Here is a 72089-nt window from a genome sequence, read left to right as displayed (position 1 = left end):
TCATCAATCTCTTTCTCCCTCCTGTCCTTTGATCTTATTGCGGCTTCTCTGATGGTCACCTCGCCATACCTGTTGCTGCATTCTTCATACAGGATTTCTCCGAACAGATTTAGTCTTCTCGCTTGGCTACCACTGACCCGCGCAGAGCTTTTTGCAGCAGCCCGCTCAGATGTTCGTCCAACTTTCTCCACTCCTCAGCTTCGTTGGCCTTTGGCCACTTGATCTTATTCCTTCGGAGGGGGTTCTTCAAGTTCCTGGGCCCCTGGCTCAACTCCGTTCTTGAGTCACTCGGGGGTGCTACTGGGTTCACTTCTTGGGGTAAATCAACCTCCCTTTCTTCCTCCTCCTTCCTTTCCTCCTGCTCTACCTCTGCAACATTGGGCCTGTTGGCACTGTGGTTGTCAACCTGGCCTTGGATCCCATTTGTCTGACCTGCCCTTACCAGAGCAGTGCAAGGTTGCATCAGGCTACCACCCCACTTCATCTTTCCCATGTGGATGTGAAGTCCCCTCAAAGTTGTCATTTTTTTCCCAGCCACACCCACACTTCCTTGGGATCTTCTCTTTCCTTGCGTTCGTTACCGTGTGGTCCGTCCTTGTTGGCCCTTCTTTCATCCCGCCTCTCGGAGGGCCTTCGGGTTGTTTTCTTTGTTTTTTCTTCGTAGTAAGCTTTGGGTGTCTTCCTCTTAGAAAACTAGAGGGTAGGGTTACTAGCCCACCTCTCCCGGTGCAGTCTACCCTGCTGCCACCAGTCTCTCCTGGTTGTCCAAATAGTTTTTATAGTAAACTGTTTGTATGTTGTTGGTTTTGAATTGTTGGTAATACTTTACAATAAGGTCCCATTAGTTAACATTCGTTAATGTATTAACTGTATTTCTTAACGTTAGTTAGTCAACTGTTCATTGTTAGTTCATGTTAGTTCAGGTCCATTAAATAATATTGACAGATACAACTTTTGATTTTAATAATGTATTAATAAACACTGAGAATAACATTAACTGAGATTAATAAAAGCAGCTGACTCTTTGCTTCTGCCTTCTTCTGGTTCTTCACAGGTTCTCTCAGCCCAAACCTTCTGGGCTCGATATTCACCCGCTGCTGAACTGTCAGTCTTGTGTCCATATAGCTGATTCTGATCAGTGGCTTCAGATTGAGTCGTCAGCCTGTACAGATGAAGGAGGGTCAAAGTTCAGGGTCAGCACTGACTCAGGCCATTACGAGTGTGTCAGGCCCAGAATGCGATGGGTCTGTGACTGTGTCGTCACCCTTCAGTACCATACCGTAGACGGACTCTTCCTCAACTCAGAGCTGGAGAGGCTGCAGTGCAACCGGATCGGTCCAGTGATTGACGTGACGGTGATCTCAGGGAAACTGGAGGAAGTTCATCTGCCCCATTACGCCTGTTTAGGAGAGTCTGACCCCTCTCTCAAAGATGCTGTGAAAGTCCTCACCGTAAAAGATGAGGGAATAACCACAGAACCTGTGCAGTTGACCCGATTCCATGCTAAGATTGTCCAACCATCCTTCCCTCGGAAAACATCAATTACAAGTCGGAAAAAGCGATTGTATGAACACTGCGATCTTCTTCTCTACATGTACTCTGAAGATCCTCTCATTCTAAATCTCTACTTGTTTCCATTTGATCCCTGTGAAAGAAAAAAAATTGAGGACAATGAAAAATCATTTTCATCACGCATCATCAGGCATCCCAGACCTGGCAGGCCATTTCGGATGAAAACGCCACACATTCTTAAGGTTCCTGGTGCCTCTATCCATCCCAAAGAAGGGATCACATTCACAAGAGAAACTCCCCCAAACTACTTCAAGGTCAAGCCTCGTCTGGAGAATGATCTTCAAATGACTCTTATCAGAAAAAAGGATAAGGAGAAGGTCTGGACTGCAACGATTGAGAAAGATGAACTGATTCGTCCTAAGAGAGACGAGCCGCAACTGAATAGTGATCAGATTCATCCTGAGAGAGACGAGCCGTGTCTGAATACTGATGCTGATAAAGCAAGATATTTTGATGACCATTGGCCAGATCTCATTCAGGGGGTTAGAAATGTTGGGATCATTGCAGATAAACTGCTTCAGAAAGAAATAATTCATGAGGAGCAATATTCAGAAATCACACAGAGTTTAACCAGTCAGGAGAGCATGAGAAAGATCTGTGCTATCATACGCAAACACAGAGATCCTGTGAAAGCTAAATTCATCTCAGTTCTTCAGGAAGAGAATCTTTACCACTTTTGAACATTGGTCTGATTCTTGATCTGATATGGGTTTATCTGAACTTATCAAAATATACTCCTTTCAAAATATTCATTCATAGTAACATTACAAATAAATGAAAGTTTTTGCTTTGCTTTACATTATAAATGTTCTACAGGGAAATAAATGTACGTTCTACAGGGAAGGCTAAAACGAGTTCATTGTTAAAGTAAATGTATACCAGCATTTATATATATATATTTTTGTCTAACTATATTTTATACTTGTTGGTGAATTGCTGATGTGCATTTTGTTATGCAATATGCTATTCTATTCTAATTATGCCTTTTGGTATATGAAGTACTTATGGGTCGTAGTAAACCTCAATTGTAACTGTATTAAAAAGTGGTTTTATAAAGAAAGACACCATAAGTTGTTGCTAAACAATTTATTAAGAAAGTGTTATATACTGTAAGACACTTGTAATAATCATTGTAACCATGTATTGAGAAAATGGTTTATAAAGAAAAACACTGCAATTGTTGTTGTAAAATCATTTATTGAGAAAATGGTTTATAAAGAAAAAATACCACACTAAATGTTGAAGTCATTTATTAAGCAAAAAAGTATAGTAGAGAGAAATTTAACATGTATTAGAAAGCATTTTACTGAATATTAAGAGAAGGATGCAAGTATTACTGATTGATGTGTTGCAGACTGGACGCAGGAGAAATCAGAGGATGAAAGCCCGTAGAAAAAGGACAACGAGACGGAGAGCTTTATTTATATGTGACGGTCCTAAGGGGTTTTCCAGAACTAATGGCGGTCCAAGACTTTGGATTTGACCGATTGTCTGTAAAAGACTGAATATATGCTGAGGGAGTATCCAGGAGGGTATTTCTGAACATGTCAAAAAGTTTGATGGACTTTAAAAAGGACTGTAAAGGAATGTCCAGGCAGACGTTAATCCATCTGGACTGCCTCTCCAGTGCTAAATGCCTTTGCTGTTGTGCCTCCTGCAGTAAATGCTTACAAACTGTGATTTTTTTTACTTTTACTGTTTTGTTTTATTTTATATATTAATACGTTATATGTTAACCTGTATTTAATAAAAAAAAAAGATGTATAATCGAAATTAAGAAGCTCGCCTACCATAAGTCTCTGTTTTACAAAAGATTGAGCTGAACTAACCACGGAGAAGTCTTCTGTGATCTAAATATTGTAAGTATGGAAATTTAAATGCTTATTGTTTAGAACAGATTTGACTTACTTTAACTTACCTGACAATAATTCAAATTAGGTAAAAGGTGTTTAAAATTATGCACCATAAAAATTGTTTATAGATTACCCATAAACTATGAAATGTTTTAGTTTATTAAAAATACAGAAATCCAGTTCTTTTTTTCATATGATTATATGCTTCTGCAGACACACAAAGGTTGGTGAACTGCAATGAGAAACATTTAATATTCTCTTCATCTAATAAAAGGCTTTTATGTAAACTTTATTTTGCTGTCTCAGAATTTAACTTTTGGATATTTCACTGCATGGAAATATTCTTAATGAATAGACATTCTGAATAATGTGCTGTAAAGTAAGACTGTCATGGGATAATGCACAATAAAACTAATATTTCATTTATTTATTTTGAACTCAAATTCTCCAGTGACAACATACTATACCCCTAATGGTGGGTAAGTTGAGCCACTTCTGTGTCACTAACTCTATTTCTGTGTCCTATTTTTGTGATCCTTTCCTATATTTGTCCTGATAGAAGACAGCTGAAATATGATTTGTTGTATAATAATGCTGAAGCAGTCATATATGTTCATGCAAAAACTAAAGCTCAAGCTGCTGCTCAGCTCAGCGATACAATGGTACATATACGTAAATGGCTTATTTGATCACAGCTGTATCTCAATATTAAGAAGACAGTCTGTATGTTTTTTTTAGCAAAAGCAACACTGTATCTCACTGTGAACCCAATGTCTGTGTGTCTGGGGAGGTCATTCAAACAGTTACACAGTTTAAATATCTAGGCATTATTCTTGACTCTAATCTATCGTTTAAACATCAAGTGAGAAAGGTAGTGCAAATAACTAAATATAACTTAGCGAACTTATATTCGGATATATAAGGGTATATAAGGAACTGTTTGACAACACCTGTAGCAAAGCTATACATGAATACTATGATAATTCCACACCTAACATATTGTATGACTAGCTGGACCCAGGTATGTAGTACAACACTAAGGCCTATTTTATCACTTCACAAACAAGCACTTAAAGTATTGGACAAAAAAACCCAAGCTTTATGTCACAGGGTGACGAGAGACAGACGGAACCATTTCTCGTGGAGGATGTTTCCCCGCCGGAGTAGTTCCGGTGCGACACCTGGCCGGTTCCGGTTGCCCCATGAGAAGCGGAGATCAAACGAGGAAATGAGTGACCGGTGCGCGATGAGAGGGTGGCGATCGGTGATTGGGACATGTAGCAGGAATGCAGCTTATAAAAAGACACTTTTGGGGTGAAGAAGGGTAGGTATGTTGCGGGAGAAATCAGCATGAGAGAGAGATTGGGAAGAGAAGAAGAGAGGAAGTGTGACTGAAACGGATTTTTGCAGGCTGTGGATTGGAGGTAAAATCTTTTCTCCAATAGCGGATTCACGGGGGATGAAGAGCGTATGTGCACATGTATATTTGGAACAAGTTAAGTACCGCGTCTACCTTCTATATTGTTCCTTGAAGTTGTTGTTCTCACATGGAGGTGATGATTGGATGATCGCTGGCTGGAAGCTAAACGCTGTGAAGGTTTAAATTCTCAATGTCAGTATGTGTGTTGATGTCCATCTTTCACGCTGTCTTTGAGCTACAATCTCCTCGAAGCTGGATGTTCTGTTTTTGCCTTTATGCATCCGTGAGATGATTGTTTGCTTCCAATCAACGTTGTGATGTTTTAACCTCTCGACGCCAGTATATTTGCTGTGGTTCATCTTCCACGCTGCTGTGAGTCATAATCTCCTTGAAGCGAAACATCCTGTTTCTGTCTGTATGCACCAGATTGATGATTGGTTGCTTGAAACTAACCCCCTGATGTTCTGATCTCTCGAACCAGTTATGTTTACGGCTGCTCATCCTTTGTGTTGTTTCTGAGTTGGAAGGTGTGGAGGACGAGGATACCGCCCTTGCATCCAGTGCTGTTCGTTGACAACTATATCCCCGGCTGCCCCCGATTCTTTCTTACATCAAGGACGAGGAACCCGGTCGGAGCCACGAGCAAAGGCCCTAGTTCACTGTGAGTGTGTGGATTGCAGTGCTTATGGTGGATATTTGCACGTGTGAAGTTCTTTGAAGTGTCTTGCTGAATACATGAGTGTGGGGAGTACAAGTCCCGCCAGTGTTCGTGCCTTCGACCTGCTGTGTCGCCTACCTTGAGGGGCGTCGGGCTTTGACTAACCAGTGTTTGAGTGTATTATACAGAGCTGTGGGTTATTCCTTCTCTCGCTGTTCTGGTCTGTCTGGAAGAGGAGCCATACCTGCACACTCACCATTGTCCGGCCTGGAGCCGATCTGTTGAAAACATGAGCCGTCCCTCTCCCGCTGTTCTGGTCTGTCTGGAAGAGGAGCCATACCTGTATACTCACCATTGTCTGGCCTGGAGCCGATCTGTTGAAAACGTGAGTCGTTCCTCTCCCGCTGTTCTGGTCTGTCTGGAAGAGGAGCCATACCTGCATACTCACCATTGTCTGGCCTGGAGCCGATCTGTTTAAAACATGAGCCGTCTCTCTCCCGCTGTTCTGGTCTGTCTGGAAGAGGAGCCATACCTGCATACTCACCATTGTCTGGCCTGGAGCCGAGCTGTTGAAAACATGAGCCGTCTCTCTCCCGCTGTTCTGGTCTGTCTGGAAGAGGAGCCATACCTGCATACTCACCATTGTCTGGCCTGGAGCCGATCTGTTGAAAACATGAGCCGTCTCTCTCCCGCTGTTCTGGTCTGTCTGGAAGAGGAGCCATACCTGCATACTCACCATTGTCTGGCCTGGAGCCGATCTGTTGAAAACATGAGCCGTCTCTCTCCCGCTGTTCTGGTCTGTCTGGAAGAGGAGCCATACCTGTATACTCACCATTGTCTGGCCTGGAGCCGATCTGTTGAAAACGTGAGTCGTCCTCCTCTGGCTGTTCTGGTCTGTCTGGAAGAGGAGCCATACCTGCATACTCACCATTGTCTGGCCTGGAGCCGATCTGTTGAAAACGTGAGCCGTCTCTCTCCCGCTGTTCTGGTCTGTCTGGAAGAGGAGCCATACCTGCATACTCACCATTGTCTGGCCTGGAGCCGATCTGTTGAAAACGTGAGCCATCTCTCTCCCGCTGTTCTGGTCTGCCTGGAAGAGGAGCCATACCTGTATACTCACCATTGTCTGGCCTGGAGCCGATCTGTTGAAACCGTGAGCCATTCCTCTCCCGCTGTTCTGGTCTGTCTGGAAGAGGAGCCATACCTGCATACTCACCATTGTCTGGCCTGGAGCCGATCTGTTGAAAACATGAGCCGTCTCTCTCCCGCTGTTCTGGTCTGTCTGGAAGAGGAGCCATACCTGCATACTCACCATTGTCTGGCCTGGAGCCGATCTGTTGAAAACATGAGCCGTCTCTCTCCCGCTGTTCTGGTCTGTCTGGAAGAGGAGCCATACCTGTATACTCACCATTGTCTGGCCTGGAGCCGATCTGTTGAAAACGTGAGTCGTCCTCCTCTGGCTGTTCTGGTCTGTCTGGAAGAGGAGCCATACCTGCATACTCACCATTGTCTGGCCTGGAGCCGATCTGTTGAAAACGTGAGCCGTCTCTCTCCCGCTGTTCTGGTCTGTCTGGAAGAGGAGCCATACCTGCATACTCACCATTGTCTGGCCTGGAGCCGATCTGTTGAAAACGTGAGCCATCTCTCTCCCGCTGTTCTGGTCTGCCTGGAAGAGGAGCCATACCTGTATACTCACCATTGTCTGGCCTGGAGCCGATCTGTTGAAACCGTGAGCCATTCCTCTCCCGCTGTTCTGGTCTGTCTGGAAGAGGAGCCATACCTGCACACTCACCATTGTCCGGCCTGGAGCCGATCTGTTGAAAATGTGAGCCGTCCCTCTCCCGCTGTTCTGGTCTGTCTGGAAGAGGAGCCATACCTGCACACTCACCATTGTCCGGCCTGGAGCCGATCTGTTGAAAACGTGAGCCGTCCCTCTCTCGCTGTTCTCGTCTGCCTGGAAGAGGAGCCATACCTGCATACTCACCATTGTCTGGCCTGGAGCCGATCTGTTAAACGTGAGCTGTCTCTCTCTCTCGCTGTTCTGGTCTGCCTGGAAGAGGAGCCATACCTGCATACTCACCATTGTCTGGCCTGGAGCCGATCTGTTGAAAACGTGAGCCGTCTCTCTCTCGCTGTTCTAGTCTGTCTGGAAGAGGAGCCATACCTGCGCACTCACCATTGTCCAGTTTGGAGCTGCCTTGTTAACAACGTGAGTCCTTTCTCCCCTGTTTCCCTGGCCTGCCTTGAAAAGGAATCATTACCTGCATACCCATCTTTGTTCGGCCTGGAGTTGATTCGTCAACGACGTGAGTTACTTCTCCCCTGCTTCCTTGGCCTGCTGTGAAGAAGAGCCATTACCTGCATGTCTGCCATTGTCCGGCTTGGAGCCGATTCGTTAACAAAGTGAGTAATTTGCCCCTTGTTCTGATTTGCCTGGAAGAGGACTGGTTAGTAACATTTTCACCCTTGTACAGTTCAAAGAGGACTTCCCAGCTACATACTTACCCTGTTGTGCACGCCTCGACCTGAGAAGAGGAATACCAGGGTTCTGAGGGGAAGAAGAGGCAGATGAGTGATATTTTACTTCAGGAAATTACTTTTAATTAAATAAAGACGAACTTTGTACTTTCTATTTTGCTTGTCTTGTCTTTGGCGTACTCTGTAGCTCCTCGAGGTAGTGCAGTTTACAGGGGCGGTGCGTAAGGTTCCGGTTGTCCGCCCCCGGCCTGTGACATTTACCACCACTGTAACATTCTTAACCAATATAACCTACTCAGTTGGGAAAATATTTTAAAACACAGTGATGCATGCCTAATCTTTAAGATTAATACATTAAAACAATACATCAATGTTTGTTTCTAGTGGAACGTCCACGTTTGGTAATGCTGATCAATAGTATCGTTGATTGATTAATTAAATTAAATATCCCCAATAGAAAATAGAAAATAACCAAAACAATCCTAGGTTTTTATTTAACACCGTGGCTAGACAAACAAATAAACAAGTGTCACCTGAACAATATATTCCGTTACAGTTTAGTAGTAATGATTTCATGAATTTTTTCACTGAGAAAATAGAAAACATCAGAACCACAATTGTAAACGTTCAATCCTCAATCGCGCCTTATAACTCAGCCTCGATTATCACCCCACAAGAACAATTACAGTGCTTTACAACTATAGAACAAAGAGTTAAATAAACTTATCACTTCATCTAAAACAACATGTTTATTAGATCCTATACCCACTAAACTACTGAAAGAAGTGTTACCGATAGTGGAAGAGCCTCTCCTCAATATTATTAACTCATCTTTATCTCTAGGTCATGTTCCAAGAACATTTAAACTGGCAATTATAAAACCACTCATTAAGAAACCACAATTAGACCCAAATAACCTAACAAATTATAGACCCATTTCAAATCTTCCTTTTATGTCCAAAATACTAGAAAAAGTTGTGTCTGCCCCACTAGGCTCTTTCTTACAAGAAAATGACATCTATGAAAAGTTTCAGTCTGGATTCAGGCCGCACCTGTTACGTTGAGGCAGGAATGAAGCGGAGAGAGAATCCATATGCAAGCAAACTTTTAATAAAACAAACAGGAACTCCAGGTAGACAACAGAATACGGAACTCAGGACAGGAAACAGCTACAACGACCGACAAACAACAACTGAAGCACAGAGGTATATATACACAGGCAAACAAGCTAAACAAGATAACAAGGGGGTGTGGTTAATCAGAAACACCTGGGGAGACTAATAAACAAGAAAAACTACAGAGGACTACAAAACATGGCACAGGACAGGAAATAACAAAAGTCCACACAAGACAAGGGGAACACAAGACAGGAATCATGACATAGCCCCCCACTTAACGAGCGGATTCCAGACGCTCCTCAGCAAAACAGTCCAGGAGGGTGGTGGAGCGGAGGCGGACCCAGGGGCAGGATGGAGGGCCAGGCCCGTGGAGCGGAAGAGGACCAGTGACGCGAAACAGTCGTTCCGAAGCTTTGCGAGATCCCGAAGCGCAGATGTGTCGAAACACTGATCCGAAGCGTGATTCGAAACACCCATGTCACGTGACTATGACCAAACGAAGCCTCGAAGTGTTTCACTAAGTGTTTCATCAGGTGTGGTCCGCCGAATCAGCGTTTGATTGACACGGTCGGGAACAGACCACACAATTGCCACACAATCTGTATAAAAGTGAAATAAACGCATTTTGACCTCGTGGGTTTTTGTGAGAGGAGTTTGACTTTGAGATAGCGGATTTTTGGTGATATAGTGACATTTGATGTGCGATTTGATTAGTTATAGACAATTTAGGCTTACATTTAAATTTACACAACACATTGACTGATAGGCTAGAGACAGACAGAGTATAGCCTACATATAGTGACACATTAATAGATACATAGATATAAATATATATATAGACAGCTAGATTAATAGATAGATACATATATAGATAGATTATCATCACAATCACCATCACCATCAACACCAGTAGAAACACAGGACAGTTTATGGGAACTTTTTGATACTCGCATCCATCAAACCAAGATGATACACAATGCTACAGCTGATGCCACAGTGGAAGTGAAAAAATACATCAACGATGCGTATTTGCCCAGAACTCATGATCCACTAACTTACTGGAAAGAGAGAGCAGTAATCTTTCCTCATTTGTATGTCCTTGATAAAAAATATCTTTGTATGCCAGCAACAAGTGTCCCTTGTGAGAGGATTTTTTCAAAGGCTGGAGAAATTATCTGTAAAAAAAGAAGTAGGCTAAGTCCTTCCACAGCAGAGAAATTAATATTTTTGAATAAAAATCTCTAAAAAAGTGAGACATTGTGGCTTGATTTCTTTTATTAATATTCATTTTTCATGACCAAAATAACATTATGCACAGTGAGGAGCCTATAGGTTACAAGCTTCACATATTAGAACATTATAATAATAAAAAAACAACACATTTTTTTAATGGCTCGTCAAGGTTGTTTCAGATCAACACCTGCAAGTGACCACTAGGTGTCACCATTGAGACGGGTGTCGGATTGATTCGAAGCCTCGAAACAATATGGCCCATTTGGTTCAACTGTTTCATTGCTTCACGAGGCCTCGATCTGGCCATCACTACTTGGCTTGAGATTCCCCCTTAATGCTGCTGGATTCATCTTCGGTCGGTCGTTCTGTTACGTTGAGGCAGGAATGAAGCGGAGAGAGAATCCATATGCAAGCAAACTTTTAATAAAACAAACAGGAACTCCAGGTAGACAATAGAATACGGAACTCAGGACAGGAAACAGCTACAACGACCGACAAACAACAACTGAAGCACAGAGGTATATATACACAGGCAAACAAGCTAAACAAGATAACAAGGGGGTGTGGTTAATCAGAAACACCTGGGGAGACTAATAAACAAGAAAAACTACAAAGGACTACAGGACAGGAAATAACAAAAGTCCACACAAGACAAGGGGAACACAAGACAGGAATCATGACAGCACCATAGCACTGAAACTGCGCTCGTTAAAATCACAAATGATTTACTCTTAGCTTCTGACCAAGGCTGTATCTCAATATTAGTTTTACTTGATCTTAGTGCTGCGTTCGATACTATAGATCAGTGATTCCCAACCCCCGGTCCCCGGACCGGTGCCGGTCCGTGGACCCGTTAGTACCGGGCCTTGAAATATTCCCAGAATAATGTTTCTTTTTTTCTTTTTTATAATAATAATAATTTTATTTTTTATATGCTTTTTTAAGTGCTATGACGTCATGTTATTTAATCCAAAACCTAAACAATAAATAGATTAAAATGTGTTTCTTTGAGCGCCTTGCGATTGCTTAGCAACGCGTCATATCTGAACGGACTGCAAAAAAGCGCGCTGCACCTGAAGTGACAGAGAAGTGGAGAGATGAGCGGGCCGCGATATTTTTTTCAATGGCTAATTTCATTGCGGACAGTTCTGGTAAAAGGAAAGGCGATGACCAACTCGAAAATAGCGAGAGAGAAAAAGTCACGCTTCATAAATACAATACCTCATACATTAGGTATGGATTTATGACAACAGGCGATTCCGTGGCGCCAAATCCGTTGTATATTATTTGTGGTGAAAAACTGTAAGCTGGTTTTCGTTCATATTTGTAAAGCAGACCTTTTTAAATTTCGTTTTATTGTATCCTGGAATTTTTGTGCATTGTTTTGGATGCATATGTTTTTTATGGATGCTCAGGAAGAACAGCTGGTCTTGTGCACAGCTAAGTTACAAATATAGTAATATCAATAAGCAGTTCATGCTCACATTAAAATAGTTTTGTTCTCATTGGTCTGATTTGGTATTTTTTGTTAAAGGTTAAAGTTTAATCTCTAATTTTATACTTTTAAAAATGATTGGCTGAAATCACTAAGTTATGTGTTTGCTATTGTATTCTGAAACTGTCTGATTGTTGAAACTGGCACTTATTTTCATACAATTAGCCTTTGTTGTCACCTGTTGGTTTGTGAAAACACTAAGTTGCTGTTGAAGTGATTGTCTTTAGTGGTTCTGGAGAGATTTGTCAGGTGAAATGGACTGGTATTTTCATACAATTTGCCATTACTGCCACCTGCTAGTGAGTGAGTGCTGTGTGAGTTGCTTTTGAGGTAGACCTAATTGTATGGCAGAAAAGGGAAATATTTTGTGAACCGGTCTGAAAGTTTAAAAAGATTGGTATATTCATACAAGTAGCCTTTGTTGCCATCTAGTTCATTATGCAAATAAATGATAGGCTGTTACTGTTTTACACAGTGATATGTTCCAAACGATGCATCTTAAAATTGACAACTGGTCCCTGGAATTTTTTTTATGAATATGCTGGTCCCTGGCACAAAAAAGGTTGGGAACCCCTGCTATAGATCACACAATACTCTTAGATCGACTACAAAATTATACTGGTGTTCAAGGACAAGCATTAAGCTGGTTCAGATCATACTTACAGTATCTGACCGATACCATTTTGTATATTTAAATGGAGAAAGATCGATCATAACTCCAGTAAACTATGGAGTGCCGCAGGGATCTGTGTTAGGCCCTCTATTATTCTCAATATATATGCTGCCACTTGGAAATATTATAAGGAAACATGGAATTAGTTTACATTGTTATGCTGATGACACTCAAATCTATATTTCATCACGGCCGGATGAAAACGCTAAATTATCCAAATTGTGTGTTAAATAGTGTGTTAAATAGTGTGTTAAAGATTGGATGACGCGCAATTTTCTTTTATTAAATCCAGACAAGACAGAGGTAATACTTAATGGTTCAAAAAACCGCCCACAAAACCTCTCACAATACAACTTTAACATAGTAGGATGTCCTGTTACTTTATCCTCTACAGTAAAAGACCTGGGTGTTATACTCGATTGTAACCTGTCTTTTGAAAATCATATTTCATATGTTACAAAAACAGCCTTTTTCCACCTTAGAAACATTGCTAAGCTACGTAATATGCTATCAGTTTCTGATGCAGAAAAGTTAGTTCATGCATTCATGACCTCGAGACTAGATTACTGTAATGCTTTATTAGCTGGTTGTCCTGCATCCTCAATAAACAAGCTACAGTTAGTCCAAAATGCCGCCGCTAGAGTTCTTACTAGATCAAGAAAATATGATCATATAACACCGATTTTATCATCACTGCATTGGTTACCTATAAAGTTCTGTATTAATTACAAGGTATTGCTACTGACTTATAAAGCCCTAAACGGCTTAGCTCCAGTCTATTTAACGGATCTTCTATCGCCCTATAATCCATCGTGCTCTTTAAGATCACTAAATTCGAGGCTTTTGGTCACACCTAGGATATCCAGATCAACCAAAGGAGGGAGAGCATTTTCACATTTAGCTCCAAAACTCTGGAATAGTCTTCCTGATACTGTTCGTTGCTCAGACTCGCTCTCCCAGTTTAAAACTAGATTAAAGACGCATCTCTTCAGCCAGGCATTTATATAATACTTTTAATCTTACAGTTAAATCCGACCTCTAGTTCATAAACGCCAGAGGAGAACTGGCCCCCGACTGAGCCTGGGTTCTCCCAAGGTTTTTTTTCTCCATTAGGTCACCTGATGGAGTTTTTTGGTTCCTTGCCACTGTTGCCTTTGGCTTGCTCAGTTGGGGATACTTAATTTAATTAATCAATCAACAATACTATTGATCAGCATCAGTGTTGTGTGTAACGCGTTACAAAGTAACGCGTTACAGTAACGTAACTACTTTTTCGGGTAAAAAGTAGTGTAACGCGTTACTACTAAAAATTTGGTAACGAAACGTAGTTCCTTTTTCAATTCGGCGCAACGTTACTTTTCCCATGGATATATTTGACAGCGACACTGCCTCAGCTGCGCGCTTGAGAGAAGAGAACTGTTGAGAACTGAAGAAAACGATTTAGTTTCATATTTATGTTTACATTAAAAATAAAATAACAATTTTGTGTGGAGACATGATTTTTACCACTTTATTAAGTTTGTTTTTGTAGAAAACCTGTATTTAAAGTGAATTTCGTTTTGTATTAATTGTATCTTAATTTGAATCAATGTTTTATCAATCAATTGCCTGAATTTAATAAGTAAATTAAAGAAAACTATTTAGTTTCATATTTATGTTTAAATAAAATAAATAAATAAATAATTTAATCTATGTTGATTATATGAAAAGTGAAAAGCATGAGTAAGATCATAATTTTGTGCAATATATCGGGAGATAAATGGAGTGGGCAGACATGATTTAGACCACTTTATTAAGTTTGTTTTTGTAGAAAGACTTTCTTTAAAACGAATTTCGTTGTGTGTTAATTGTATCTTAATTTTAATCAATGTTTTACCAACCAATTAATTGCCTGAATTTAATAAATAAGTAAATATGGCATGCAAAATAATCATGACGGCACCAGCGCGTGAACTGGAGCTCGTCTCCATACTGTAAATGAACCGAAACTCAGATAAGCTATACTTGTCTCACAGACCTGAGAAATATATAGAAAGCTTGAATATGTGTACTTTTAAACAAAATATATTTTTTTCTCTCAAAATATATTTTTTTTCTCCTACTCCCTTAGAGTGAGTCGTATGTCTGAAAACTAAGCTTATGTCTTCTATATCATTTTGTCCTATGCTATCAAGACGCGATTCACACCGGTGTTAGAGAGCAGGAGCGCTTTATTGGCTGTTGCCGAAATTTAAAGTTCGGTGGATAGGGGGAGCGGAGCGGAGAGAAGTGGTGCGGCCGCGCTGCTCATCGCGGAGTGTCGCACTCTACCCCATGATGCAGAGCCGGCTGAGAATAAAAGTTGCCGCACACAGCAGCGCCAATGAGAAGGACTTTTTTTCTTTCGAAATTGATACTATTTTTTATAATAAAGAGCACAAAATAATTACCTGTTATGTCCTCCATTGTATAACTTTATGTCTACATATTTAGGAACAGATATTGGGTTCTGCCCAAAGTCAAGCAACATAAAAGTAACGTAATAGTAACGAGTAACGTAAAAAGTTACTTTCCAAATGGGGTAACTAAGTAAAGTAACGGATTACTTTTTTTAAAAGTAACGAGTAACGAGCAAACACTACTTTTTAAAAGTAACTTCCCCAACACTGATCAGCATTACCAAACGTGGAAGTTTTACACTAGAAACAAACACTGATGTACTATTTTATTTAATACTGTGAAGCTGCTTTGATACAATCTGTATTGTGAAAAGCGCTATATAAATAAAATTGACTTGACTTGACTTGACTTCATTCGTTATAGCTTGACGAATAACTACAAAGAGATACACAACAATGTAATGCCGACTTTTTCACCCATCGGAAAGCCGATCGCCTTTCTTTAATCTTGTATCCACTCATTATTACTTCCTAGTTTGATCTTAGAGTCGATGTCAAAACTCTTATTAGCACAGCAGTGCAGGACAGCTAACTGGAAGTACTGACGCGCACTCCCATATACCAGAAGTTGATAGGCGCCATCTTGTGCGCGGAGTCTATTCTCTGCAGAAACAAGACAACACAAGAAGATAGAAACCAATCTCTGATGGAAACATTAATAACACAGAATCGTAGGTGAAATTCACAACATTGTGTGTCACATATATCCATAATTTCTGGATAAACTTGAATGGATTAGAAGACCATATTTCAGAATCAACACAAATGTCACATCAGCTGAGAAACTGAGCTTCTCCAAACACTGAATCAACTGAACTAATAGTTCGACATGATCTGACATTGTTCCTGATTAATCAAATATATGTGTGTTTGTTCAGAGGGAAAAGCCTTGAAGATAAAGAAGACCAAAGCAGAGAAGTGCAGTGATGAAGAAACACATTTAAAGAGAATCCGTTACATTCAGACTGTGATTCATATGGACATTTATGTGTAATTGATCTTAACTTGACTTATAATATTATGGCCAATATTTCTGGATAACTGAAGGTCTGAGAATGCTTCTTCTCTTGAGTTTATAGAAAGCAGAAGACTTTACTGACTGACTGAATTCACTAACTCTCTACTTGTTATAGGTGGGGATTTCAGTGTTGTGATTGACAGCGCTCTTGATAAATGATTGACAGGCCGACTCTCATCACTTAATTCAGAATATAAACCATTCCTGGAGAGACTTGATGTGACTGATGTCTGGAGGACCAAATTCACTGATATTAAAGCTTTTACCTGGAGAAACAAGACCGCTTCTCATTCCTCTCATATAGACTTTTAGCTGATCTCTGAATCTATTGATATTCACAATATTTTAGTTGATATTCTTCATTTCTCCTGACTGACTGTAAAGCTATCTAAAGACTAAGCTCTCTGTAAGCACTTATTAAACCATCATATTGACGTTAAATATCTGTCTTATATCTCATAATACAATTAAGCTTAAAATTGTATACTGTTAAGCATTATTGTAAGAAAGCTGTAATGAACGCTGTTTTAGTAATAATTGGGAGTTAGTAAAATGTGATATTGGTAAATTAATGAGAAAATAAGAGAATAAAACTGATTAATGAAATTAATGAATTAATGAAACTTCTGCTCTTATAATCACAGACCCCTGGAAATCTCTTAGATGATCTGTTTGCTTCATAAATGACAAAACCAGCTTGATGATATTTACAGATGTAAAGCTGAAGACGCTTCTGTGCGATCAGAGCAAGATGAACAAAACTCTGCATGATTCTTCAGGTTAGAGAAGTCTAACGCCATTATTATAGCATTTCTGAACTCAATGCTGATGTTTCATCACGGACGACCCCAAGACAACTAATAATTATTGCTATAATTTCTGTAAGTTGTTATATACCTCTGGGCTCCTCATTTTGAGTCTGGATAGTGTAAATGGTTGTTTCCATGAATCATCTTAAATCAACAAGTCTCCAGGTAATGCTGGTATTACAGCAGAGTTTTATAAGGCGTTCTCTGAACACTTCAGTGTATTATTGTGAGAACATCTCTTCTCCTAGATTAACACAGGCGGGATTACTCTGATCTTAAAACACAACAAAGATTCTTATTGAAAGCTGGTGTCCAATCTGTTAACACTTATGACCAGATTCTAGCTCAGAGTTTTACCCAGAGATTACAGAGAGTTATGAGCTATAACCTTCCAACCTTTCAAAGATGCACCTTATTCAGTTGGAGCCGTCTACTTGGTCATTTTGAATCTACCTCGTGAAGAGCGTTTTAAGGAAGAAAATATGATTCTCGTTGGACTAATGCCTGGACCAAAAGAGCCATCACTAAACATGAATGCTTTCTTAGAGCCCTGGTTGATGAGCTTCAGGAACTTTGGCATGGCCTGATTCTGGAAGACAGCTCTTTCTTAGGACATCAGGTTTACAGAGCAGCTCTGCTTTGTCTTTCATCAGATATCCCCGCAACTCCTAAATGTGGAGGCTTTGTTGGACATGGAGCATACAGAGGTAATTTAAATATTCAAACATTCTTTGCTATAATTAATAAACATTGATATTAATCATTGAATCAGTAAAATCAATATGTAAATGTTTACATAGTTTATTTGTTAATGGATAGCAGTTGGTCTGTTTCATTGAATGCTCAGATATAAATATGTGTGTGTAACATTGCATTTGCAGGATGCCGCAAGTGTTTGAAGACGTTCAGCAAGAAAGAATTGGTTGAAAAAATGGACTACTCAGGATTTGAGCGGTCTTCGTGGGAGCCACGCACATCAAAGGATCACACACACTATGCTGGATTACCCAAACGGGCAAGGACGAAGGCAGAACAGAAATGAATTGAACGCAAGTATGGAGCTAGATGGTCAGAACTTTTCCGCTTGAGTTACTATGATGCCATCAGATTTGTCGTCATAGATCCAATGCACAACCTTCTCCTTGGTACGGCAAGACATGTATTCAGATTGTGGACAGAACTAGGAATTTTAACGACAAAAAGCCTTGATGAACTTCAAGCTGGAGTGGAAAACATCAAAGTACCTTATGAGGATGGAAGAGTTCCCTCACGGATTTCATCTGGCTTTACAGGATTTACAGCAGATCAGTGGAAAAACTGGACAAGCATTTACTCACTGTTTTGTCTTAAGGGGCTTATCAACAACAGGCACTATGACATGTGGTTTGACTTCGTGCAGGCTCGTATCATACTCTGCTCCAGAGTCATATCCATCAATAGACTGGAAGTAGCAGAAGGATTCCTGCAGACATTCCTCTCAAAATCTGTCCAACTGTTTGGCCCATTGCACTGCACCCCCAACATGCATCTACATCTTCATTTGAAAGAGTTCATGTTGGATTACCAGTTTATTCTTTTTGGTGTTTTTCATTTGAGCATTTTAATGGAATACTGGGAAAGTTTAATAACAACAATAGGAGAATTGAAGTCCAGATTATGAGGCAATTTCAGCAGAGCCAACATCTTCATCTGCCATGGACATGTGAATATGGTGCTGAGTTTGCCAGTGTTTTAGGAAGACAAATGGTTGGGACTTTGTCCTGCAATGACACAGCTGATATGCTTTATGTGAAGCACAGTGTTTTGGTGTCAGCAGAAAGACTTCTCTTAGAAAACTGTACAGTGGTGTCTCTGTCTCCATTCCACCAGACAATCTTGGATGAGCCTGACAGACATGCAATGCTAACAATGTACAGTATCATCAGATGTACCCTTGTGTCACTGACGTCGACTGTTTTGCCATGACATGCAAACGGGTAACATATCTGAATGTAACTTACTCAATCGATGGATCTAGAGCAGAAAGATCAGCATATGTATGTGCTAAGTGGTGTGGAAACACTCACAGTTTTGAGGAACCCATCCATGACCCTCTAGCAGAACTACGACCAGCCATTATAAAGCAGTTTATCTTTGTTAATGTTGTGTCGAAAGGTTCTGCATTCAAACATGTTATTGCGCAAGTTTCCTGGCTTCATCCCCATCCGGACCGACATTTTTATGGAAAGCCAATAGAAGTTTTGGAGCTTGCAGGGAACAGACACATCATTCCCAGCATAATTTCTGCCTGTTGAGTGCATTGCTGGGAGATGTGTGGTGAACACGTCCACTGTGCATTTAAGCAGGACCAAAGAAAAGGCGACGTGTCTGTTCCCCCATACACAAAAGAATTATATTTGAAATATATTTTCAGGATATATTTTGGAATATATACAAATATTTGAAATTGGCCCAATAAATATATTTCATACTTATATTTCATATATTTTTGTTATATTTCAGAATATATTTCATTGTATTTGGAATATATGCCACATATATTTTTGACACTTTTGGGGACCCATACAGAAAAAAATACATTGAAGTATATTCTGAAATATAACAAAAATATATGAAATATAAGTATGAAATATATTTATTGGGCCAATTTCAAATATTTGTATATATTCCAAAATATATCCTGAAAATATATTTCAAATATAATTCTTTTGTGTATGGGGGAACAGACACGTCATACCCAGCATAATTTATGCCTGTTGAGCGCATTGCTGGGAGATCCACTGTGCATTTAAGCAGGACCAAAGAAAAGGCCACTGTAGTCATGCCACTATGCACAGCGGTTCAGCTCTAGGAGACTGGGATGTTGTTCGCATGGAATGCACATTTACCTTTGTGGCAAAGCCTGATTAAAACTAATTGTTGTTTTGTGTATCTTTTTTTACATAACATTGGCCATTGCTAATGACACACAGTAATTAATCGAGCATACTTTAATTAAATATATCAATTCAAGCTAAAATATAAGAGTCTATAATTAGGCTATACTGAGCCTGATCTATTTATACCAGAGATTTTCTCAGAATGAAGTAAATAGTTTTTAGAAAGATGTCACCTGGGGTAAAACTCCCCCTGCTACCCTGATTTGCATTTGCAGAGCTCACAGCATTTTCATTTACATGTTAAAGCCTCCCCTAGGATTAGGGTCATGGAGGGGTCATGGAGGGACGACTGCCAAGATAGGCCCACGTTAATTTCCCACAATTCACGGCAGTTTTCTGCATTTCCTGTAAACCTGAACTTCCACGACAATCTACAGCGCCGCTTGCTGACGAAAATCCCACTCTTCATGCAGTGTGTCTAATAATGAATCTCAGTCTGGCTTTATACAAATAAGCACATTTATAATAATGTAAGATTCATTTTAGGCATCTTTGACTCTTCTGGTTTGATTTCAGAGCAAAGTTTTATCTTTTTTTAGACTTCTACAAGGCGTTTGACGCAGTGGAACATAGTTTTATGTTTTGTTGTCTTTGAACATTTGTTTTCAGTGATTTGGATATATATATATATATAAATACATATATGATGTGATCAGGACACTTTGTGTGCGAACAGGAACTGCTCACTAAAGTTTAGTTTTGGTTTGTTGTCCAGATTGTCAATATTTTGAGTTTGAAAGGGATTCTCATTGGAGGAAAGGAAATGAAGATCAGCCAATCAGCAGACGCCACTGCTCTTTTTTAAATATTCAGAATAGAAGATAAGAGAATGTATTTATCCTGTTAATACATTCTTATAGAAATGCAATAAAGATATTAATACAAATTGTTCTTTTTTGTAAACAGCACCCAGAGACTATAGTACATTTATTTAGGCTTTGCCATCATATGGTTATTATCGAAAGATTTCTCCCAATACATTTAATCAGATTTTTGTGTGCAGTTTATTACCAAGAATATTACAGTATTCATAAATCAATAAAACTGAAACCCTTCAGAAACAGAAGACATCACATTTACTAGATTATAATAATCAATTTCTCATGAATAAAACAAACACAGATAAATGTGATGTATATTGAAAGAGATGTGGAGTTTAAATTAATATAAAACTCAAATTAAATTTTAATCAAATTAATATCATAACTCAAAATTTAAGTAAGTGGAAAGGAATGAATAGAAATAAAGAATAACAGATGAAAGCAAGGCTTGGAGATTGAAGAAGTCATGATGTCACACACTCCAGTATACAGTAGGAGGCGCTAAACATCCTTCACAATAGAACTAAACCCGCCAGAACACTGAATGAAGAAGAAGAGAGATGGGCGGGGTTTATTTGTTGTTGACCTGAGGCCTCTGCGCATGCGCAATCTGAGGAAACACCTTTGAGCAGGAACCGAAAGCAAAGAAGATCCTAAGGAAATGTAAAATCACCTTCAGAAGTTTTAAAACAGACATAAATATCTCATTACGGTAAGTTCATTATTCTCTATGTGTCTGTCTGTCCGTTTGCATTTTGATTATTTTGAGAACCGTTCATCCAATCGACTTCACAAGGGAGTTCAGTGTCGCATTTGGTGCAAAATAGATGGACACGCGAGACGCGACACGTTCAGAATTAATAAACTTTTAATAAACTACAGAACAGCGCGAGCGGGAAGCGGCGCACCTCACACGGACAGGGTTTATATGATCTGAGAGCGCACACTGACTGCACTAGTGATATAAAACACATCTTCCCCATGAACAACACAAAGTAACACTCGCACGTAACACACACACACAGGTCTGTTAACTTAAGCAATACTTTTAATAAGGTAGTCTAATATTTTTCTGATTAACAAATTACTGACACAGTAAAGGATAGATTTAAATAAAGAAAAACGAAATTTAAATAAAGAAAAAAACGAAATTTAAAGGTGCAGTGTGTGATTTTTAGCGGCATCTAGTGGTGAGATATGTGAATTGCAACCGGTCAATAATTCGCGGCCTTTCCTTCAAATTTCAAACTCGAATGAAAAGCTACGGTGGCCGACGTAGGATCGGAAGATGTCGTCGTCTGAGAGAGTAGCAAGTCAAGCAATGAGGTTTCTCTATATTAAAGGGATACTTCACCTCTGGGAAGATGAATGTGTATTTAAAATAGGTCATTTAAGTAGAAGAAATGTGAAGAAATTTTTGAATTTGGAGCTTTCTAGACTGAGAAAAGCCAGAAAATGTATTTTTGGCTTATGTGGATGAAAGACAACAACTCCCAGAATGCACTTGCTTCGCTGCCTTAGGAGACCACGCCTATCGGTAAGAGTGCGCAGTTGTTGAAAACAACAAAGCTAGCCTACGTGATGAGTTTGCGAGGGATTTAGAGATCGTCCAAAATGTCCGGGATTCGGCTTTTGCGTTCTACAGTCGCCATTCATCATGTTTACTGTGGCGAGCAGGACGAGGCTGACGGCCGCGGGAGAACAGCGCGAGCCCGGTGGCATCATTACTGAGACGCGCCAGGTCTCGCATCTCTCACGGAGGAGCGGGAATTTTTCTTAGCAATGGTAAAACGCACATCAACCGATCACTTGTTTAGCGTTCATGTAAACACTACATTCAAATTCACCAATCGGAATTAATTCAGTTAGATTGAAACAAAAGGTGTGCATGTATGTAAACAATGAATGGCGACCGCAGAAAGCAAAAGCTGAATCCCGGACATTTTGAACGATCTCGCCCGCCGGACAAGTCCGGGAAAAGGAGGATGGTTACCCATACTTACTCAGCTTTCTCCTACTATTCAGCTTTCTCCACAGAACAAGAGCTTGCTAGCTTAGCTTCCAAAGAAAGGCTGACTGTGTGCACATTCTGTGAGTGAGATCCCACCCTGTATGGGCGGGCTGAAAACATGCGGAACAACGCCATCTACTGCCTGTAGTCTTTAGCCTCAGGACAGAAAATCCTCCGATGACGCAAAATGACGATTTTTGCGTCATCGGAGGATTTTTTCCAGACAAAAAATACATAAATCTCTTGTCTCAGGGTCATATGAGGGTGGAAAGCATGGTAATTCGAAAATACTACAGGTTTTCTACTAATACAAAGCTTAATGCTAAATCCTGAAGTAACCCTTTAAATTTTATATTAAATTATATTTACTTAATTATTCAGCAAAACCACATGTTATTGCGATTTGTTATTTTTACTTGTTTATCATTGTGTTAGTCTTTTATTCACTGACTTTACCATAGCTTGTTTCCATGCTAGTTAGTATAAGATAAGAGCATCAAAGCAGCTAGGTAAGGGGAAATAGCAAACGTTACGATGTCCGAGGCGTCGTTCAGACAGCATGTTTTTCTCCACGTTTGCAGAGTCAGGGACAACCTGAGTATTCTGCTGCGTCTTTTTCTGCTGCTTCTCATTCAAGTTAGTGACGAAACACTCTCTGTAGCGCTGTTTGTTCGCTGACGGCTACGGTACAAACATGACGTCACAGTATGTCGATCTTCATAGAAGGGGGTGGCCGCGGTTATGTAGATTTATACCATGGTCTGGGTGAATACTCGATTCTGATTGGCTGCAGGGTGTCCGTTAAAAAGTGATATAGGACACCTAAATAAACCATCAGGCGTAACCAAGGAAACCAAGTTATTGTTTGTAACTTGTAACTTTAGATTTCGATTGTAAAACTAATTAAAATATAAACTAATGTTTTAAAAATGTGTTATTTGGCAAGTGACCATGGTATAAGCGGGTTAATGCCCTTCGAGGTGTCCATTGTCAGGTATTAATGGACTTCGCTGCGCGTCGGACGGTTCACGCCTCGCCGTCGTCCATTAATACCTGATAATAGACACCTCGTCGGGCATTAACCCTTACATGTTCGACCTTTAATGTGATGCAAAATAAAACAATTATAATAAATTTCATTGGACCCTACCCACTAAACATTGGACGTCGGATAGACGTGCAGATCATGTCTATATTGGGCCCGTCGGTCCATGATCAATTCTGGACATCTATTCGACGTCCAAACTAGGTCCACTATTTGGACGTCCAACCATGACCCAACTTGGACGTCATATTGACGTTCAACATCGGACCTTTGAACTGGGTAATTTTTTTGGACGTCATTTGGACGTCTATGACAGGTGCAGGAAATTTACATGATTATTACTGTGTAATATTTTTTTTATGCTAAGTTTCGTAGAATTTCATCCATGGGGGGGTATAAAATAAATTCATTTATGTGCACATTTAGTGACTGTACACTCATCGGCCTGTAGATGGTGGTGTTGAGCGAAGGGTTGCTGTTGTTTAGGATGATACTGTCACTAAGGTTGCCAACCGTATTTTGGGCCTAATTTATTTGTCCCGTGCGTGACCTCCCGTGTCCCGTTTTTTGACAAGCTGATAAACCACTGACTGATACAACAGCAACAGCAGTAGTGCTGACCACGACACTTGAGAATGATCACCGACACCTGTCATCATCCAATCACAGCTTTTTTTAATCACTGTTTTGAGACAAATCATTGTTTGATTTGCGAACATCCTCTGCCGTCTGGTCGCTTCCGCTTCAAGCCGGACTCGTCTCGCGCTAACGGTAATTTCCTTTCACTGTCCACGTTTTGATTTCGGCTAATCAATTTTGGCGAATGCAAACAACGTGATTATTGTTCATGAGTCTAACATCCAGCCACGCAAGAAAACATTATTAATGTTTTAAAGCTTTTAGAAAGTACATAGAAAGCTTTTGTAACATTATCTTAACTGTCACTTTTGATTAATGTAATGCATCCTTGCTGAATAAAAGTAGGCAATTACTTTCTTTATTTTTTTTTCCCAAAAAATAATCTTACTAACCCCAAACTTTTGAACTGTAAGCCTAGTGTATAATGTTAAAAAAGCTTTCTATTTTAGATAAATGCTGTTATTTTGAACTATGGTTTGTTTGTAATGTGACTTTTTTCATGTATGACATTAAAATTATTTTTAGAATTAAATACATAAATAGGTTAAGCAATACAAATGTGTTTATGTCTGATAACCTTTTAAACACAAACTTAACTGCAGACACTGAAATGACGTACACTGTGTGATACAGTACAAATATTTTGAGTGTCCCTCATTTTCCTATAAATAACCACGATTGTCCCGCATTTTCCTTTTCTGAAGTTGGCAACCCTAACTGTCACACACACACATGCAGGAATACAAACAAACGCAAGCATGCACACACACTGACATCCACACGCACAGACACACACCCATACACACACATACAAATCCACATGCACAGACACACACACACAAACACACACGCGCACACACATGTACGCACGCATACATACACGCACAGACACACACATACACACAGACAGACATGCACATACTACTACTTTTTTTAGGTATATACATAAACACGCAATACAGCCAAATTGCTCCACGTCATTTATTTTTGTGGAAAGCCAGTGCAGGCCTGAGCGGCGGACATATTTTGTACCGCCATGCGGTACATCTAGTTAAGAACAATATAAAAATTAACAACTTAAGATAATAACAAATGAAAAAATATACAATTATGACACTTATTAATTATACAATTCCAATTATGAAAATTAAATATTATAAATACAATAAAAATATTATTTAATTTTATTATAATAAAAATATTGGAAATTAACTTAAGAAAATGAAAATATAAAGAATGACAAAATAAAATATTTTAAACAACAAGTATAGATAGGTACGTATAACTTACGTAACTGTAAAGTTTGGGTTATTTTTTATTCTCTTAACTCTCAACACTGAATAAATTATTAATTGGTTTTATACCATGGTCTGGGTGAATACTCGATTCTGATTGGCTGCAGGGTGTCCGTTAAAAAGTGATATAGGACACCTAAATAAACCGTCAGGCGTAAACAAGGAAACCAAGTTATTGTTTGTAACTTGTAACTTTAGATTTCGATTGTAAAACTAATTAAAATATAAACTAATGTTTTAAAAATGTGTTATTTGGCAAGTGACCATGGTATAAGCGGGTTAATGCCCTTCGAGGTGTCCATTGTCAGGTATTAATGGACTTCGCTGCACGTCGGACGGTTCACGCCTCGCCGTCGTCCATTAATACCTGATAATGGACACCTCGTCGGGCATTAACCCTTACTTATTCTATACCCCCTCAATATTTATTCTATATTGATTTAAAAATTCTCATGTTGTTTTAAGCACTGAATGGTTTAGGACCAAAGTACATTTCTGATCTTCTGCTTTCTTTTTGACTCCCTAGAGTCAAAACTAAACCGAGAAGCAGTGTTCAGTTTTTATGCACCATATATCTGGAACAAACTCCAAGAAACTTTTATTTGTTGTTGTTTAAGTATTTTAAAGTGTTTTTAATTGTTTTCTTATATTGTATTTTTATATTGCCTTGCTATTGAAATGTGCTATACAAATAAATTTGGCAAGTTAAAAAGTCCTATTTTCATATCATAATGATCTAAAGAAAAGAGTAAACAATATTTGTGATTTTCATAACACATTATAATAGGTTGCCCATGTTTCATGTTTATCCCTTTGAATTCAGATAATTCGAGTTTAAGGGCACATGGAAACGGGTTACAGTTCACTGTACACTGTTACCCGCTAAAATGTCACGATTCCAACAATAACAGATCATTTACATTAAAAAAAAATGAGCACATGTCAAAACGAAAACACAGACACTTACAAGACAAAAGTAGGAATGTCTTTTACCTGTTCTCTTCGACCGACAGATAAGTGAATGCAATGCTCCATCTCTCGTTTAAAATGTTTCAAAATGGTGGAAATGTTTATCGCGCGATCGCGAGAACAGTGATCTCTAATCATAGACAGTATATAGGCCTGTCACGATAACAAATTTTGCTGGACGATAAATTGTCCAAGAAATTATCGCGATAAACGATAATATTGTCGTTCTGAGACCATTTTCATTTAATATAATTATAATGGCATAATAATGCAGGTACACCTTTTCAACGATCTATAAACTTTTATTTCTAAAGAATATTAAACACTGAAAACGGAAAACATTTTAAATATCCAAAAAAATTAACAAAACAACCAAAAACAATAAAAGCAATGGACTCTTAGTGTCTGTTAACAAAATAAATGTCTGTTAATAAATAAAATGGATGTAAACAAAATTGCACTTCAAAAAATATTAAACATTAGGCTTTAGACATTAGGCATAAATAGTGATACATTTCATAACAGGCAAAACTGACAGTAAGGACCTTTGTAAACAAAACAAAAAAAAGCCTCAACAAGCCATATCGCACAATTTTGCACTGTTACTCCTGTTACTTTGTCCTCCTGTTACTTTGTCAAGTGATTGTGTACTGTCGGGAAGACGGAGACGCGCTTTATTGCGTGTATATGCTACGCACTGAAAATACTTGGTTAGGATTAGGGGTGAGGAGTGCGTGCATATTACACGCCATAAAGAGCGTATCATATGCACGCAAAAACTATTTTTGGCGTATAAATGGCACGAGAAATAACATTCGTGGTATAGATACGCATTTTCATGTGATCGGGCTCGCTGTCGCAACTCACAACTAGCGTCTTCTCTCTCTCCTGGCAGTCGCCGCAAACAGTCCCGCCGGCGCTTTCCCATACAAAGACCATGTGACTAACAAGCGCCGCGGCGCCGCCTCCCCACACAAAGACCATGCAACTGACAAGAGAGTTCACTCCTCCTATACGCTAAAGAACCGAGAGTGGTCATCCAGTCTCTTTGATAGAGACTGAGAGAGAGAGACGAGGAAAACAAACAAGCATGCAAATGGAATTATCGCGGCCGGAAAAATGATCAAGCTCATTTTTTTTTATCGTGCGATTAATTGACTTATCGACTATCGCGACAGACCTAACAGTATATAAACTGGATACAGCGACCCCATTGGATTCAACGGAGACAAGTGAAGTCAATTAGAAGCTCTCACTTCCTGATGGCTGAGCGTACTGCGCAGACTCAAACTGAGCTTGACAACGTAGATGTGACATGAGCAACCCGTCTGTCTTCTAGTAGCTGTGCCAAGAGAAATCTGAATCATTCCCTTCTGAATCTTGCAGAGATGGAGAGCGTGAGTAGGAGCTGTCCATGAGCTAGGAGCAGGAGTAACTTTAGCTAAGTATTCTGATTAATTACTTTGTCATTTTGCCTCCACGTTCCCCCGATTGCCCGCGAGCTTCTCCTCCTGTCCATACGGTAATCTCTCTACTGTGCGACAGAGAGTCGCGTGGTTATGATGCAATCGTTAGCCTATTTTTACAAAAATTGCTTCTACGGGGCCATAACGTAAGATACAAGGTAATGGAGCCTTTTATACATTGTCGTGTTTCTTTAGAAATAAATAATGGACAAATGGAGTCTTTAAGCGCCTCAGATGTGAAGTTATTCGCTGTCAAAGTGACGCCCAAATTAATGGGAGTCAATGGGATGCTAACAGCAGGTGGGGGTCCGCTAATCAATGGCGGCACCCGGGGAAGCTTCAATATTTTATGAAACCCTGCCCCCCTGTCTCTAATCAAGTCTCGCATTGCCAGTGGTCATGTCTCAGTAGGGCTGTTGCCATCTAGCGGTTGAGAAATGTAATTGCATTTTTATTTTATTTAAAATGTAAGACATTCAAATAATATCGAAGATTGTGTATGAATGTTATGTCTGACAGCAAACATAGAGCTGTGTGGGCGAAAAACATGTAAACAATTTTAAGACTATTTTGCCTATGTTAATCGCTGGTCTAAATCAAGGCTATTGCCAAGCCGTTAAACGTTGACCATAGCCGGTCTGACTATGAGCTAAATCGTGGCTACGCACAGCCTACACAAAGTACAAAAGAAATTAAACCAAACACCTTGTATTCACAGTTGACTTTGCTTACATGATGGAATATATCATACATCTCGGAAGTTATTTTGCAAAAAATGACATGTAACTAGATTCAATGTTTTTTTGGCTAAAAGTGGGTTGCACATAGCCGGACTAAATCGGGTCTATATTTAACCGAGACGGTGAAATGACGGCTATTGTTTGCTGGGTCGTATCCTTTTGTCTTGAGTCTCTGTTCCATAATGTTGAAGCGTTCAGAGAGTTATTCATCAATGTGAAGATCAGTTAGTGTGATATAAACTGCTGTCAGTGACGTCACTTTACAACTCCACAATCTGCTGCAACTACACAGTCTGAACGCACAGAAATCTCTAGAATGTCATTGTGTGTGTAGTATTGAGATTTGATTTTACTGTACTGGAATAATCTAAATGTTCTGTATGATTTGTTCTGTTTTTCCATGCACAGTTTCTGAAGTCAGTTTCTCATTATGGAGAAAAGAGTGAAGAGGAAGAGATCTTCATCTCCAGATCCCAGCGGTGTGTCTGTGAAGAGTGGCAGATCAATGACTCCTCCTCCTGACCCCAGTGATGAAGCAGTGACCTCTGACCCCAGTGATGAACCGGTGACCTCTGACCTCAGTGATAAAGCAGTGACCTCTGACCTCAGTGATGAAGCAGAGACCTCTAACCCCAGTGATGAAGCAGTGACCTCTGAGCCCAGTGATAAAGCAGTGACCTCTGACCTTAGTGTTAAAGCAGTGACCTCTGACCTCAGTGTTAAAGCAGTGACCTCTGACCTCAGTGATAAAGCAGTGACCTCTGACCTCAGTGATGAAGCAGAGACCTCTAACCCCAGTGATGAAGCAGTGACCTCTAACCCTAGTGATGAACCGGTGACCTCTGAGTCCAGTGATAAAGCAGTGACCTCTGACCTTAGTGTTAAAGCAGTGACCTCTGACCTCAGTGATGAACCGGTGACCTCTGACCCCAGGTGAGTGTAAACCTGTAGTGGTGAATTAAAGGGACACTCCACCCATTTGCATTAAGCTTTGCATTGTTAGAAACCCAGTCATACTATTGAATGGTCGTGCAACACTCTCTCATTTTCCCCTGAGACGGGAGAAATCCGTTATTTACCTCTTACACTTCCTCCTACAATGACGCAAAAATCGTCATTTTGCGTCATTGTAGGAGGAAGTGTAAGAAGGGGGGATTTCTGTTGAGACTACAGACACTAGTTCCTCATCTTTCCCAGGGGGCGGGACCCGCTCACGCTACAGACCTATTACAGATCAGTGGGTGGGACTTTACTCTCTGAAACTGAAAGCAATATCCTCCATCTTGTTTGAAGCTAAGCTAACAGGTAGGGATGCTCATATTGACCGTTTAACCGTTAACCGAAAGTAAAAATTTTGACCGATTAATACTATCAGTTAAACGGTTTAAAACGGTTTTTTTTTAAGCTTCTTTTTTTTTTAGTTTGCTGCATGGTTTAAAAATAAAATACTATATAGCTTATATTTATTAACTCACGGAGCGCGTAGACACGCGCAACCACACACGTCTCTAGCGAGACGTTACCTGTGTATTCCCGGGACATCGATCCGTCCCATAGGAGAGGGTGTTTTCAGCCGCGGGTCTAATGGCGTGTTCACACCAAACGCGAATTTAATTATTTGCGCGAGTAGATTACATACAAAGTCAATGCAAAGATGCGAATGACGCGAATTGGGCGACGCGTTTGCCGCGAAAGCTCGATAATGGCCTCAATCGCGTCTTCCACGCAAGACAAGTTGAAAAATTTCAACTCGAGCAGAAAATTTGCGTGAAGAGGTGAAATTCACCGAGTTGAGTGCGCCTCTGGATGGTGATGTGAACCCAGACACGTCGGCGTTTGGCTTTCCTCCGTATTTGGGACTTCCACAACAAGTACAGAGCAGCAATATCATTTATTTCAGACATGACGGAAAAATTATGGCAGAAAGAAATTGTGTTGTTGTTGATGATGATGACACACTCCTTTGCGCGGTATATTTTTATTCGCGAGTGACGCGAAAAACAAGAAAAACATCCCGCGAGTAATCTAGAGCGAGAAAATAACGCGATGCGAATATACACTTCGCGTTTGACTGTCAACAGGCTGCGCTCCAGACTGACCCCACATCACGTTGATTGATATGTTGCTTTTTTAAAATAAAAATTAGACAAGGTGTTGAGGTAGGGCTGCTATTTTTATTTAACGAAAAATCTTAGTCTAAAGGAAAAAAAAATCCGGTTTTTGAAAGCTTTGTTCAAACGGATTCAGTGTTTTCTTTTTGTCATCTTAATTTGTTAATTATTTAAGTTTAAAAAATATATTTAGTGTAGGCCTATTTTGTTTTTTATTTGTATTATTTTGTTCTGTTTTTCTCTCACTGTCAGAAATGCTGCAGGTGCGTGAAAATTTAAACTGAATCCAGGTTTTGTTGTTGATCTGTTCTGTATGCTGCTGTTTACACTTTGCACGTTAAAATAAACCCTTTAAAAAAAAAAAAAAACTATTTTTTTAAAGGGTCACAGATACGCGTCATTTTTATTTGGAATCTTATCAGTTAACGGTTAATAATCGATTAAAGAAGGCCGGTTGTCGGTCGGGAAAATTAATCGAAATGAGCATCCCTACTAACAGGCGCTGTGGAGACAGATGTAAAGTTATGACAATAGCGGAGGAGAGTGCTCAATATGAAATAGAAGAAGAGGATTTCGGAAGTCTGATGCTTGAATCAGGTGTATGTGGCTACCTTTACAAGCCGCATTATAGCGAAGAGCAGCCGAGGCAGAAGACCTGCCTGCCGTGGACGAGGAGCCCGGACTGGCTCGAGTTAGGGCGGACTGGTGGCGCCGGTGATCTCACTATGCAACTACGAACACAGAGATAGAGTCCGTCTGCGGCAAAGAATTTCAATGATGACAATTTCTCCTGGATGAAATCTCTGAATCAGACGAGGACACGGACGTTTGTGTTGTGAACTAGTTTCCTAGTTTCGCACCGCATATGTTCTGACTGAACATCCAGGTACCATGCAATAATTCACCTTTTCGAAAGAAATACAAATGAGGAGTAATGCACTAATGAGTTCGCCAACTAACTAGACATTTTGTGTGAAATGAATTTCAAGCTCTGGTGGTAGCTAGCCTTGTAGACGGAAGAGTGATTTCTCTTATAGGCAGATATGCGCTTTCTGGATTAGTGGGAGTGGCTTGCGGAGCTGTGCAATGTGGTGCATTGTGGGAGTTGTTGTCTTTCATACAAATGCGTCCTGAAGTTATTTTTTGTCTTTCCTCGGTCACGAAGGCACCAAATTCAAAATTTATTTTACATTTCGGCTACATATATGGCCCACTTTAAATAAAAAACAATGTTCAAATGGGTGGAATGCCCCTTTAACTGTTTTATGGGAGTCACACACACACTGAATTCACACAGAGAGATGAGTTATTTGATTATTGTTAATGATTATTTTGATAATGGAATCATTTTTATTTTATTTTTTCAATGAATCAGATGAATAATCCCAAATATAGAATGAATATGAATTCTTAAACTTGTATTATTTTTAGTCTTTTTAGTATTATTTTTAATATAAAGACTATGAAAACAAATATAGTGAATGAATCTCTGTAGGCTGTGCTGTACATTATATGTGCAAAAAAAGGTTAAAATACAAACATTGCATTCAAACAAAAATCAACAGATTGCTTACCACTAAAAGCAGAAGTTGAAATTACTAAATTAAAAATGATAATAAACAAAAGCATGAGGTAGGCTATGAGAAACACACATTCACTCTGAACACAGTAATTATATTACGTTAATAGGCTATTCAAACAGTATCCCTCCTTTCATAAAAATATGAATACTTGTGTTACATGTAGGACTTTAAAACTACACTTAATTTATATGAAATATTTTAGCAAAATGTATATTTTATTCAGACAATAGTTTATTCCAAATGCATGTTTATTTACATCTGCACTTGTTCATGTTGTCGGTTTATGCCAAATGGAAATGTGCTAATGTTGGAAATCCTTTCTAACATTTACAGATTAAGATGTAGCTGTAAAATGTAAGTTATGCGATGAGAAAAACACGTCTAAGGTAATAAACAGCACACTCATCTGTCAGAGCACAACAGTGCTAGCCGCGGTAAACGCTTATGCTTTTGTTTGAAGAGCTTAAAAATATAAAGCATTCTCATGTTTCAGACAGCTAGAGTCCTGCACCTTTCCCGCAGAAGATCTCTTTATGCACAGTGTGCAGATGCGACTAATCCATAATCAAATTCATCATCAATTATTTTCATTATCTATTATTATTCATTTTATTAGTTATTGCAGCCCTAATTAAATAAATGAAATGTCAGACAGGAAGAATTATTTCTTTGTGTTTTCTCAGGATCTGGAGTCAGAGAGCTATGCAATGCAAAAAGGGTTGAACTGAAACTGAAATGAAACACATTAATTGTACAGAAAATACAAGATTGACAAGATTGTGTAGATTTAGATTTTATTTTTCATGTTCTTAAAGGGGTCATGAACTGGATTGTTTTATTATTTTATAATGTTGCCTGGGGTGCCCTTATAATGTTAGTATGATTTTTACATCAAAAATTGTCATAATTTATAAATAAAAGCCATTTTTCCAAGCCTGATTTCTGCCTCAGATTTGAACGCTCTGTTTTAAGGGGCGTGTCTGCTGTGAGACTGCAGTGCAAACGCCCACTGCTGTGATTGGCTGACATGCTTGCATGAAATAGCTAGTATTACAGGAACTCTCTCGAAAACTTTTACTACGTTTTTACTATTACAGCTATCGAGATTAACAAATCGTGAAAAGTATAGTTTAAAACATTATATTTAAATCTATTCCATTCCATCACATGAAAGGTTGCAGCATGACGAGCACTGACTGAGCAGATGACAGACAGTCTGTTGATCGCGTGAATAAAGATCTTATCATTGCAACGCAATTTTTGCACTCTCACAAATGCTTACACCAAATCACAATGCAAACACGATGTGAGTACACAGTATGAGCTTCGTTGTGTAGTGTAACAGTGTCATTATTTCATCACGAGTTTGGTAAGTGTCCAGATAAGCTCTCGCGGCTCACGCTGTGCTGTTTGATTGACAGCTTGGGCGAATGGAAAGGGATCGTTCTTTGATCGCTTTCTGTATATAATTTAATAACAGTTTAAAAAAAGATTATTTTTATAATACTACGAGAAATGATGTGAAGTTGATCGTTTAGTCACTGATGCATAAACAATATTGAACGATTTTAAGAGAAATATCTGAACTTGAATAATTACACCGAAATCACTGATCGCAGATCAGGCATTAGAATACACATGGTTACTTACATGTTGCTGGCAGATCCGTGTCGGGAAATTGTGATTGACTGATTTAATAAAGTTTAACCATGCTGGAATCCGAAGGAAGCTTATGCAGACTGTCTTCTTCCACAAACAGGCGCTGCACAATATTTAGTAAACAGCATGTTTATTGCTTGGAAGTAGCTCGATCCGGTTTAGCAATTATCATGTCGTCCTATGTTATTTAGCATGTTTGGGCGAATCGGTGGGCGGGGCTAAACAGGCCGTGATGAAGTAGGCGTTGATCTTCTTTTGTGGAGGCGGTGTTTTATCCTCTTTGACGTCATAGTTCCCCACTTTGAAAAACGAGTCGTTTGCTGAGCCTGATGTCTATAAAAGCTTTTATTGGACTAACAAGGTAGTTTTCAGTTCTGAAACTTACAGGATATTATTATAGTATGATGATCTCTTATATGTCAAAAGCTCAAGGAAACTTTGATTTCTCAGTTCATCACCCCTTTAAATCTGTCCACTTTTGTTTTTCTCAGCAGAGTTTATAGAGATGATCAGACTGGAGACCAGGATTCTCCTCAACCAGTGAATGATGAACTACAGAGAGTCAAACACAGACACAAAGCCAGCATGAAGAACAAGTATGAGAGATTATTTGAGGGACTGAAACTCCAAGAGAATGAAACCCTCCTGAACAGGATCTACACACAGCTCTACATCATAGAGGGAGAGAGAGAAGGAGTGAATGAAGAACATGAGGTTTTACAGATGGAGAAAACAGCCAGAACACGACACTCACAAGTCACTCCAATCTACTGCAATGACATCTTTAAAGCCTCTCCTGAACCAGGACGCCAGGAGAAAGAGCAGATCAAGACTGTTCTCACTAAAGGCATCGCTGGAATCGGGAAAACCGTCTCTGTGCAGAAGTTCATTCTGGACTGGGCCGAGGGAAAAGACAATCAGGATGTAGATTTCATGTTTGTGCTTCCATTTCGAGAGCTGAACTTGATCCGAGATCATCAGTACAGTCTTCACAGACTTCTGCTGGACTTTCATCCTGAACTTCAAGATCTGGACTCAAAGATTTATGAGGAGTGTAAAGTTGTGTTCATCTTTGATGGTCTGGATGAAAGCAGAATCACACTGATGTTTTCAGACGCTCAGGAAGTTTCTGATGTGACTGAGACTTCATCAGTGGGTGTGTTGATGTCAAAGCTCATGAAAGGAGATCTGCTTCCCTCGGCTCTCATCTGGATCACCTCCAGACCAGCAGCAGCCAATCAGATCCCCTCCAAATACATCCACCGTCTGACAGAGATTCAGGGATTCAATGAGCCTCAGAAGGAGGAATATTTCAGGAAGAGAATCAGTGACGAGCATCAAGCCAGCAGAATCCTCTCACACATCAGAAGAGCAAGAAGCCTCCACATCATGTGCCACATACCCGTCTTCTGCTGGATCTCCTCCACTGTGCTTCAGAAGCTCCTGGAAGAAGATCTGAGTGCAGAAATCCCTCAAACTCTGACTGAGATGTACATCCACTTCCTGCTGATTCAGATCAACATGAGGAATCAGAAGTATGAAGAGAGAGATCCAGAGAAACTCCTGCAGTCCAACAGAAAAGTGATTGTGAAACTTGCTGAAGTGGCTTTCCATCAGCTGATGAAGGGCAATGTGATGTTCTATGAGGAGGACCTGATTGAGAGCGGCATAGACGTCACTGACGCCTCAGTGCATTCTGGGATTTGCACTGAGATCTTTAAGGAGGAATCTGTGATTCATCAGAGGAAAGTCTACAGCTTCATTCATCTGAGCGTTCAGGAGTTTCTCGCTGCTTTCTATGTGTTTTACTGCTATTTAATGAAGAACAAGGAACCACTGCAGCTTCTGGGTGTATTCAGATCTGATGAAGTCTCTCTGTATGATCTACTAACATCAGCAGTAGATAAAGCCCTTGAGAGTGAGAATGGACGGCTGGATCTGTTCCTGCGGTTCCTGCTGGGCGTCTCACTGGAGTCCAATCAGAGACTCTTACAGGATCTACTGACACACACAGAGAACAGCTCAGAGACCATTAGGAGAATCACACAGTACATTAAAGACAAGATCAAAGATGCATATTCTGATCTCTCAGCGGATCAATCCATCAATCTGTTCCTCTGTCTGCTGGAAGTGAAAGATCAGACTCTGTCCAGAGAGATTCAGGAGTTTGTGAAATCAGACAAACACTCAGAGGAGTTTCTCTCTCCGTCTCACTGCTCAACAATCTCCTACATGCTTCAGATCTCAGAGGAGGTGCTGGATGAGCTGAACCCCATGAAATACAACACATCAGCTGAGGGGAGAAGAAGACTGGTACCAGCTGTGGTCAACTGCAGAAAAGCTCTGTGAGTGTTTAATCATTAATAGCTAAATAATCCTTTTTAATAATGCATCTTACATAGAGTTTTTACATTATTTTAATATATTCCCTGAGGTTCACTTATACTAGGGGAGCCAAACTCTGTTCCCTAGAGCACAGGTTTCCAAACCCTGGGTCGCCAGGATGATTTAAGGAGAATGGAGTTACATTTAAAATAAAATAAAAATAATATTTTGTTTTCATAAAGTCATAGTCTATTGGCCTGTATAAAAAGAATAAATATGCTAAATATATTTGACTTAAATAATTAACAGATTAACAAAAGAAAAGAAAAGCTGTGTGACAGTATTCTGCTGAGTTTGGTTTATTTCTGTGAAGCGCTCCACAAACTAGTTGACGGGAAGGAAACCGAGACGACAGAAAACACATCCTGTTTGTTTATTTGACAAAGCCACAGTGTTCTGGTTTATTCAATTCAATTCAATTCAAATTTATTTGTATAGCGCTTTTCACAATACATATTGTTTCAAAGCAGCTTTACAGAAAGTGCATTTCAGAAATGTACATTGAGAAATACAGTTAGTTAATCATGTATTGATTTAGGGCATAAACATCGCCAGCGTCGAGTCGTCTCTTCACAGGCGCCGAGTCGTCTCTGCACGGGTGTTGGAGAATCTGTAGTTTCCATGAGAGGCTGGATACAAACTGGAGCTGACGATCTGTATTTACCTCGGGACTAGCGTCCCGAGATAACAACAGAAAAGCATATGGGAAATAATTAGCGTAGCTGCTGTTCGCAATATTAATGCATTCAATCTGATTCAACTGTAGTATAAAATGTAAGTATTATGTGAATGCCTGGCTGAAGAGATGCGTCTTTAATCTAGTTTTAAACTGGGACAGCGAGTCTGAGCCTCGAACAATATCAGGAAGGCCATTCCACAGTTTAGGAGCTAAATGTGAAAAAGCTCTCCCTCCTTTAGTGGACTTAGATATCCTAGGAATGACCAGAAGCCTCGAATTTAGTGATCTTAAAGAGCGCGATGGATTGTAGGGCGATAGAAGTTCCGTTAAATACACGGGAGCTAAACCATTTAGGGCTTTATAGGTCAGTAGCAATACTTTGTAATTGATACGGAACTTTATAGGTAACCAATGTAGAGACGACAGAATCGGTGTTATATGATCGTATTTTCTTGATCTAGTAAGAACTCTAGCGGCGGCATTTTGGACTAACTGTAGCTTGTTTATTGAGGATGCAGGACAACCAGCTAATAAAGCATTACAGTAATCTAGTCTCGAGGTCATGAATGCATGAACTAACTTTTCTGCATCAGAAACAGATAGCATGTTACGTAGCTTAGCAATGTTTCTAAGGTGGAAAAAGGCTGTTCTTGTAACATATGAAATATGATTTTCAAAAGACAAGTTGCGGTCTAATATAACACCCAGGTCTTTTACTGTAGAGGATAAAGTAACAGGACACCCTTCTAAATTAAAGTTGTATTGTAAGAGGTTTTGTGGGCAGTTTTTTGGACTAATAAGTAATACCTCCGTTTTATCTGAATTTAATAGCAGAAAATTACATGTCATCCAGTATTTTATATCTTTAACACACTCTGTTAATTTAGATAATTTAGCGTTTTCATCTGGTCGTGATGAAATATATAATTGAGTGTCATCAGCATAACAGTGGAAATTAATTCCATGTTTTCTTATAATATTACCAAGTGGCAGCATATATATTGAGAATAGTAGAGGGCCTAACACAGATCCTTGCGGTACACCGTAGTTTACTGACGTTATATTCGATTTTTCCCCATTTACGCAGACAAAATGGTAACGGTCTGATAAGTATGATCTGAACCAGCTTAATGCCTGTCCTTGAACACCAGTATAATTTTGTAGTCGGTCTAAGAGTATTGTGTGATCTATAGTATCGAACGCAGCACTAAGATCAAGTAAAACTAGTATTGAGATACAGCCTTGGTCAGAAGCTAAAAGTAAATCATTTGTGATTTTAACAAGCGCAGTTTCAGTGCTATGATGCGGCCTGAATCCTGACTGAAATTTTTCATAGATATCATTTTCTTGCAAGAAAGAGCACAGTTGAGCGGACACAACTTTTTCTAGTATTTTAGACATAAATGGAAGATTTGAAATGGGTCTGTAATTTGCTAGATTATTATGATCTAATTGTGGTTTCTTAATAAGAGGTTTTATAACTGCCAACTTGAATATTCTTGGAACATGACCTAAGGATAAAGACGAGTTAATAATATTGAGAAGAGGCTCTTCCACTACAGGTAACACTTGTTTCAGTAGTTTAGTTGGTATTGGATCTAATAAACACGTTGTTGGTTTAGATGCAATGATAAGTTTATTTAACTCTTCCTGTCCTATAGTTGCAAAGCGCTGTAATTGTTCTTGCGGGGTGATAATTGAGGCTGAATCATAAGACACCATTAAAGATTGTACATTTACAATTGTGTTTCTGATGCTTTCTATTTTCTCAGTGAAGAAATTCATAAAATCATTACTACTACACTGTGACGGAATATTTTGCTCCGGTAACGTCTGTTTATTTGTTAGTCTAGCGACGGTGTTAAATAAAAACCTAGGATTATTTTGGTTGTTTTCTATTAGTTTGCGGAGATGCTCAGCCCTGGCTGCTTTTAGGGCCTTTTTATAACGTGACATACTGTCTTTCCATGCGATTCTAAAGACCTCTAAGTTAGTTTGTTTCCATTTACGCTCTAAATTACGGGTTTCTCTCTTTAGAACATGCGTAACACTGTTGTACCATGGTGCTTTAGTTTTCTCTCTAACCTTTTTTAATCTAATTGGTGCAACGATGTCTAATGTACTAGAGAAAATGGTGCTCATAGTGCTAGTCATTTCCTCTAGTTCATCTAATTTATTGTGAGTGTACACAAATTAATTTAAATACTTACACCCTGCTGGTGATGAAAGCATGCACAAGTTTCTCTAAGTCTTGTCTGGAAACAAAGCATCTAATTCTTGCAATATTTTTCAGATGATAGTATGCTGATTTAGTTATTGCTTTGACATGACTACTGAAACTAAGGTCTGACTCTAGTGTCACACCAAGACTCCTGACTTGATGCTTAGTTGTTTGACCCCTAGAGTGAAGATATGCGTTCACCTTGAGAACTTCATCTTTGTTTCCAAATGCAATGACTTCAGTTTTGTCTTTGTTTAATTGAAGAAAGTTTTGACACATCCAACTGTTGACTTCATCAATGCATTGGCACAGGGAGTCAATGGGGCTGTAATCGTTGGGCGATAGCGATAAGTAGAGCTGTGTGTCGTCTGCATAGCTGTGGTAAGAGATTTGGTTCTTTCTCATTATTTGGCTCATTGGGAGCATATACAGGTTGAACAGGAGTGGCGCAAGAATTGAGCCTTGAGGGACTCCGCATGTCATGGATGTCCACTTAGACTTATGGTCTCCTATACTCACATAATAACCTCTCCCATTTAAGTATGACCTGAACCATTTTAGGACTATCCCAGAAAGCCCCACCCAGTTTTCCAGCCTGTCAAGAAGTATGTTATGATCGACAGTGTCAAATGCAGCACTGAGGTCGAGTAGTACCAGCACTGATCATTCGCCTGAATTAGTATTTAAGCGAATATCGTTTATTATCTTTTTGAGCGCTGTCTCTGTGCTGTGGTGCGGTCGGAAACCAGATTAAAAATGATCAAAGTATCCATTCAAGCTTAAGAATTTGTTCAGCTGATTGAAGACAACTTTTTCGATGATCTTGCCTATGAAAGGAAGATTTGAGATCGGTCTATAGTTGCTTAATATGGTCTTATCCAGATTGTTATTTTTTCAGGAGGGGCTTGACAACTGCAGTTTTCAGGGAGTTTGGAAAACTCCCAGAGAGAAGTGAGGCATTTACCACTTCTAGAATATCTGCTTCTAAACTGTTTAACACACTTTTGAAAAAAGATGTAGGAAGTGTGTCAAGAGCGCAGGTTGATGTTTTAAGGTGCTGTACGGTTTCTTCCAAAATTTTGCCATCAATTTCTTTGAAGTCAGACATAGTAACTACTTTCTCAGGTGGTTTGATCTGTCTGACCCCAGTGCAACTCAAGGATGTGCTGATCACCTTTCTGATATTATTGATTTTCTCAGAGAAGAAAGAAGCAAACTCACTGCACTTGCTGTCTGAGAGCATTTCACTGGGAATCTGGCTTGGGGGGTTTGTCAGTCTCTCTACAGTAGCAAAAAGAGTGTGTGTGTGTGTGTTGTTTAAATTACTGTTTATAATGGAAAAAGTATCAATGCCCCCCTGTGTTTTTGAAAACACCCATATAAAACTGTCATTTATAGACAAAGAATTATTAATTAATTAATTAAAAATTATGAATTATTATTATTATTAGAACCTGCTTACGTTTTTTTAATCAAAATACTTTAACTTTGAGATCAAGCTGCTGTCAGATCCAATACAGTTGCTGCTTTATCTTTGCACAAGTTCTCTGAAATTTTTTTTCTTTTTTTTCTTTCAATAAACGGGCAGACTGGGACAATGCTACGATCAAAGATGCTCATGTTTGTAGTGTTATTTTTGTTATTGACAGTTATTTTGACAACAATGGTAGAGTTAAGCCCTGGTAAGTAAACAATTGTTTTCTGTAAACTGTATACTGGTTTAATAGTTAAGTGAAGTTCGATATCTGGCATTATTGTGACCTGTGACATGCTAGCCTACTTAGCAGATAGCAGTATCTATCTGAACCATAGACTGTAACAAAATAGATCTGAACAGATGTCGTCTTTTTTTTTTTTTTAACGGATGAGATCCTGAAAACTTGACTCCACAACGGGTGTGATTTTCAGTCCACGACGCAACAAGTAGGCTTTTTTTTCTTGACGAGAAATTCTCTGGCTAACACACAATTCAATGGGATGGAATGAACTTTCTGACCCCGACATGCGCACTGCAAACTTCGAATTTTCCTGTGACGTCAACCGTGAAGGGGTCTATAGTGTTGTCAAAGACCCGGTACTTCTGTACCAAGTCGGTACTAAATTGTTTTTTAAACGGTACAGAACCAGGTTTTCTCAAACCCAGTACTTGATGCGCGTGCCCGAGCCCCGAAGCGCTGCAGTTGCGCGTCCTCTTTATTAAAGCGCTGAGACATGGCGGCCGGCGGTGATGTGGCTGTAAATCCACTTGTTGATAAGAAAGGAGGAAAGAGCCACATATGGAAATATTTTGGATTAGGCTAATGTCACGTTGCCATAAGGGGCCGTTCACCTAGTGCAGATTCGTTATTTCAAATGTTGGTGCGTGGTGAGCGCGCTCATAATAGAAGTGACGCGGCGCGCTGGTTTTTCCAGGCGCACCTATGTTCATGGTTGCATAGCAACGACAGACGCCACGAGCAGTGGTGTAGTCTACTTGATACGCAGGTATACGTCGTATACCCACTAGAAAAGGCCATTTCCGTATATACCCACTTAAAAAATCATGAGGATACGTAACAACTTCATTTTGTGTCAGAACTTTCAATTTCATTCATAAATTCACCCCGTCAGTGTTTGCGAAGCGACACCGAATCGCGGAATCCAGATGGAGCTTGCTAAGCAGAACATCATCACGGAATTTGGCTATTTTTGAATGAATAAATCAAAAGTAGGGCTGTACAATGAATCAGATCTCGATATGGACTAGTGTCTGCAGGGGCGGATCTACTGGGGTGGCAGCTGCCTCCCCTAGTAAAGGTTTTGCCACCCCATTGATGTCAGCCAGGCCGGCTGAAAATAAGACGACATTTATGGTAAAAACCTTTGTTTCCTAGGCGCCTCTAAACGCATCATGACTCGAGTAGAAAATACTTAGCTACGTCCCTGATTCAAACGTGCAGAGCGGCGTTGGCTCAGTCTGGCTCACACACAGCGAGTCTGCTGCGGTGCGGTGGACCTGCAACCCGACTGGAGAGACTGAGCTGCCCCAGAGCCTCTGAAGGTGAAGTGAGTTCCCCCAGGTGTAGTTTAAACACACGTTTAACTTAGTTACATTTGTAATGAATGCATTGTATGCTAAAGACGATTCAGCATCAGCAAAAACAGCGAGTCTATTACTTTAGCCAAAATCAGCGGTCAAATCGCTCCCTCGTGATTTATAAGAGCACTCTTCCCTTTGATTAGCCTAATTTTGATTTTAGTAAAGACAAGAACAGCTTAATAAAAAAATATAAAATATTGTTTGCATCCATAATGTTTACTGATGGTCGCCGTTACGCCGACGTTACCTTACAACACACAATAGCCTACAGTGCCAGTTAGGAGATCGATCATTTGATTAGCTAAGCAGTCCTATTAAATCCAGTTCCTCTCAGATATCACAGCAATGAAACCAGGTTACAACTGGGGAAATTATTATAAAAAGGAATATATTTGAGGTATAACCATTAAAATCTAAAGCCGCATTCTGTAGTGCAACTTTCCTTCACAGCGCTGTCATGTCTTTCTAAAACCCAAACGTAACGTCAGAATCTGCACAATCGGTGATTGTTGTAAAATGTAGTCTATACTGTTGCTAAACTGCGGGAAGCGTTTGATAATAAAAGACTTATTAAAAGTACCAAGATTGATGCAAATAGACGCTGTTCCAAATGCGGCGCGCGCTCCGAAACACACCTCAACGAGACAAGCAACGTATATTTTGGGCTTCGTGTGCGCATCTCAACGATCAAATATGTCAAAATGGCTGTCTTGGAGATTCACTTAAACAGTTTATTCTCTTAAATACAGTTTATGTCTTAAATGGGCGTTAATATTTGGGAGAAAATATGATGCATAATGATAAGCTCTGCATTTGGTCTTAAAGAGGCAGGAGTCTAATAAACCTGCTGACGATTGCTCCATTAATGTGAATTAATTCTGTAGGCTATATAAAACACAAAAGCCTGCACCCTTCTGCATAACATGTATGTTTTATTTGGTTTGTTAAAGCATTGCTTTTTATTTTACATTTCAAAATATAAAGCAATATTAATTGTGTTTAAATAATTGTTTCCCCTTTTTTTTAAACACTGAAGCACGCGTGACTCACGCTCGTGTTTTCAGCGTTTCACTGTATTGAGACATGATGTAGGATTGGATACACTTGCACTTTCATCGCAGAGCTGCTATGAGAGTCATTTCATGCGAATTTCACCATTTCATTTGATAAAACTATCGTCATTCATTCGTTTCATATAGCCTACGCTACACACAGAAACTAATGTCTTCACGACAACCTGTCAAAATAAAAGTTGACAAATTACAGTATACTCACTACAAAAAACTAGACTACACCACTGGCCACGGAGAGCAAGCGCTTGTGGAAAGGAGAAAGCGGTGTGAACTGCGCTCTCCATGATGACGAGTAAGTATCGGCAAAGAATTAATTGATTTCTAGCCCCTGCATTAGCTTTACTACTAGATAGATATATTTATGGAGATGAGAAATAAAAAGCCGTCATTATGTCATTAATATCAGTCCGTCAGAAAAGCAGTTCTAGGCTTATTCTTGGCTGGATAACTCTTAGCAGGTTTAAAAAGCCCTCTTAAAATTAAATATGAATGCAGTTTTGGATTAAATAAAAGTACAGTCAAGTCAAATAAAACACGTTTTATCTCCTGTATAGTTTGGTAACACTACAATAAGATACCATTCATTAACATAACTTAATGCATTATCTAACATCAACACATTGAGTGAACAATATATTTTTACAACATTAATTAATGTTTGTGAATGTTATTTAATAAAAACACTTGATTGGTCATGTTTGTTCACTTCATTCATTGTGCATTAAAAAATGTTAACAGAAATAATGTTAACTTTTGATTTTAAAAATGTATTTTTAAATTAACCCCAAGGAGAATAATTGCGACAGTATATAACTTGTTTATTGTTAGGTCATTTTATCTAATGTTATCTAACAAATATAATCTTATTGTAAAGTGTTTTTAATACTACAGTTTCCATCTTTGTAACCGTGATATACACTTTAATATATGTACATTTAATCTAAATTAAGCTTTGGTACTGAAATTGGTATCGAGAACCGTGGATTTTCACTGGTATTGGTACCGAATACTGAAATTTTGGTACCGTGACAACACTAGTCCCCAATTAAGCAAGCCAAAAGCCAATGGCAACAAAGGTGAAAAAAGGCGACAGTGGCAAGAAACCAAAACTCCATCAGGGCCGAACCTTGGGAGAAACCAGGCTCAGTCGGGGGGCCCGTTCTCCTCTGGCCAGCGAACGAACAGTGTATGATTATGATCCAGGCAGCATTATAGGTCAGAAGTCAGATGGAACAGGATATTATTCTGATTGTTCCAGTCTAATCTGAGATAAGATTATCAATGAGAGATAATTTACAGTCTGCCGTTCATAATGTCGATGTGTGTGTGTGTGTGTCTGTAGGTTGTCTGGCTGTATGGTGACAGAGGAAGGCTGTGGTTATGTGTCTTCAGCTCTGAGTTCAAACCCCTCACACCTGAGAGAGCTGGACCTGACAAACAATGACCTGCAGGATTCAGGAGTGAAGATTATTTCTGAAGGACTGAAGAGCCCAAACTGTCAGCTGCAGATTCTGAGGTATTTAAGAACATATAAGAGATTATTTACAGTCTGCCGGTCATAATGTTGATGTGTGTGTTTGTAGATGGTCTGACTGTGTGTGTCTGTAGGTTGTCTGGCTGTATGGTGACAGAGGAAGGCTGTGGTTATGTGTCTTCAGCTCTGAGTTCAAACCCCTCACACCTGAGAGAGCTGGACCTGACGAACAATGACCTGCAGGATTCAGGAGTGAAGATTATTTCTGAAGGACTGAAGAGCCCACACTGTCAGCTGCAGATACTGAGGTATTTAAGAACATATAAGAGATTATTTACAGTCTGCCGGTCATAATGTTGATGTGTGTGTTTGTAGATGGTCTGACTGTGTGTGTCTGTAGGTTGTCTGGCTGTATGGTGACAGAGGAAGGCTGTGGTTATTTGTCTTCAGCTTTGAGTTCAAACCCCTCATGCCTGAGAGAGCTGGACCTGACGAACAATGACCTGCAGGATTCAGGAGTGAAGATTATTTCTGAAGGTCTGAAGAGCCCAAACTGTAAGCTGCAGATACTGAGGTATTTAAGAACATATAAGAGATTTACCACACCAACACAGAAAAGATACAAAGGGACAGGTGCTAGCTGTTGGAGATTATGTGGGAAAAGGGAATCTAACCATTATCATATTTTTGGGGGAGTGTCAGAAATTAACCCAGTTTTGGCAAGGGATTGAAGGAAATTTGAAAGCTGTTTTTGAGGTGACGATTCCCTGTAATTGTGAATGTTTACATCTGGCTAATATTTCTTTTGATGGGTGGAATAACATTGATAAGAAACTGATGTTAATTCTTCTGGCAGCCAGTAAAGAAGAAATTAAAAAAGAAATGGCTAAAACCAGAACCACTTACAGTTGATGATTGGATTGACATATTACACTATATATATATATATATATATATATATATATATATATATATATATACAGTATATATGTGTGTGATGGAAAACATTTCCTTTCCTTAAGAGCCCAGATAGAATACATTTGTTCAATATGGAAAAAAATTATTGATTATATAAAACCAACTGAAATTTTATGAAGCATAAATGGTCTGTAAGGTAATGTTTTTTAATAATTATAAGCAATAGCTCCCCTTGTTCTTGTGTAAAACACAAAACATCTGTATAAGCTTGAGTATTTAATTTCCATGACCATTGGTAGACATGATGAGTTATAATGCTGTCTCTGTACTGACGTATATGTTTTGTTTTATTGTAAAGAAGCATTTCTGCCTTGATAAATGTATATATTTGTCCGCTGAAATTGAAAAAAGAACATATAAGAGATTATTTTACAGTCTGCCAGTCATGTGTGTTTTTGTAGGTGATCTGACTGTGTGTCTGTAGGTTGTCTGGCTGTATGGTGACAGAGGAAGGCTGTGGTTATGTGTCTTCAGCTCTGAGTTTAAACCCATCACACCTGAGAGAGCTGGACCTGAGCTACAATCACCCAGGAGTCAAGCTGCTCTCCGGAAAACTGAAGGATCCAAACTGCTCATTGCAGATACTCAAGTATGTGGGACAAGCAAGCCTCGTTTACACTGCAGGTCTTGATGCCTAATTCTGATTTGTTGCCTATATGACCGTCCGTTTACACGTTCTTGCCCCATATCCAATTCATGTGTTTACATTTGACATACTATCTGAAACGTTGTTGCATGCTTAAGAGGGTTCTTGCACAGATGGACAAACATGAAATGTGCTTGATGCTAATTATATTAATTCTCAACATGTACACACTCATTATTAATCTTGTACCTAACATGATGAAAACGGCTTTGTTAATTTTTCTTATCACCTCATGATGACAGTAAACCCATTATTACATGCGTCACTAGGCCTGTTTTCAGTTCAAACTGGCGAAATTAGACAAAAGTTTATTAGTTTGCCTGATTATTTGTCATTAGTTTAACATTTATGACCTAAAAAACTGTCAAGTATGAAATGTTTAGTTCAGCTACTTACATCTTATCTCGCACTTGACCGTAAACTGAAGCGTCAAGTCGCTCTAGGCTACGTTTACACGAACCCGGCTATTTTCATAAACGGACATTTCACCCCTCTCCGTTTTCAAGAATAACATCGTGCACTCCTGTCAGTTTTCAGAGAAGTGTTAGTTTACACGAACCCGTGTCTATGCCGCCAAGAGCAGTGTAACGAGAAGCTCACGCTCACCTTAGCCAATCAGAATCCCCAATATAGTCACATACTGTGACGTCGGCTCCCTAAGACTCAGTTTTTCTCAGTTTACATGCAAACAAAGTTTTCCAAAATCTCCACTCACACACACACACACACACACACACACACACACACACACACACTCACACACACACTCACACACACTCTTGCGTTCATAGGGAGGATGATATACACACACTCACACTCTCTCTCACACACACACACACTCTTGCGTTCAAAGGGAGGATGATGCACACACACACTCACACTCTTGCGTTCATAGGGACGATGACGCACACACACACACACACACACACACACACACACACACACACATACTCACACTCTTGCGTTCATAGGGAGGATGATACACACACACTCACACTCTCTCACACACACGCACTCACACACACATTGTCTTGCGTTCATAAGGAGGATGATAGACACACAAACACACACACACATACACGCACTCACACACACACACACGCACTCACACACACACTGTCTTGCGTTCATAAGGAGGATGATAGACACACAAACACACTCACACACACACACACACACACGCTCACACACACACACACACACACACATACTGGTACGGGTGGTTTATAAGGACTTTTTCCCCTAAAAAGATCCATCCTGGTTTATGGGGACCCACCTTTCCCTTTGTCATAGAGATTAATAAGATATATCAAACTGCTCCTTATGGCATGGGGTAAAAAGCTGACTGCTCAGAATTTAATTCTCTTGCGTTCATAAGGAGGATGATAGACACACACACTCACACACACACACACTCACACACACACACTCTTGCGTTCATAAGGAGGATGATAGACACACACACTCACACACACACACACACACTCACACACACTCTTGCGTTCATAAGGAGGATGATAGACACACACTCACACACACTCTTGCGTTCATAAGGAGGATGATAGACACACACTCACACAATCTTGCGTTCATAAGGAGGATGATAGACACACACACTCACACACACTCTTGCGTTCATAAGGAGGATGATAGACACACACACACACACTCACACACACACACACTCTTGCGTTCATAAAGAGGATGATAGACACACACACACACACTCTTGCGTTCATAAGGAGGATGATAGACACACACACTCACACACTCACACACACTTTTGCGTTCATAAAGAGGATGATAGACACACACACACACTCTTGCGTTCATAAGGAGGATGATAGACACACACACACATACACACACACACACACTCTTGCATTCATAAGGAGGATGATAGACACACACACTCACACATACACACACACACACACACACTCTTGTGTTTCCTCTAGAAATGAATGTGAATCATGTTTGTGTTTTATAGTGTGGATCATTGTGGAGAGTTCAGATTTACAGCAGGATTACACAAATGTAGGTCTACACACACAATCATTTAGTGATTTATTGTTGATTTGTGTCATTTAGTGAAATGTTTCTCTTCTTGTGTTCAGATGCCTGTGATCTCACACTGGATCCAAACACAGCACACACTCTTCTCATTCTGTCTGATGAGAACAGGACAGTGACGTGTGTGTCTAAGCGTCAGCCGTATCCTGATCATCCAGAGAGATTTGATGATGTTCATCAGGTTCTGTGTGGAGAGAGTCTGACTGGACGCTGTTACTGGGAGGCTGAATGGAGTGGATATGAAGCTGGAATATCAGTGACATATAAAGGAATCAGCAGGAAAGGACGGAGTGACTGTGTGTTTGGATATAATGACAAATCCTGGAGTCTGCTCTGCTCTGATTACGGATTCTCTGTCCATCACAATAATAAAGACACTGTTATTCCTGTCGTCTCTTCATCCTCTAAGAGAGCAGGAGTGTATGTGGACGTGTCGGCCGGCACTCTGTCCTTCTACAGCATCTCTGACACACACACACTCACACACTTACACACACTCAACACCACATTCACTGAACCCCTCTATGCTGGATTTGGAGTTTATGATTATAACTCCTCAGTGTCTCTGTGTGACATTAAACAGCGTCCTGAGAGAAACAACAGTGATACACACACAACCGGGTGAGTGAAATATACTGTGTCTTAGTGAAGGATTTCTCCAGACTGAATAATAGTTTAATCCTCTGTTCTTCATACATCACTAAACACTAGAGATGCGCCATATTGGGTTTTTGCTGATACTCCATATGCTGATATTGCACAACATGTTTTGGCCAGTACCAATAAATACATATTTTCCTTAGTTTTGAAACAACACAGAGTCTCTCCTGTGCAGAGACTATAAACACATTATTCTTCATTTTAGTTAGTTTAGAGCTAAATCTATTTCTCCTTCAGTTTCAGAGTTGTGAGGTCTCTGTGAATAGGGCTTAAGACTGATTTACTGGTATTTCTCTAAAGCTCCTGATCACACACGATCTCTAAACTGGAATTTGCTATTAATTGTCTGTAATTTTCTAGCTGTAGTGTGATCTTCTTTTCTATTAATATTCCTGCAGACGAGGAATAAGACAGAAATAGTCAAATTCACTCAGTATTACTTGATCTATTCCAGCACTCCCTCAATTACAATCAAGCACAATTAACTGTAGACAGTTGTGTTGTAAGCAGTAAAACAGTCCAGTTCTCTTACGAGAGTCCTCTCGTACTGCGTTTTTGACAAAAAACGCTACGGGAAAACCTCTTTTTCACGAAATACTGAAGCAAAAAATTATCCTTAATTTTCATACATGTAAAACGCGTTGCAGCAGTAGACAGCCATGGCGAGACGGCTCGCTCGCTCATTGGCTGCTCTGCGGCAACTGCATAAGCCTATCGAGCGAGGCCTGACAGAATCAGGCCAATGAGGGCGCTTCGCGCCCTCCCTGCCATTTCCCGCCGAGGCGGGCGTGGCTAACCTCTATAAAAGGCGCTCGAAAAGGCTGATTCACTTGATTTTCATCTCTTCAGCGAAGCTCACGCATCGCTGTTCACGAAGAAGCAAGCGTCGTCTGAGGCAAGCATATCAGCGGGACGAGCCCTCGAAGTCGCTGGCCTACGCCGCCTTCTACAGCCGTACCTACTGCGCTTTCCGACGCTGTATCCTTTCCTCTGCTGTGTGTGTGTGTGTGTTCGCTGAAACACTCACCCCCTAAAAGAGCTGCGTCTTTTTAAAGATGCCTTCGTGCAGCTCGTGTCGAGCCCCACTCACCGAGGGAGACCAGCACGTCATCTGCGTTTCCTGTTTGGGTGAGGACCATGCAGCGCTCGCTCTCGCTGACGGCGGCTGCCCTCACTGCGAGCTTTTGCCACTGGTGACTCTGAGGACTCGCCTGGCATCCTTCTCAGAGCCTGCATCCTCCGCCGCGCTGCCGCGCCGTAAAAAGCGCCGCTCGCAGCGGGCCCCGGAACCCGCTCCAGCCCGACTAAGCTCGCCGGTTCGCCCGCCTGCTTCTCCGGCTTCGACTGAATCACTTCCTGATGCTCAGCGCCCGCAGTCTGCCGCCGCTTCATTAGAGGAAGTTGTTTCCGAGGCCGCGTCGGGGGAAAAGGATTCCTGCTCTCTGCTAGCTTCAGGCAGCGAGGATTGGGCGAGCTCTGAGGATCTCGCGCCTCCTGCCCGTCGTTCCACAACGAGAGCTAGCATCGAGAAGGAGCTCATGCGAGTACTCGCGTTGGCCGCGGCGAGCCTCGGCCTCGAGTGGTCTGCACCGGAGCTCCCTTCCCGCACCCGGCTGGACGGTAGCTTCCTTCCCGGTGAGCGCACTTCTCCAGAGTCAAAGCCCGCTCCCTTTCTTCCTGAGCTTCACAAAGAAGTAGCGAAGGCCTGGAACGCTCCCTTCTCTGCACGGACGCGTTCGTCTGTGTCGCCAGCATTCTCAACGCTGGATAATGCGAAGGACCGAGGCAACCTTTCGCTTCCGCCGGTGGAACAGGCGATAGCGACCCACCTTTGCCCGCCCTCTGCTGGACGGCGGGCTAAACCGGTGTTGCCTTCCAAAGCCTGCCGCACGACGTCGACGCTGCTCGCGCGAATCTTCTCCGCCGCTGGGCAGGCCGCGTCAGCGCTACACACCATGGCTACACTACAGATATACCAGGGCGATCTCCTCCGCAAATTGGACGAGATGGGCCCTGACGCTATCTGTGTCGCGGATCTGAGAAGCGCGTCAGACCTTATACTCCGCGCTACCAAGTCTGCCGCACAAGCCATGGGACGATGTATGGCTTCCGCCACTGTTGCTGAGAGGCACTTATGGCTGACGCTCACGGAGATGGCCGATTCCGAGCGCACCGCGTTTCTCGACGCCCCGCTGTCTTCCACTGGCCTTTTTGGTTCTTCTCTCTCCGAGTTCGTGGAGAGATTTACCGAAGCCCAGAAAGCGTCTCAAGCCTTCAAGCACTTCCTTCCGAAGCGCTCCGGTTCTGCAGCGGGTCGTGACAAACAGACCCCGCGGAGCTCTCAGCCTCAGCCGCCTTCGACTTCCTCTTCACAGCAGAGACAGCAGCGCAGCTCTCGGCCCCGCTCTCGCTCTACCAGCCGCCGCCCCACTACACGCGGGCCGCGGCCGAGGATTGTGGTGAAGCCGGAAGTCCCGAAGAAGTCCTAGCAGTGCTAGGAAAGCGCAGGTGTGTAAGTCCCGTTGCGACCGGCCTCTCACCCAAGCGCGCCGCTGTTTCAGTCCCAAGATTTGCGACTGTTCCAGCGTTCTCTGCAAAGCGCAAGCCCGCTCAGTTGCCCGCTTGCCTGCACACAAAAGCCGTTCTCACGGCTACCCAGATATATCCCGAAAAGAGTGTATTTTCTGGTGTCCCGGCCACGGCCGATGGTGCTATAAATGTAGTGTCGATGCCCACTCCTCAGTGCCCATCCCCACGCATAAGCACAGCCCTGCACTCAGGGCTCGCGCACATAAAATCGACTCAGGTCGATTGCGCTTCCAACATAGTAAAAGTGCCCACTTCCCAGTGCCCACGAACACTATGTCTTACAGATCGCAGGCTCTCTGTAAAAACGAGACCTGTGCGCGCTCGCTCTGCTCACACAGACAGCGCGTCCAAAGCAGTGAATGTGCCCGTTACCCGCCCACATTTACTCGCAGACATAAGTCCCACGAGACTTTCTCAGCCCTCCCTCAATCAGTTAAGCACTGTAATAAGGTCGAGGATGAGCGTTCAGCCCGCTGTATCATGCGCGCTCCCCGCCTCGAATGCCACAGGCGAGACGCCTATGTTTTTGCATCCCGAAGCGCCTCTGTCGCACGGCGAGCAGAGCGAGCTTCGCATCCAGCCCTTAGCCAGCCATGCAGAGGCATGGGCTGCGCTTCCAGGGGTTTCAGATTGGGTGCTAGGCATTATAAAGAGAGGCTTCTCGCTACAGTTTTGTCGACGCCCTCCCCGCTTTACAGCGCGCGTCGAAACTACGGTGACGTTAGAAGTAGCACACCTACTTCGCGCCGAAATTTCAAAACTGTTGAGCAAAGGAGCGATAGAGCATGTACCCCAAGCTCAGAGCGAAGGGGGGCTATACAGCAGATACTTTTTAGTCCCCAAAAAGGACGGTGGTATCAGACCCATTCTGGATCTAAGACGACTAAACAGAGTGTTAGTGAAACGCAGTTTCAAAATGCTCACGACCAGAAAAATCCTCGCGCATGTTCGCCGAGGAGACTGGCTTATGTCGATAGATCTGAAGGACGCGTATTTTCAAATACAGATAGCGTCACATCACAGGCGATACTTGAGATTCGCCTTCGAGGATCAGACGTACCAGTATACAGTCCTGCCGTTCGGCTTGTCCCTGGCACCTCGTACGTTTACAAAATGCATGGACGCAGCGCTCGCCCTTCTCAGACTCAGAGGCATGCGAGTGCTGAATTATTTGGACGACTGGCTGATCCTAGCTCAATCACGATCACAGCTCGTGGAGCACAGGACCGTTTTACTCGATCACCTCGAGAATCTTGGTATCACGGTCAATTGGACAAAGAGTTCATTGAACCCCAGTCAAACGATTTCGTTTCTGGGTATCATTCTGGACTCACAGTCTATGACGGCGCGGCTGTCGCCACAGCGCGTGCTGCACATCCAGCGCGCGGCGAGATCTTTCCGCCGCGGCGCGTTTACCCCGCTCAGAACGTTTCAAAGGATGCTGGGTCTCATGGCCTCAGCATCATCAGTTCTTCAGTTGGGCTTACTCCGCATGCGCCCTCTGCAGTTCTGGTTGAAAGCGCGAGTACCGCGTGGAGCGTGGGCGTCCGGCCGGTTATGTCTCAAGGTCAGTCAGAGCTGTGTGACAGCTCTGATACCTTGGTTGGCGGACGACTGGTACCAATCAGGTGTAAGCCTGGGGACTTCCTCGAGTGTGAGGATGGTGTCGACAGACGCATCCACCTCGGGATGGGGAGCGCTGTTCGAGGGCAGACCGTTCTTCGGCCTATGGTCAGAACGGGAAAAGCTCCAACACATCAACTGCCTAGAAATGCTGGCAGTGCACAACGCGCTGACACGCTTTTGTCCCCAAATCAAGGACCAACACGTCGTAGTCCGTTCGGACAACACGGCAGTGGTGTCCTACATAAATCGCCAGGGCGGTCTGAGATCCATATCCCTGTACAGGCTGGCAGAACGCCTCCTAATATGGGCTCAGCACAATTTGCTCTCGCTGAGAGCAGTGCATGTGCCTGGGCTTCAGAATGTGGGCCCAGACAGGCTGTCCAGAAACAACATTCCCTTGGGCGAATGGTCTCTACGCCCACAAACAGTCCGGCTGTTGTGGCAGAGATTCGGCAGAGCGGAGGTGGACCTATTCGCGTCCCACGAAAACGCTCATTGCCCCGTATTCTTTTCCAAAGACGACAGCGCGCTGTCCCGGATGTGGCCGCGCTGCCCGTTATACGCCTTTCCCCCCGTCCCACTCCTGCCACAGGTGTTAGAGCGGGTCAAGGAAACAAGGTGCCCAGTACTGCTTGTAGCACCGCTCTGGAAGAACCAAGCATGGTTCCCAGTCCTGATGCAGTTAGCAGATACCGCTCCATGGCCGGTGCCATTGAGGAGAGATCTCCTCTCGCAGGCCGGGGGCTCGATTTGGCACCCACACCCAGAGCTGTGGTCCCTTCATGCGTGGGTACTCAACGGGTATCCGTTGACCTCGCAGAGGGAGTGCTGAATACCATCACTCAGGCCAGAGCACCGTCAACGAGACGGCTTTATGCCTCTAAGTGGTCAGTTTTCTCCAGCTGGTGTACAGCTCGGGGTCTATCACCCCTCGATTGTGAGGTGACGGAGGTCCTCTCCTTCCTACAGGAGCTGTTGGATAAGGGCAGATCCCCTTCCACGCTCAAAGTTTATGTGGCGGCTATTGCAGCGTTCTCTAAAGCAACGCTAGGTCAGTCACTGGGAAGGAACGATTTAGTCATCCGCTTCCTCAGGGGAGCCAGGAGGCTGAATCCTCCCAGACCTCCTTCAGTCCCTATGTGGGACCTTTCTACGGTTCTGGCGGCCATGAAAGGTGCCCCTTTCGAGCCTATCCAATCTATTAGCCTCAAACATTTGTCTTTCAAAACAGTGTTTTTGATGGCTCTCGCTTCGGTGAAGCGCATAGGCGACCTGCACGCGCTCTCCGTGAGCCCAGCGTGCTTAGAGTTTGGACCTAATGACTCTAAAGTCATACTCAAACCTAAGCATGGCTACGTGCCAAAATCCCTCAACACGCCGTTTCGGGCTCAGGTTATCTCCCTGTCTGCCCTGCCGGGATCTAGTGAGGAAGGGACTCAAGTTTTCTTTGCCCTGTTAGGGCTTTAAGAGCTTATATGTCCCGCTCCGCTGTCTTTCGACAGACTGAGCAGCTCTTTGCCTCGTTCAGTGGACGTTCCAAAGGAATGGCTGTTTCGAAACAGAGCTTATCCAGATGGATAGTTGACGCCATAGCGCTAGCTTATACTGTCAAGGGCCTCCAGTGCCCGTTGGGAGTTAGAGCGCACTCCACTAGAGGCGTTGCCTCTTCGTGGGCTTGGTCCAGCGGGATTTCCTTACAGGATATATGTACGGCGGCAGGTTGGGCCTCGCCGTCTACATTTATCAGGTTTTACAACCTAGAGGTTCCCGCCTTGCAGGCTAAGCTACTATCGGTATAATCGATTCAGTTGTCTAAACCAGAGCACTGTAATCGTATGCGCGACGCGCTACCGACTGTTTTATGGGCGGAATTGTGTAAGACCCACATTTCCCATATTAGTTCAGGTCTCCACCCTGTCTATATGGTGTCTGACTCGCGTCTGTAGACGCGGCCTTATATGGGACGGAGGAAACCCCCTCTTGTCTCTAGACTCTCTCTGTGAGGTCATGTTTTCACGTCTGTGGACGTTGCGCTATAGGGAATAGAGGATACCCCTCCCTATTTCCCAGACTCTCTGTGAGTCTATCTGGTGGTTATGCACTGTATGCCTGGCTTTGCTCCAGTGATCGGTGTTTTTCACCACAGCACGCACGGCGTTTTACAAGGGGTTCCCGTAGCATTTTTTGTCAAAAACGCAGTACGAGAGGACTCTCGTAAGAGAACGTACTCAGTTACTTATGTAACCTCGGTTCTCTCTAGAAGAGGGAACGAGTACTGCGTTCTCTGCCGTGCGTACGGTTCACTCTGGTTCGCTTCGGCGATGAAAATCAAGTGAATCAGCCTTTTCGAGCGCCTTTTATAGAGGTTAGCCACGCCTGCCTCGGCGGGAAATGGCAGGGAGGGCGCGAAGCGCCCTCATTGGCCTGATTCTGTCAGGCCTCGCTCGATAGGCTTATGCAGTTGCCGCAGAGCAGCCAATGAGCGAGCGAGCCGTCTCGCCATAGCTGTCTACTGCTGCAACGCGTTTTACATGTATGAAAATTAAGGATAATTTTTTGCTTCAGTATTTCGTGAAAAAGAGGTTTTCCCGTAGCGTTTTTTGTCAAAAACGCAGTACTCGTTCCCTCTTCTAGAGAGAACCGAGGTTACATAAGTAACCGAGTACGTTCTTTATAGTCAAACTCATTTATTATGTTTGATAATGAACATTTCTGTCCACCCCAGACTGCTGATGGTCTTTATCTGTTCACCTCTGTGAAAATATCCACAGTTAAAAACACTGATTTATAGAAGACTTGACACATTATTCAGCTTGAGCTTATTGATGGAGAATATAGAGTTCATGTTGGCTAGTTAAACATAAACATAACTGGACAATTATGTGTGAATTAAACTCTCATATATGTGTTTGTTATATTAGATTGTTTGTTATTAGTGAGTGACATCACAGGTGTCAGTCGCAGCATTATATACTAGCTTTATATTTTCTCTCTGTCAAACTGCCTGTCAAATAGTTTTTATAGTAAACTGTTTGTATGTTGTTGGTTTTGAATTGTTGGTAATACTTTACAATAAGGTCCCATTAGTTAACATTCGTTAATGCATTAACTGTATTTGTTAACGTTAGTTAGTCAACTGTTCATTGTTAGTTCATGTTAGTTCAGGTCCATTAAATAATATCGACAGATACAACTTTTGATGTTAATAATGTATTAATAAACGTTGAAAATAACATCAACTGAGATTAATAAAAGCAGCTGACTCTTTGCTTCTGCCTTCTTCTGGTTCTTCACAGGTTCTCTCAGCCCAAACCTTCTGGGCTCGATATTCACCCGCTGCTGAACTGTCAGTCTTGTGTCCATATAGCTTATTCTGATCAGTGGCTTCAGATTGAGCCGTCGGCCTGTACAGATGAAGGAGGGTCAAAGTTCAGGGTCAGCACTGATCCAGGCCGTTACGAGTGTGTCAGGACCAGAATGCGATGGGTCTGTGACTGTGTCGTCACCCTTCAGTACCGTACCGTAGACGGACTCTTCCTCAACGCAGAGCTGGAGAGGCTGCAGTGCAACCGGATCGGTCCAGTGATTGACGTGACGGTGATCTCAGGGAAACTGGAGGAAGTTCATCTGCCCCATTACGCCTGTTTAGGAGAGTCTGACCCCTCTCTCAAAGATGCTGTGAAAGTCCTCACCGTAAAAGACGAGGGAATAACCACAGAACCTGTGCAGTTGACCCGATTCCATGCTAAGATTGTCCAACCATCCTTCTCTCTGAAAACATTAATCATAAGTTGGATAATGGGATGGTACGAACACTGCGATCTTCTTCTCTACATGCATTCTAAAGATCCTCTCATTCTACATCTCTACTTATTTCCAGTTGATGATCATGCAAAAGAAAAAGTTAAGAAAGAAAAGAGAAATGACCCAATAGAGCATCCCAGACCTGGCAGGCCATTTCGGATGAAAACGCCACACAATCTTGATGTTCCTGGTGCCTCCACTATCACTCCCAAAGAAGGGATCACATTCACAAGAGAAACTCCCCCAAACTTCTTCAAGGTCAACACCCGTCTGGAGAATGATCTTCAAATGACTCTTATCAGAGAAGAGGATAAGGAGGAGGTCTGGACTACAACAATTGAGAAAGATGAACTTGATCAGATTCGTCCTAAGAGAGACGAGCCGCGTCTGAATAGTGTGGAAGGTAAATCACAGTTTTTTGATAAGCATTAGCCAGATCTCATTCAGGGGGTTACAAATGTCCAGATCATTGCAGATAAACTGTGTCAGCAAGAACTAATTCATGAGGAACAATAATCAGAAATCACACAGAATCCAGATCCACATGCAGCATACTTTATTAAATAAACTCAAAACTGCACAGATGCAGACATAGACTCAGGACCAAGACTCGGGAACAGAACAACATACAAAGTCAAGAACCCACAAACACTGACACAAGACACAGGGTTTAAGTACAGAGGCAAACAAGATAACAAGATACCAAGGGGCTGTGGTTAACCATAGACACCTGGGGAGACTAATAGGCATTAAACATAATGGGGAACTGCTAAACATGGGACAAGACAATTAATTGCTAATGACATTGCAAAGAAATCTCGTAAATATTTTATGTATTTAATTAGTTTTTTTCCAATGCAAAGTAAACTCAGGCTTGGTTACTCAGAAAACCAATTGTTCGGTTTGAGTGACATTTCGTCAAGCAAAAAGAGTTTCTGAGGCAGGTCGATTCTTAATAGACTTTTCACTCATTTCCTCCACTTCTGCAGTTTTCTTTCTCTGGTTGCATTCACTCGCTTCCCAAAGTAATTTTGATATTGAATTGTCAATACAATATTAATAGAGAACTTCACATAAGCTGACTTCATAAATTGATTTTCCTAAAATGTTTTTGTCTGAACTCACCATTATGATTATCAGTGTTATATTCGGTTGGGCACTTGGAACTTCATTTATATTATTGTAATTATATTCTAAAAGGTGTCATAACTTCTAACTAAATAATTTACTAGTCTATTTTTCACGTTGAATAATGGTCTTTTAAAATTGTATTGCTAACACCTGAGTCATTAACACCTTGTGAAACTTTTAATTGGGTTGATATAATCCCACTATATTTGTGACAATATCTTGTAATTGCCCATGCTTGATTCACAGACTTCACCATTAAGCATGTGAAACACAACAGTGGTAACTATACTAAGTCAAGAGTAAATCTAAAGTAAATTATCAAGTTCTCTCTAAATGTCTTTTTTAGTTACTAAAACTCTTGTGTAAGTGAACTATACTAACTAAGCATTTGCCAGTACAGCATACTATTTCTTTTTCACTTTACTTAGTTTTTTTTAAGGCAATCGGTTTGCATGTTTTTTTTTTTTTAATTAGGAGTATCTAATTAGATTATACAGTGTATACAGACCTTCAGTTCGTAATCTAGCGGTGGGGGTTTTACGCCTCAGGATGTATATTTTATTAAGTGTACTCTTCTCTAGTTCATTGGAGGAGTAATCTTTATAAGAGTTTATTACACGGCTCTGTGGAATACTTGATTCTGATTGGTCAATCATGCCATCCAGCGGTAAGATATTCCCAGATAACAACCGCTGAAAACAGAAACAGAGACTCATCCGGGTCACTGAAGTCAGCAGCGCTATACACTCGCTAGGAACGGGTTTTACTTTGTGGAAGTTTTGCATTTGGTGAGCTGATCAAATATTTAAACTCAGTCAAATCAATATTTTGTGTACAGTTAATTATGCCATCCAGTATCATGGATTTGCTCTCTGTGTTGTTTCATACAAATGCAGCTGTTGCCATCATGACTATTGTTTTGTACACTGTTGGATTATAAGATACAAACAGGTACGATTTTAAAACAGTTTAATCTGAAATCAATATCTCTGTAACACTTTAGAATACTGTTTCTTACTTACTGCAGAACTAATAAGAATTACTGAAGAACTAATAGTTAATTAGCATCTGCTCTGGTGAGTCTTGTTTTGTGTGAAACATGACGGGATTAGGGATGAATGTAAACAGTATGCCGCTTTGGCGCATTCCACACAAATGTACGTTTTTTTCATAATTAATGTAATCGATTAAGTCAACACATCGTTCTTCTGAGTAGTTATATGCAACTTAATTTACTAATTTGATTCATTTTTGTAGGGAGGTGGTAAAACTTTGGCTTGCGTACTGTTGTAAAATGGATATTACATTTAATGTGCTATGGCAAGATCATAGGAGGAGCTAAAATATATCTACATTATACACACACAATAATTTTACAACATTATTTAGCTCAAATAATTGAGTCTTGTTATTCAGTCCTTCCATGGCAACATAAAGTGTTTTTGCACCTCTGACTACTAATTGCACTACTCGTAAAAACCTTTTTATTTAAATCTTGTTTCCTGCTTTGTGTGTGACTCGCTGACAAATCACTGACTGTTCCACAAGAGTTTGGATGAGATGCCTCTAAGAGACGAGACCTGATCTAACCCTAACATATGAATACTTCGAATCATGTGTTTAGAGTGAAAAATACTGAAGATCTTTTTCTTTTTGTCCTGCAGAAGTGAATCAGCGAAGGAATATGGCGTCTGTTAAAGAGCAGCTCGAGAAGTCTCTGAGGGATCTAGTAAAAGATGACCTGAAGTGCTTTCAGTGGTACTTGAAGAATCATGAATGTATTTCAAAATCTGAAATGGAGAACGCAGATGTCTTAGACACAGTGGACACGATGGTGGCACGTTTAGGACCAGAAGAAGCTGTGAAGATCACAGTGAACATCCTGAGGAAGATGAACCAGAATAATCTGGCTAAAGAGTTGGAGAACAAACACAAGGAAGGTAATGTTTAAACATTACATTTAAATGTTTTCTTTCATTGTAAGGAGTGACTGTTTAGTACTGTGATGGATTAAATGTGGAAAATGAAGTCATTGTTAAACTCAAATGTTTCTCTTTGCTCAGCTGATGTGTTTGTGTAATCTGATGTTTCATCTTTCTCTCACAGCTCGGACTGAGGGCAACATGAAGGCTTCTTCCACTTGCTGATTCAAAACAGATCAAGGTTAAATAATGATCAGTCTGTAGCTGGAAATACATATTTATCACATTATCATATTCAAGTATTGAACTTAAAGGGATGGTTCGGAGTAAAATCAACCTAGGGTCCTTTGCACCATGACCTCGAGCCAAACCCGAATGTTGGTCGAACATTATTAAAGTTAGAGCTTATTTAGAGATATCAGCCGGATGGCTTAGTGCAGGCGCTAATGGATCCTATGATGTATCTGGTAAATTAACCCACTAATAATGCCCAGAATGGCACCAAACTTCTACAGTAGTACAAATAGGTTCTGTACTCACAAACTTTCCAATGCCTCGTTTTTTAAGTACATCAGGAGTAGGGCTGTCACTTTTGTGAAAAAATCCTGTTCGATTTTTGAGACATAAGTGTTCATTGAATCGATTGTAAAATCGAAAATTGAAAAATAAAACGCCAAATATGGGCACATCCACGGACAACTAACAGGCATTAGGACGAACGTAAAGAGGGCGTGCCGCGCCTGACGCTCACAAGTCAGCAATATTTCTGATGATTTATTGGCTATGTGCTATTTATGTGGCTATGACTAGTGCAACATTCTCGAAAAGCAATAAGCAGAGTGGACTGCCATAGCAGAATATATGAAAAACATTACCTCAGTCTTCAACATGGCTGTGTTTACGAATCTGTATCTGAATGCATGAGACTGTCTGAATACCGGGAAAATTCACAGTTTTGTAGTAAAAAGAGACACATTATGCAGAAGGATCATTTGCTGTTATGCATGTTTGTCAGAGCCTGCAGTTGCAAATGACGCGCGTTCGCTGCAGGCATAACATGACGAGCTGGACGCGCTCCGAGAAAAGACCGTTAAAATCGATTCCCTATTTTCATTTTCGAAACTTGCGTTGGTTGGTCCGATCGATTGTGCAATCGATTTTCGAACGTAAAGTGACAGCCCTAATCAGGAGTTTATTTAAATAACACTTGCCTGACGACTCATGCTACTGCTAACCCGGACGTCGATGTCACTTCAGTCACAGAAGTGGAAATATTCTGAATGATAGACTCTGAATAATGTGCTGTAAAGTAAGACTGTCATGAGTTAATGGACCATTTCCCCACTTTTTTATTTTAAACTCAAATACAGGGAAGGTAAAACAAGTTTAAAGGACAAGTTCGGTATTTTACACTTAAAGCCCTGTTTACAGATCGTTTCTGATCAAATAGAACGGTTAAGATTAAAATTTGGACACATGCTGCTGTCCCGAGAATTTTAGGTTTCTTTCGCTTCTCCCCCCCACACCAATGGCAGCCTATGAGCACTGGAACAATCCTTCCAAAAAACGCATTAAACTTTCGTTTACAAAGACGTGAAACTCACTGAGTGGTCAGGGGTGTTCACTGATAACAAAAATCGCTGGTTTAATCGTAGTTTTAGTCCAAGTTTTTTTGTGTGTGTTTGACAAAAACTACGATAAAACCTGTTGGAAAGCATCATGCAGCGATTTTTGTGTGAGTATATCAGTGAATACCCCTGACCACTCGGTGAGTGATAAGCTAAAGTCCCAAAAAGTCGAAGTGTTCCTTTAAAGTAAATGTGTAGCAAGATTTATTTTTGTCTAACTTTATTTCATACTTGTTGGTGAATTGCTTATGTACATTTTTATAAATGTTATAATTTTTGGATATTTTGGATATTTCACTGCATGGAAATATTCTTAATGAATCGACATTCTGAATAATGTGCTGTAAAGTAAAACTGTCATGGGAAAATGCACAAATACTAATATTTCATTTATTTATTATGAACTCAAATTCTCCAGTGACAACATACTATACCCCTAATGGTGGGTAAGCTGAGCCACTTCTGTGTCACTAGCTCTATTTCTGTGTCCTTATGATGCTTTCCTTTATTTGTCCTGGTAGAAGACAGCTGAAATATGATGTGTTGTATAATAATGCTGAAGCACAGATATTTGGCAGTGAAGAATATGTTCTCTGAGCTTCATGTCCTCTACAACAGTCTCAGCCTTCCTCCAACGTCAGGACACCTGAACGAAGCTCCACAAAATCTGTCCGATTAAACATTATTCAGCTGGAGTGTCTAAATCACTTCAACACAGAGCAGAAAAGAAGTGTCCAGTGATGCTCTTCCCATGAAAGCAGCTGAGCGTTCTGATGCTGTAGAAGCCGAATGTGAGATTCGTCATGTAGAGCTGGAATATTTCTTCTCATGTTGCTCCATCAAGTCATGGTTTAGTCTGTAGTTGCAGCACAGTTTGTGTCTCCAGGAGCTTTTGTTCTGCTTTTGCACACGTTTCTCCTCCAGCGGCTCCTGGAAAACATCCACAGCACTGCAAGTGTTTGTCAGTGCAGGTTTTTATCTATTTATTAAAATGATCATCTGTAAAGATGTCTAACTTTAAAGTCTGGACTACAACAAAGCTTGTGCTCTTATTGCTCTGGAGAAAAGATGCTGTTCATTTCACACATTTGACCGCTGTGTTGTGATGAACACAATGATCTGTCATGAACTTCAGCATCAACTCTAGAGAAATGTGTCCAGTAGAGGAACATCTGTGACTGTTGTAGTTGAGAGAGTGTGTGGCATCATTGAGCTGATAGGAAAGAAACACACAGGACACATGAACTCTAGAGAGAGCGTAAGTCAGACGGGCCGCAGATGAAAGATCGATCAGACCGTTGAGTCTCCAGACGGGCTCTTTTAAAATCAGTATTTGACATTGACAGCACATTCACAACGCCACACTGAGAGCTCAAGCCGTCGCAGTGAGAATAGTGTGTGTGTTTATTCTGATCATTACACTGATCTGAAGACAGAGTAGAAAGACGGCTTTCTGAATGTTAATAAATGCATTGATCTCCTTCATTTGTGTAATTATGGCGACTGACAGTCTCGTTTATATAATTACACACTGTGTAGAGCTCTTATTATAGCATTGATCTTTACATTAGTTTCTGTTTTACATTATTTTCAACTGAATTTCAGTGTTTGGAGATTAACTCTAGACAACTAGAGTTATTGAGGAAATGTTTAGCACTTTATAGCAGGTTTTTGCAGGTCTTTTATGTGTCCTCTATTGAAGCGTAATAAACCAACAGTTGGAGAGTCTTTGTCCTATTCGATGTGTGCGGATCCTTTTCCTACTTTAGGACTTTTTTGGGCTGGATTTACGCACACAGTGAAGGTTTGTGACGTTGGACTGTAAATACATTTGGCTCTACACCAGTTTCTTCATCATTGTATTTAAGTGAACATTTATTTGGAGTAAGGAGAATGATTGATGTGAACTGATGACAGTATGAATGATCATGAATGTGACGAGAGATCAGCAGAATGAAACACACAGACGATCTCCTGATAGTGTGCTTTATTTCTCCACACACTGTCTGACACTAAATGAATTGTGCAGATCAGCGACGGTACACACACTCACAGTATCGCTGTTAAACACAGATGATCACGGTGTAATTCCAGTCTTTCAGGAGCTTCAGAGCTCAATCTGCTGCCTTCATCACCACAACATCTTCTTCTGAAATGATGGTGTTTTATCCTTTATTAGATCTCCACGAGCACAACAGCTTTATATGACAGGAGCGACACACACACACACACACACACACACACACACACACACACACACACACACACACACACAGCCTCTGTGCCTCAGCTCACACTGAAATATCTCTATCATGAACATGACAAAGTCAAGATCGTATTTGTGTGTGTTTATAATCAAAGACACACAGAAGGTGTTCAGGGTCAATATGACAGACTGAAGTGTGTGAAATATTTCTGATGGTAACGAATCCTCCTCAGATTAGACAGAATCATCTGGAAGGAAGACATCAGATATCAGCGAGTGTTTGTTTCAATCTCAACAAGCTTTGATTCTCAGTAGAGACTGTAGTTTCAGACTCGGCCTTATTTAGTCTTTCTTGGATTATGAGGCATTAGTGTCTGTGCTGCTCTTTATTTCAGTGAATGGAGACAAAACCGTTAAACGTCGATCACTCAGCGCTCGCAAAGGGAGTCTGACAGGAGCTTTTCTGAGGGAAACTTTAGCACTAACTCTGCTTTTACTTCACCACAACTGACTTTCATGACGTTATGAACATATGTGAGAGTAATGCCATCATTTTTAGGTGTAGAAGCGGATAATAATAATAAGAGTAAAGCTCTGGTAATGTGTCGATTACTGAGATTTAGGGCGCTTTCACGCGTCTTTACACTCGCGCCAGACGCTCTATTCGCGTTTGGTGTGAACGCAGCATGAGGGAGGGCGAGAGAGAGAAAGAGTGCCTGCGAGTGAGCGAGCGAGAGTGAGTGAGGTCTGCGGTCTTGGCCATTAGTTGATTTACTTGTTTTCGTGTAGGTAATACGTTGTCAAATATGTTTAAACTTAAACAAACTACCTATACAAGTAGTTATGTCTCTTTGTATTAATTTGTCCTGTTATTGACGTAATGCGCGTCATTGACATGCGCAACCAGATGTTCGAATAGTTCGAATATAAGCTATGTGTTTTTTTTAGAGGGAATATTCGAAGGTCATTTTTGAGCAATTTTGACAGCCCTAATGAGTATTGTCGCTAGTGACCGACAACAAAGAATCGAAGAGACAGCTAGCTGCCCTGCTGGAGTTATGTCATATGCTGTATTATATGGTTTTATTTAAAAAAAGGAGCTTTACACACAACCTTATCAGAGCTAATGATAATGACCTGTATTGTTATATATTTATGTAGTCTTTATTTTGGTGTGTACAGTGGTTTTACATTTAAAAGGGTTGTAAATCTAGTTCAAGTAAATTTTAGCACGCCATAGTCAACTTTTATCAGGTAATTTCTCAACAACAAAAATGTGGCTAGTAAAAATGCTGTGTGGCTAGTAACTTTGGAAAACCACTAGCCACATTGGCTAGTGAGCAAAAAAGTTAATGTCAAGCCCTGCATACATACATGCATACATACATACATGCACTACACAACATCCCTAACATACTCACTAACATACAGAGGTTAACCACCTCTGCCATGCAAAACATGCAACAAACATGTTTTCCCCCACAGATAGAAACTAACTTCAGAAACTAGCTTAACAACTTAGCTACACTTACCATAGGAAACATGGTAAATACCCATCCAACAAGTACACCTGAGAACACCTCTCATTACATCATGATCCCTGACACCTATGTGCAACAGTAGTTACAAGTCATATCCGGAGGAACACTCAACTGCTTTGTTTTGTTTTACCTCTTCCTTCCTTCCTTTCCTTCTTTTATTAGGTAAAAGGCCTGTCCACCCCATAAGGGTCAAGGTCACAATAATAGGATTGACACACCACGCCTAATATTTGTAAGCTACCTTAAAACGAATGTGAGCCAGAGAACTCCCTGCATCATTCGTATCACAAATTGAAAGGTAAATTGGTCCAAGCCTAGAACAATTTAGAAGAGAAGAAAACAAACAAATCAAATTTAGTCACAAAATTGATTAATCACCGTCCCAAAACAAATTAGGATAACGGTCCTAAAATTGAACCAAACTTTATTCAACGTGATTAACTATATTGAGAGAGTGAACCTGTTTATGCCTAGGTAGTCTAATGCCCTGCACCAGTAAAGTGACCAGTCATGGAGGTGTTGTCTTGTTGTTTGCTGTTTGTGTTTGCTTCCTCTACCCATTTCTCCATGGTTCACCGATGTCTTCTACTCAACACATCGTCGACCGAAGGGGGGATATGTAGCAACAATGAGAAGGAACCAACCACAAACTACTAATCTTCTTCCAGAATATTAATTCAAACAGAATATTAATTCAAGATTTACTCAGGACCTCATGATCCTCATCCATCTTGTCATCAGGGCCAGGCGCCAACCAGTCGGGCTGTTTAAAACTGACCCCCAGCACTAACGAAATAACTGGTCAATACTATCTTTGTTGCCGAAATTACTGATTGGTTAAGAGAAAGACAGAGACCAAGGTCTCACACAAGAGTCCTCACAAACCAGAGCCATAAATCACCCAGTCTCCAGAAAGTCTGCTTACCAAAGACTTTTATTGGCTAACTTAAGGAAGAACTGGTCAACGTTTGATAGTTTTGCAAGACGAATCGGTTTAGAGATGATTACTGCTCAGGGCCCTAACAAGAGGTCACATGACCCCTGTGGCTAACAGATCCCATCTTGGTCCCATGAGAGAGACAAACAGATTTCAGCAGGAAATACCCATGACCTCAGGGTGTTTCCAAGCCCATACACTTTACACACCAAAAGACTTTTACATATCAAAATCCATAAAACTCATTCAAGAACAATTTTCAATGGACTTATAAACATCAGACATCATTCTATGTGTTTCTACGATATATGTGTCCATTTAATATGCTTTAATCCCATATAATTCATGTAATAGTTATAATTGTTAGGTGTGTGAATGAAGTGTGTACTGTTTCATATCAATGCTACCTTACGAACACAACTAGCAAGATGACTGAAATTAAATCTGTGTAGAATATTTCATATTCTGATACTTAGAAATCCTGCCTAAAACTGTTGCATCTGGTCTTTTAGTTTCATTAGAGTAACCCCCCAGGGAAGACATGATTTATGACTTTGCAAACAAAGCAAGTGTCTAATTGGTCCGCTCTCTTCAGGAGGGGGGACAAAACTTTGAGTTTAAAATCTTGGATTCTCTGTTCGCTCTCTCTCTAAGTTCCTCTCTAAGTTCCTCTCTAAGTTCCTCTCTAAGTTCCTCTCTAAGTTCGTTCAAAATGTTCTGATACAGGAGCTCTCAACGAGTGCAGAACAAAGACGGAGACGGCAGACGATGGTTTAGTAACCATGTAACGTTAACAGACGAGCAGATCAACCCAAATTAAGATCAAATGGGTTAGATTAAATTCCAGTCATCTAGTTCCTTTCGTATCTTATTTTCTTTCTTTCTTTTGTGTTATTCTTCTTTTCCGATTGAAAGTCTCGGTTTTAAGTAAAGTTTTGCTGCAAAGTTTCGTTCCACGATTCACGGCTGCAACGCACGCTTTCAACTTCAAAGACTTTCAATTCATCTGCCAGCACAACACGTGACTGGAACGCCGCAGACCCAGGCACAAGGAGACCACAGCCGACGAACGAACCCGGGAAACCCTCTGTTACGCAACGAAGGGAATTCCCAAAAAGTAACGCAAAGACAAGCAAGTACCTCCAGACTAAAAGCTACACTGGTGTATTTATATAACTTTAATAACCTGTCTAAGAAACGATAGAAGGGTTAAATTAATGTTTGATGGTTCGTTCAGGTCATGTCTAAGTGCATATGGAATCGTGAGATTTCATCCTTTCACTCTTAAACCCACTCTTTCCTCACTCTCTTCCTTTCTGCAACTCGTATGAATGTGTGTGTGTGTGTGCGTGTGTTTGTGTTAGAGATTAGCTGTATGTGTTAGTATATAATCAATAAAGTATTGTTTGAATTTGAAAAGAGATTACTTGTGTATGTGCTTATCAAATTTATTGTCTTGAACTTCGATCAAAAGTTACCTATGCTTTTACCCTATTTCTTAATTTACTGTTAGGGGGTTATTCTTTCTTGGCCAGGAAGATATTATATTTCCTAGAGTTAATAATTGTTTATGCTTTCTGTTCATTGGATGAACTGATAAATGATCATATTATTGATTCTGTTACAGTAAATTCTGAAAATAGTTAAATTATTAATTATTGATCATAATTCGTTATGAATAATAATTAATTATATTTATACGTGGGCGTATAAACGCTACATATTTATGGTGGAGAGAATGCGGGCAGTTTAACCTAAATTGTAAGCATATACGAAGTAATTTATATTTTCATTTTCATGCGGATGAGAGATCCGAACCTCTGAGAGTCTGTGTGTGACGTATGCAGCGCGCGCCGCGCGCACTGTTTGTATCAGTGACAGCCGTCTACTCTAGTCTAGTCTGCCTCCCTTCCCGTGTTATTTTATTTTAAACTGCAGTAATATAACCCAAGATATAAAATCTCACACAATGATTAAGGATTGAGCGTGTCCCTCAATCTCTGAAATACTTTGATTATAGCTTACTGACGTCTGCGTGTTCCAGCGTTTTTCAAAGCTGTAACTTATGTGTGTTTGTATCAGTCAGAGAGCTGAATAAAATTAAAACTGCAGTAATTAAAATAACCATGTAAAGGACGGACGAGCGTGTCCCTCGTCTAACGTGAACGTTAGTCCTTATTTATCTGATCGTCACTCAGTGCGTGTTCCACTGGGACGAATATTCTCCTCACAGATTAGTCTTTATTTATCAGGTTGTCCGTGCGTGTCCCACGGCAATTCCCGTGATAAACTATAAGCTTATCTGTGTCTGTTCAATTAATTCTCGTGTAAACACTGCGTATGTCCGAGTGTAACGTTAGTTGAATAGGAATTATTTAAAGTTGTATTCAAGTAAAGCTTGACGTTGAAACTCAACCAACAGTTAAAAACCCTGTTGTCTTCGTGTGCTCAGATAAAATTGCACAGAGACGATCCACAGAGATCGCTATAATTGTTCCATCTATTACAGCACAAAGCTGCCCTTTAAAGTTAATCTCACTCCTAACAAACTGAGTGAAGCCCCACGTCGTAAAAACAGCTACGAGTGGTGTCCCATTTGTACAGTTTGAAATGCGCCGTCATTTCACATAATATTATCAACTGTACGTGCATATTTCTTTGAACATTGTTGAAATGCGCCGACATTTCATGTAACATGCATTACTGTTTACAAACTGCAATTCACTGTTTGCCCACTAGAGTTTGTTTTGTCGCCATAGTTACAATCGTGACACGGAAGTCTTAACCAACGCTTCCGGGTGAACTCTGACCAACGCCACTGCAGAGAATGTCTAATATGGCCACTGTGTAAACAAACTGAAACAAAACCCATTTGTGGCTAAGCTAAAGCTAAAGCTAAGCTAAGTAGTTGTTTACAATTGAGGCCTCACATTATATGCTAAAGCCTAAGCATTATTTACGGGTATCATTATTATTAACATCAGTGGTTAAATACCGTGTCTGTTTGAACAACTTTAAAGTGATTTAACCATTTAACACCTTGATTGTTACACCTGTTGGTCTTTTCTTCTTTCCTATTTTACTTTACCCATATTTTTCTGTGAAAAGGAAATTTCGGTTCACAATTATTAATTTCATTTACCTGCATTTTACTTGAAAAGAAAATACTGGTTTATGATTATTAATTGCCAAATTCTAATTTGATTTAGAAAAGGAAATATTAAATCAAGATTGAAGTTTTATTTTTCTAAAACAGGTCATTTCTAATGATTTCTAGATTTATTTTTAATAATTCTAATTTCATAATTTTCCTAATTTCTAAAAATTCTCTTTTAGATCCAATCACTTCAGGTGAATGAGTCTTGAACGGTAAAAGTTAAGAACTTGTTCCACCAACATTTTCCCTATTACAAAATATTGTTAGTCTCATACTTGCTCATTTATTGTTATTGTGTTGTATCCCCCGTTTCTCCTTTCTTTTTGTTACGGTTACAAACTTAACCATTCTAGTTGATTTACTCATCTACCTCCTTATGTAATTTCCCTTTTTCTTATTTTGTCCATCACATTATTACTTTCTTTCATCTTTATTACCTTTTCCTTTCTTTTGATTCCTAGCTTGGGAGTGAAACACCTGAGCCTCAATAGGAGACATTGGCATCTCACTACGAGTTTCAAATAAATCAGAGATAACCCTCTCTTACAAAGTTTTATTTTTGAATGTTTAGTTGTTTGGCAACTATCAATTCTATACTCGTAGTTCGACAAAGGCTCCAGAGCCGTTTGTGGATCCAATCTCCTTCCCTCCTTTCCTTCTTACATCCTTCCTGTTCTGTCCTGCTTTCCCATCCTTCACATTTGTGGGAAACAAACCTGGAAGAACCATCAATCGAGTCTAAAGAAAGAGAAAGATAATTTTTCCAAAGAAAACAATTATTAGGTATTTGATTTGTAATCAAACCCTCTCTTGTTCTCCATACTCTCGCTGTCTTTGTAAACACAGTTTACAATTTAACATCTTATCCAAGATCAATTAACAGAGACAAGTGTTGAACAACCGTCGCCTTCATAGCATCCCAGCTGTAAGCGGTCCAACTGACGGTGTGTGGTGTCAATCCTGTAAAACTCGGAAAAAGGTATCAGCATTATTATTGTATTATTTTTCCTTGTAAACATAAACAATAATATTGTTTACCTTTCTGGAAACAGATTCTCACCGATAGGAAGCATTTACGAGAAAAATAATATTTCTCCTACTTAAGAATTTTCTTTCTTGTTTTATTGAAATTGGTTTTAACCTCTCTCTCTTTTCCCCTTACTCAGTTGAGTGACACATCACGAGTTTAAACCAGCTTTTCATTGATAGAAAATATTTATAAAAATATTTCTCCCACTAAAAAAAAAAAATCCTTTCAATTGAGATTTGTTTTAACCTTTTTCTCTCTTTCCCTCGCTCAGTTGAGTGACGAAGTGTCACTAACCTACCTGTCTACACTGAGACCAACACTTAGACATTACAACACTTCACTATTGTTGTACAGTCACTGAAACGACACTTAGCTGTTCAACCATACAGGCTTACACCCCACACAGATCTGTTTCAGTCTCTTCACCCCAGCGTGCCAACATGTCGCGGACAACAAACCCCACTGACGTGGACGCCTGGCTCAGAGGCATTACAGACTGCCTCACACCAAAGACAATTGAACTGTTATTATTTTTAATAATAATCATAATTCTGAGAAGACTCCTGACACATGATTCAAGCCAGAATCAGAACCACCACCACGTGGAACTAACCAAGATCATCTGTTCCCTAAGCAATGCCTTCACAGCCCAGCTGACACTAAGCGACAAGCACATCACCCACCTTCAGGAGGAGCTGACACGTGCCCAGACCCGCATGGACAAGCTGGAAGTGAAAGTCCAGGACGACTTCAAGCGTCAGACCGCTGAGTTCCTGAGAGCTGATGCACACTCAACGCTGCACAGACCAGCTCAAAGCGAAAGCTAAAGTGCCTGACGAAGTGGAGCAAGAAACAAAGAAACAAGTTGACAAGCTCCAAGAAGCCCTTGCAGTCACTGAACGTGACAAACAAGAATTAAAGACTGCCCAGTTGCACCTGGTAAACCAACTCCAGGCCGCTGAACATCAGCTAGAGAAAACTAAAGCTGACATTAAAGACAAGAACTCTAAAATTAATGCTCTGAAAGACCACCTGGAAAGGTGCAGTGCTGACATTGATCATCTGACCCAACAGCGAGATGACACCAACGACGAGCTCTACGCGGTCAGAGATGAACTCCAGCACATTTTCCAACAGAAACCAGAGCCAAGAAGGGAGAGACCTCCCTCAGCATCACCACTGCTGAGCAGAACAGAGTCCTCCATCC

The 72089-nt window shown here is 40.8% G+C and overlaps 2 protein-coding genes across 2 annotated transcripts; both read left to right on the top strand.

Annotated features, from left to right (window-relative positions):
• Window positions 1-21147: 21147 nt before the first annotated feature.
• Window positions 21148-29564, top strand: LOC307154775 (uncharacterized protein; the record flags this gene model as incomplete). The annotated part of the gene is made up of 2 exons (XM_079864862.1): window positions 21148-21237; window positions 29099-29564. A coding segment is annotated over exon 2 (444 nt), but the record flags the coding sequence as incomplete, so codon positions are not given.
• A 9-nt stretch (window positions 29565-29573) lies between these two features.
• Window positions 29574-60608, top strand: LOC307154774 (NACHT, LRR and PYD domains-containing protein 1 homolog; the record flags this gene model as incomplete). The annotated part of the gene is made up of 10 exons (XM_079864861.1): window positions 29574-29623; window positions 34538-36388; window positions 44823-44996; window positions 45089-45262; window positions 46357-46521; window positions 48569-48615; window positions 48696-49272; window positions 56823-57733; window positions 60126-60401; window positions 60568-60608. The coding sequence occupies exons 2-10, from the start codon at window positions 34629-34631 to the stop codon at window positions 60606-60608; spliced, it is 4125 nt and encodes a 1374-aa protein (XP_079720987.1). The 5' UTR covers window positions 29574-29623; window positions 34538-34628.
• Between the last annotated feature and the right edge of the window lie 11481 nt (window positions 60609-72089).

Source organism: Squalius cephalus, assembly GCF_949319135.1.
Source record: "Squalius cephalus genome assembly, chromosome: 2".
Taxonomy (NCBI): Eukaryota; Metazoa; Chordata; class Actinopteri; order Cypriniformes; family Leuciscidae; genus Squalius; species Squalius cephalus.
The sequence above is the reverse complement of the archived record's forward strand: the minus strand, read 5'-3'. Positions and strand labels throughout refer to the sequence as shown.